We start from the raw sequence: 72,089 nt of genomic DNA, 5'->3' as shown, positions 1-72,089 counted from the left end.
CATTAGACAGGATTAACAGAATCAAAAGTCATTCCTTTTCATGGTATAATAAGAAAGGCAAACCTCTGGTGAGACTAATCACGACAAAAATATAAGTAAACAATAATGCATAAGCAGAGATTTTGAAAGATAATACTACGACTAACTTTATGATAATAAATTTGAAAACATGGATGAAATTGATGAATTCCTTGAAAAATAGAACTTACCAAAACTTACTCGAAAAGAAAAAGAAAACCCAAAGTGTCCTATAACCATTGAGGAAATAAATAAGTAGTTTTAAAGTCCCTCTACTCCCACAAAAAAACCAGAAGGAATAGATAATTCAGATATTATACAAAATCTTCCAGAGAACAGAAAGAATAATACCCAATGCATTTTATAAGATTAGAACTAACCTTTATTTCAAAAACAGAAAAAGTCAGTATGAAAAAGGAAAATTATAGATATCTCACTTATATATGTGGAAATTTACAACAAAATACTAGCAAGTAGAACCCAGGAAAGTAGAAAAATATGTCACAATCAATATTGGAAAGCAAAATTAGCTTAACATTTAAAAATCTATCAAAGCTTAATTGACACATTCTAATACTTATATGGAAGTACTAAACTTCAAAAATGTTATGTCAATTTTGAGAAATAAGGATAAAGAGGAGATGCTTCTACCAGATAGTAGGATATACTCCAAAACCATATATATTAGTCTGGGTAACAATAAGCTCTGTTGCATTAACAAATGAACCCCACAATCTCAGTGAAATAAACACAGGTTTAATTGTTATTTACATAAAATGTAATAAGGTTTGAGCAGCTCTGCAGTCTTCCATATAGTTACTCACTGATCCAAGGCTTCTTCCATCTTGTGGCTCCTCGACTTTAATACCTGGTCTTTTTTACAGGTGTTTAAACTATCTTGGCCCGGAAGTCATTCACATTATTTTGCTTATAGTACCCTGTTCAGGTCTAGTTATGTGGCCCCAATCCAAAAGCAAGGCAGGCTGGGAAAGTAAGGAAGCACAAAGACCATTTGGTGAGTATTAGCTGTCGCTGCCATATCATAGTGATAAAAACAAAATGGAAGAGATAAATAGATAAATGGAAAGACCTAGAGACAGATATAAGTAAATATAGAAACCTATTATACTATAAAAATGGCACCACAAATCCATGGAGAAAGGATGCACAGCTTAATATATGGTATCAGGAAGACTGGCTCACTATTTGGAGAAAAATAAAACTGGACCCCTGCCTAGCACCAAATATAAATCTGGACACCAGAGGATGAAAGACTTAAATATATGAAAATTAAAATTATGAAGTCAATAGAACATAGTAGAGAAGAATATCTTTGGGGCCTATAGTTGGATAGCAATGGCTTTTTTAAAAAGATTTTATTTATTTATTTATTTATTTATTTATTTATTATTTATCTATCTATCTATGAGAGACACAGAGAGAGGCAGAGACATAGGCAGAGGGAGAAGCAGGTTCCCCGCAGGGAGCCTGATGTGGACTCCATCCCAGAACCCTGAGATCATGACCTGAGCCAAAGGCAGACGCTCAACCGCTGAGCCACCCAGGTGCCCTGGATAACAATGGCTTATACAAAACCTCACAACTACACACCATAAAGCAAAAAGGGTGACGCCTGGGTGGCTCAGCAGTTGAGCGTCTGCCTGGCTCAGGGCATGATCCTGGGATATAGGATCGAGTCCCACTTGGCTCCTTACAGGGAACCTGCTTATCCCTCTGCCTGAGTCTCTGCCTCTCTCTCTCTCTCTCTGTCTCTCATGAATAAATAAATAAATAAAATCTTTTTTTAAAAAGCCAAAAAAAGATTAATAGATTTGATTAAATTAAAAATGAGAATTTCTATTCAATAGAGGACACCAGGAACAAAGTTAATTGATAACAGATAGAAAAAACATATTTGCAATATGTTAAACTAACAAAGAATTAATATCTAGCATAAAGTACTCCTGCAAATCAAAAAGAAAAGAATAGGATACACACCACCCTAAATTTGCAAAATATATAACAAGTATACTCAGAGGAGAGGAAAACAAAATCCTTAAAAATACATGAAGAGTTGTTCAAACTCATTATTAATCAGGCAGTTGCTAATTAAAATAAAATCACAAATATATTTACACTTATCTGGTTAGCAATTAGAAAGCTGGGACATGACAATTGTTAGTAAGGGTCCAGAGACATAGGAACTTCAATACACACAGCTGATTAGATTTTAGACTGGAGATGCTATTCCAAAAAACAATCTGACAGTACTTAATCAAATTAATTATAGATATTCCTTATGGCCTAACAATTCTATTTATTTGACATATATTCCAGAACACATTTTACACAGGCATATAAGGGGATATGTTTAATGGCATTCATCACAGTGAGGTAGTATGCAGTTGGAAGCAATCTAGATTTTGTTTCTAGGAAAATGAAGAAGTGAATTAGAGTACATGAACACTGTGATACACCATACAACAGTTAGAAACTACAGACTACGTGTACACAGAGTAACATGTAACATATTTTTTAAAATGCTGCTGAGCAGAAAAAAAAAAAGGCACAGCACCATACCATTATCTAAATTTAAAATATCGGGCAGCCCGGGTGGCTCAGCGATTCAGCACCTCCTTTAGCCCAGGGCATGATCCTGGAGATCTGGGATCAAGTCCCACATCAGGCTCCCTGCATGGAGCCTGCTTCTCCCTCTGCCTGTGTTTCTGCCTGTGTGTGTGTGTGTGTGTGTGTGTGTGTGTGTGTGTTTCTCATGAATAAATAAATAAAATCTTTTAAAAATATATCAAAACCAGCCTCCTGAACAGATGAGAGACAGGCCCTGAGCTGGGGTGGCATGTATCCTGAGGGGGCCTGGGCCATGCAGGGGCGAGTAACCTCCTTGTTTCTGGTGGCCACCCCTCCCTGGCAGTGATGAGGGCCAGACCCATGCCCCATCTCTCCTCTCTGGTTTTTGTGTGTGTGTGTGTGTGTGAATGTGAGGAGCAGCAATTATCGTTTACTCATTTGACTCAAAATTGCATGTAGGGTTTGGGGGTGTGGGTTTTTAAACACTTTGTTTTCTTTTGGTTTAAAGGAGGACATAGGAACCAACCAGGGCCAATGCCCAGTGGCCAGGGAATGGTCTGATGGCACCACCTGGTCTGCAGACACCTGTGCTGCTGGAGCTGGGCTGGGCTGGGCTGCTGGTAGTGCTGGGTGGAGTTGGGGGCTGATGGTCTGTGCTCAACTGATTGACAACTGCCATGCACTGTACTACACCCATCCCCAGAGCCTTCCGGGACCATACACTTTGCAGGGCATTTCTCCCTCCAGTCAGGGCCCTGTCTTGCACCTGCCTGGGCGAGTCTCCTCCAAGGAAGTCCCAGGAAGACAGAGACCAGAGAGGGCGTGGGGCCCCCCTCCCAGCCTGAGCCCTGCCCTCCAAGGTCTGGAGGAGGCTCCTATAGAGTCTGGACCGTCCTTGGTCCCTGTCAAACCCCCAGCTGGGGTTGCAGCCCAGAACGAATTCTGTGTGGGGCCGGCACATCCTAGCAGGCAGCCCTTGACGCCTGCTGCCTCAGGGATGCTCCAACCACCCTCGTTCTCTCAAAGCTGCCCTGGCTCCTTATCTCCCCTCAGCCTGTCTTGGGACCCCATCAGCCTGGCCCCACTCTCATGGAGAACTCAAAGTCTCACTGTATATAACTCCTGGTGACGTTTCCATATTTATAGCACTGCTGAAATTCCACGTGTTTTACAAGAGAACCGCCCCCTCCAACCCTCGACTTTTTCCCACCCCAACAAAAGGTTTTCAGAATCCTTAAGGTTCTTGGGGGTCGGGGGTTGGCGGAAACAGGCTCCAGGATTGTGCATCGTCATGGGCTGCAGCACAGATTCCAAGGAGCAGCTATGGGGGGTCGGGGCAGGAGGGTAATGCAACATTTTTTTTAAAGTCATCCCCAAAAAAGATTTATAAAACATGTTTGGGATTTGCCGACCTTGCTATAGATGTCATGTTAACCGAAGCTCTCCTGTGGTGGGAGCTTGTCATTGTTTACTCATTTATTTACCAACTTCTAGCCTCTGCGTGACAGTAGGCACCTTCCCCTAGCCCCTGCCTCTCACTGGGCCCCCGCACCTGTTTTGTGATGTAATTTGGAGGGAGGGGTCTATTCCATGCACATTTTACAGTTACCTCATTTTTTCCATGTATGTATTTGAGAAAATGCTAATATAAAGAGAAAAAAAATGGTTCTTAAAGCTTAGATGTGTGGGTTTTTCCCATTCCATTGGATTCACATTGGCTTGTAGCATCTAACATTACTATGTTGTATTATATATGTGTGTATACTGATTGAAATTTTTAATAGATTTGTACTTTTTAAAAATGAAAGTAGTGTGGCGCCTGGGTGGCTCAATGGTTGAGAGTCTGCCTTCAGCTCAGGGCATGATCCCCGGGGTGGTGGTATCGAGTCCCACCTCGGGCTCCTTGCATGGAGCCTGCTTCTCCCTCTGCCTCTGCCTCTCTCCCTCTGTGTCTCTCATGAATAAATAAATAAAATATTTAAAAAAATAAAATAAAATGAATGTTGCTAGTTCTGCTTGACCAAGTAGTGCACTGATTTTTAAAAATATTGTTGCTGATTTTAGAGGGATATTTACTAATGAATGTATGGTGCATATCAAGTATAGCCCCCCAAATAAAAATGCACAAAAATTCATGCATACAAAATAATGTAAGTTTTAAAAGAACTCAAAAATATACACATCAAATATATTAGAACAGTAGCCTCTGGGGAGGAGGATGGAAGTGAGGAATAGGGATGAAAGCAAACAAAGTAGTAAATGAGTGAATAAAGAGGGGAAGATTTTGATTTGACCAATGCAGATGGTATGATAGGAAGGAAGGAATATAGTTCGTATAATCCTCATCATCTGAAGTCGAAAAAAAAAAGGAAGCAAAGAAATCTATTAATGTCATAATAGCATAAAAAGCTAGAACTCTTGTAGCAAAAAAAACTCAAAAATAGTTTTTAAAAAAGACTCAAAAATAATTTTTGAAAAAATTATTTCTCGCTCACAAAAGAGTCTTAAGTTAATGTTCCAGGTCAGCAGAGAGGTTCTGCTGCCATGGTCATTCAGAGTCCCTCGCTCATTCCATGTTATTATACTCCACTCTCCACTAAGTACTCAGAGTTCTCTCCATTAAACCAGTAGGTAGGGGGGGAAAAAGAGCACGGATCGGGCATGGAGTTTTTTGAGGGAGAACTTCACCACTCCTGCAATTCATTGTACTAAACTCAGTCTTACAGCCCCATTCATTCATAAGGGACACTGATCATTGTCATCTAGCTGGTTGCCCAGGAGGAAGCAGACAGTATGGATATCGGGGAACACTAACAGCCTATGCCACAATAAGCAAGAGCTTTGTAAAAGGAGTTATAAAATGTTATTAAAAGATATTAATCATTCAGGATACTGGTCACAGTGCTTGCTTTTCCTGACTCTGGGTAACAGTTTTTGAATGTTTTCAGATTCATTCATACCTTTCTCAGAGCTGATGGGATCCCCAGGACCCAGACCCCTCTCTCCACCTTCAATCCCACAGGCAATACTACCTTCCATTTCCCTAGCAACCATGTCCACCCACCAAAATGGAGGGTGGAGTGGGCAGGGATTGGGGCTGGAGAGCTGGCAGGAGGTCAGCAATAGAGGCAGGGAGTGAACATGAGATTTTTACTTACTTCCTCATATTTTCCAATACTATTTCAGCCTTTAAAAATAAGCATCAGCATGCAATCATTTTTACCATCAGAAAAAAGGCCATGAAATTATTTTCACTGAAAAAATAACAGGGAATCAATATGAGGAAAAATCTGTCACAAAAAAAAAATTTCCAACCTAAGAGGAAGGCATCATTTCAAGTGCCTTAGTCCAATTTTTACAATTGTATCATTTTTCTATGGAAGAAGTATTAATAAACATGCTAAGATATTTAATACATTTTTAGACTGAATCCTTCTAAACAATGAGATTCAACTCTGGACAAAGGGAAGAAGTGTGAGGCTGAGGCAGCTGAGAGTGTGGAGTGTAAGGGATGCAGAGATGGTCTGATCCTCCCTGTCTTGTCAAGAGTGAGGGAAGGAGGGGCACCTGGGTGGCTCAGTGGTTGAGCATCTGCCTTCGGCTCAGGTCATGATCCCCAGATCCTGGAATCGAGTCCTTCGGGGAACCTGCTTCTCCTTCTGCCTATGTCTCACCCTCTCTGTGTGTGTCTCTCATGAATAAATAAATAAAATCTTTTAAAAAAAGAGTGAGGAAAAGTGCTATCTCCTGACCCCTTCCCATATTTCAGAGCCTCTCATTCTTTGCATTCAGGCACCTAACTCTGTTGCTCATTCCAAGGATATACATGGACAGGTGACCAAGGAGGTGACCTGAGTAAATGCCTTTGGCCATTTCCATCCCTCTTCCAGTTTCCCATAGAGATGATTCAGTCCCAGCATAAATGGAAGCATTGTTCCTACCAATGGAAACCAGAATGAGATCCCTCCTAGATCTCTGCAGCTGAGGGTTTCCACGAAGCACAGAGAAGTGATTGCTGTGCGGAAAGCCCCCAAGACCCACTTGTTCTCAGCCTTTATCCATGATGCCTGAGTAGAATCTGCCCTGAATCATTTCTGCTGCCTCTCACCTGGCCCAGAGAGTGCATCCTGGTGAGTCTCTTATTCCCAAACTCCAGAGAACCCAGGAGCAACCTAGCCTTCCAGTAAGGTAGTTGCCTGCCAGTCCACCACCTCCCTGGTGGCCCCTCAGCCAGGCTTAGGCCAGTATCCAAGGAATTCTCACCCACTGACCATACTGATTAACTTAGACCAAGTGTTCTCTGATCAAGTAAAAAAAAATACCTGGAAATTATACGCACGGTTGTGTGTTGGGAGTGAAGGGAGTGTAGGGTGTATGGATTTTTCAGGAGAGAGAGAATATAATTACCAACATATTCTTGACGGTAAGTATGACCCTCAAAGATATTAGGAATCAGACTAAATAGATGATCTGTTGTTGTTTTTTAAATAGGATGATTTTTATTTTCTTTTAATAATGAAATTAGTATTAGTACAATCATTGTAAAAATATTCAAACAATGCAGAAATGTATTAATCAATTCATTTAATAAGTCTTTATTAAGTGCCTATGCAAGTTACTGAGAATACAATGGTGAGAAAAACAGATTGAGTCTTTGCACTCATGAAGCTCACAGCCTAGTGGAGTATATTAACCAAGTAATCACACATGTGTATGTATAATTATAATTTCATATAAGTACAGAGAAGGACTAGAACACAGACATTAAAAAGCATATACCAGAAGATCAAGACACATCCTTAAGGCAGTAGACAGGGACAGGAAAAATTCCCTAAGGAAGTGAAATTTGAGCTGAAATAAGGAAAAGTAGAGTTACCTAGCCAAAAAAGACTATAAATATCTTGTAATCTCACTGCTACAGAATGCCATAGCTAATGCACTGTGGTATATCCTTCCAGCTGTTTTACTATCCATAAACAAATCTGTATGTACATATATGTAGATATATTTTCATGAAATTGGAATAAATCTCAGTCCACAAATTCAAGTGTTTAAGACATCCAACTTTTATTTTCTATAGCAATATTCAAGATTTCCATTTTGTTGTCTCACTACATGGGGGTGACTGAAATCAGTCAAGATCAGTTCAAGATCTACCATTTTATCCATGGTTGTGTTTAAATTTGAGAATGCTTATAGAGTGCCTTACAATTGTTGGAAGGAAGGAGTCCATATGGTTCCGGTGTCATCTACAAAATTCAACATTCTCATTCCTTCCTTGTGGCCCCTTCAGACGTGGTGGCTCTCTATTTGCTTCTGGGTCATCCTTGATTGATCAAGACTTTTTCTGCTGCATCCTGCCATTGCTATGCTGGGACATAGAAAGCTTGGTAAGACTCTATACTCTGTCTGGGACTAATATAAAGCAGCCATCTCCCACCCACAAATGTATCTTAAGAGACAGGACCATAAGTCACCTACACAATCCAATCCAATTAACCTATCTGAGAAGTTTCCAGTCAGTGGAAGTCTGAACTGACTTGGAAAACTTTCTTCTTCCCACCTGAAACTCTCACAGAAATGATAGAATATGCACCTCTCTAAAAGTAGTAATACAGTCAAGCTCATAATAATGAAATGGCATTCCCCAGAAAGCAAAGAAGGAACTAACAGCAGAAGATAAAGACAAATAGATGGATATTGGTTTTAAGGGCCTGGGACTAGGGTTTTAATCCCACCTAGTGACAGAAGGCAATGTTTCTAGGCAGTGGAAGATGGGAAGTTAGTACTGAGCTCCTGTCTAAACCCAGACCCTACCGAGAAGCACAACCAGGACACAAAATGATGACTAGAAAACCTTTCCTCACAGGAAAAATACTTTTTTGCTTATCTTTTATGTGAGGATGTGGGTAGATAAAGAGCCCTCTGGGAGCAATTAGAACCCAGGCCAACTCCACCCATAGGTGTGGGGTTGAATTCACACTTCCTACATGTTGGATAACTAAAGGATATAAATTAACATAAAAATAATCTGGAACTGGTGAAATGTGTATGGTCCTACCACAAGTAAACTCAAAAGCAAGGAGATAATTAAGACATCCAAACATAGATCTCAAAAAATTACCCAGAATGGAGCCCAAAAAGATGAAGTGATACAAAATATAAATGAGAAGCTAGACTACATGGCAGAAAGAATGAAAAGAATTAAAATATGCCTGGAAGAATTTCCATAAAGAGAGACTAGAAAGAATAAGGAAAAGGCAATACATGAAGAGATTGTGGCACAATTGAAGGAAGACTCATATTGAACACACTGAGTCTTCAGCAGGCTGAATACAAATAAAACTGTAACCAGATACATCTCAGGGCAGAGCACCAACTATATCTAGTATGATATTTTCATATGTTTGGGCTTCCAAACCCCTTCCATAAATTTTTCCTGAGGAAAATGAAAAAAGTAAGAAATATTGTGGTAGAGAAGAACAAGACCACAGGTTTATATCTAAAACATAATGTTCTATCATAAGCAAAACATAATATTCTATCATATAAGCATACAGGCAAATATGTATATATTTATAATCCCCAGTGCAATGTTAAATCTCTACTTTAAGATCAAATAAGAAACCATCTTCAAGGGAAGAAGGAAATGGCACTCTCTTTCCAGTATTCCAGTGAGAAAGTACTTCGAAATGTTCAATAATTTTCAATGTCTGTCACTCCATCCATTAGTAAATAATTGTATGCTTTCTTCTCACTCTTGAGAGGTTTTCCTTGGAGACATAAGCAGGATGAGCCCATTGGGAAATGATATCAGCTGTTCATCAAGCCATGGTCTCTACACAACTTATTTGCTTGCACTCTGCTTTCACCTAGACACTAAATTCTGAGCACAGCTTTCTTAACCTACAACTAAAGTAATCAACACAAAATACAATAGCTGGAACACTGTGCTAATTTGATACATTACAGATCTGCAAGGGGTTGGGGAGACAGAGAGAGAACAGATAAATGATGGGTAACAGTTTCAAGATACTTTCTGAAAATTTTTTAATGTACTATTAGATAGGCATCACTAGGTATGTCTAAGAAACAGTGAAGGAAATGTGAATATGGTGGAAAAATAAACACAGAATCATAAAATTGATTTCAAACAAATTTCAGTCAAATCCCAGTCCTGCCTCCACAGGATAGCTCCCAGAAGACCTTCCTTGGAGTTTTTGATCCTCCAAATTTCTCCAGTCCCTTGTATCATTTCCATAAGTGAATATTCACATCCATTGCCTGTGAACTGTAAATTTATATTATCTCCCACTGAAATAGAACAATCAAAGGAATCAGATATAATCTTTAGCAAAATAAATAATGATAGCACTGCAAAGACTATAATTAAAGCAAGAAAAGTAATTTTGGGGACTGAAAAATACAATTTTCAAATTTAAAAACTCAGATTATATGAAGAAGGATATATATTTTAAAAATTAAAGAATTTACAGGCACACCGTCTTAACAAAATTAGAAATAAATAATAAAAGAGCACCATAGGGATCCCTGGGTGGCGCAGCGGTTTGGCGCCTGCCTTTGGCCCGGGGCGCGATCCTGGAGACCCGGGATCGAGTCCCGCGTCGGGCTCCTGGTGCATGGAGCCTGCTTCTCCCTCTGCCTGTGTCTCTGCCTCTCTCTCTCTCTCTGTATGACTATCGTAAATAAATAAAAAAATTTAAAAAAAAGAGCACCATAAAATGTAACTGCCTGATAATATAGTACTGTTCTCTAAAATAACCACTGGGTCAAAGAGAAAATTAAAACTAAAATTGCATGCTATCTGGAAAGCAAAGAAAAAGGGAATACATCATATCAAAGCCTATAGGGCATGACTAAAGCTGTATTCAGAGAAAAATAAAGTCTTAATTACCATTATTATTTAAGAAGAGCATAAATAAAAGAAATAAACATTCTTCTTTAAAAATTAGATAAGGGGGAACCCTAGGTGGCGCAGAGGTTTAGCGCCTGCCTTTGGCCCAGGGCGCGGTCCTGGAGACCCGGGATCGAATCCCACATCGGGTTCCCAGTGCATGGAGCCTGCTTCTCCCTCTACCTATGTCTCTGCCTCTCTCTCTGTGTGTGTGTGTGACTATCATAAATAAATAAAAATTTAAAAAAAAGTTTAAAAAAATTAGATAAGGAAAAATACAACAGAATATATCCTAAAATAGAAGAAATGAGAAAAGTTAAAGATAAAAATAATGACCAAGATAAACAATTGTAAAAGTGATAAATTAAAGGCTGGTTCGTTGAAAAGATCAATAAAACAGATTCTTCATGAGTACAACTCAGTGAAAATAGAGAAAAAGCAAAAGTATACAAATTATGAATAATAAAGAGTCTAACTACATAAATAGATGTAATTAAAAGAATTATAATTTTACATATAAATCTATGACATCAAATTAAAAATTCTAGAAGTAATGGATGATTTCCTAATAGAAGTTACCAACATTAACTCAAGAAATAGAGGATTTGAGTAGACAAATTACTAGAGATAGGATTGGAAATGTGATTCTAGATCTACCACTAAAAAAGGAACCAGGGTAGAGGTGCCTGGGTGCACAGTCAGTTGGGCTGGCTGATCCCCACATCAGACTCCCTGCTCGGTGGGGAGCCTGCTTCTCCCTCTGCCACTCCTGCTGCTTGTGCTTGTGCTCTGTCAAATAAATAATAAAATCTTTCCCAAAAAAAGGAACCAGAAGCAAATGATTTTGCAGTTCAGTTCTATCTAATATTTAAAGAAGAGACAATACCCATGTTACTCAAGCTCTACCAGAAAAGAATTAAAAAATTGGAAGCTCACTAATGAATTTTATAACACTAGCAACCCTATAACCCAAACCTGTTAAAGATAGTACATAAAAGAGAACTATATAAACAATACTAATAATAAATGTAAAATCAAAATACTAGCAAATTATAAGACATATAAACAAATAGAACTCAGAAGTTGGGCAAGAAAAAGCTGTACTCTGGCCTAATATTATTTTAGTGTCAATGTCCCACTGATATTTATTTCATTTTTTATTATATTATTTCTTATTTTGTATTCAGATGTGTTTTATAAGTTTAAATCTCCATCTCTTCCAGCTTTTTTCCCCTAAGGATGATTTTATTTATTTTTTTGTGAGAGAGAGTGCTTACGCACATAAGGGGGGGGGAGCGTTTGGGGGAGGAGGACAGAGGAGAAGCAGACTCCTCACTGAACAGGGAGCCCAATATGGGACTTGATCCCAGGACCCTGGGATCATGACCTGAACCGAAGGCAGACACTTAACCGACTGAGTCATCCAGGTGCCCTCTTCCAGTTTTTTATAAGAATATTACTTTATCTTGTTAGTGTCCACAGAAGTATCTTAATTCATAGTGCTCAAGTGCTCTAGATCTGACAGTTCATTCCATGACTCAAAAGGATCAGTTTATCTTTGGTTCCAAGGTACATATAACAATATATAATAACTCTCCTGCTTGGAAGATTGAATTAGCTAGTACATTTTCAAATTATCAAATACACTGATCAGTTCATTCATTATCACGTATCCCAGGACAATGTTAAGATTGCTTTGAGTGAAGTGTTGTCCTACTTACGAAGTCATCTGCTAGACTACCTTTCACAGATAGTGGCATTCTCCTAGTCCAAAGTACACTGTATTTATCCTTCTGGTATTTTAAATGTTTTCATAATGGGCTCACAATACAATGAATTACTAATGTCACAACCCAGTACTATTAACTTTATCTTTAATAAAAATGATTCCATGATAGAGGACTTCACCTACAGTCCTCAGTGTACCATACCTCAAACATAGCAAAAAGAGCAATAATGTTTCCATTTACAGAGAACAACATTTTGTAAATAACCTAGACTAATAACTATGAAAAGCTTTGCCAAAAAGTAAAGGAGAGTATGGCATATTCAATGACTGGGGCTGGGAAAAAGAAGTAAAAAGTAAAATTACTTCTCTACTTTATACCACTTACATAATATATACCAAAAGGATTAAACACACACTCATACACACACTGTCATTTTTAAAAGCTTGAAGAAAATATAAAAAACTTATTTTAAAACCCTGGGATGGGAAAAGTCTGCCTCAGCATGAGCCCAAACCTAGAAGCCCTAAAGAGAAAGGCTGAGTGATATGACTACCTAAAAATGTAGATCATCTCCAGAGAAAGACAATGTGAACAAAGTTAAATGAGCTAAGAGATGCGTGGAAAGATACAGGTGATATATTTTAAGTGACATAAGAGTTGCAAAACAGAACAATGGACTATGAGTCATTTTCTGATAACAATGTAAATAAGTATTATCATTTATGTTTGTATACGCATGGAACACATTGGACTTAATAGGAGTAACTGTAAAGATGGGAAAGAGGGAGATAGTTTTATATTTTACTTTATATGTTTATCTGTTTTAATTTTTTTGTTTTAATTTTTAATAGGCATGAGTTATTTCTGTGGTTTAAGAAAACACAATAAAGAAAATTAAAATTGAGTTCATTGTGAAAAATAACTTCTCAGAATGCTGGTAACTCTCAAATCTGTCTCAAAGTGGTAGTCAAATGCCCCGCTGGGGGCATAATGTTGTCTACCAATGCAGAGCCTATACTCTCCAGATGCTTTTTAAAATCTTTCCCCTCAGAAGATATTTGCAAATGACCTATCAGATAAAGGGCTAGTATCCAAGACCTATAAAGAACTTATTAAATGCAACAGCAAAGAAACAAACAATCCAATCATGAAATGGGCAAAAGACATGAACAGAAATCTCACAGAGGAAGACATAGACATGGCCAACAAGCACATGAGAAAATGCTCTGCATCACTTGCCATCAGGGAAATACAAATCAAAACCACAATGAGATACCACCTCACACCAGTGAGAATGGGGAAAATTAACAAGGCAGGAAACCACAAATGTTGGAGAGGATGTGGAGAAAGGGGAACCCTCCTGCATCGTTGGTGGGAATGTGAACTGGTGCAGCCACTCTGGAAAACTGTGTGGAGGTTCCTCAAAGAGTTAAAAATAGACCTGCCCTACAACCCAGCAATTGCACTGCTGGGGATTTACCCCAAAGATACAGAATCAGTGAAATGCTGGGACACTTGCACCCCGATGTTTATAGCAGCAATGTCCACCATAGCCAAACTGTGGAAGGAGCCTCGGTGTCCATCAAAAGATGAATGGATAAAGAAGATGTGGTCTATGCATACAATGGAATATTACTCAGCCATTAGAAACAACAAATACCCACCATTTGCTTCGAGGTGGATGGAACTGGAGGGTGTTATGCTGAGTGAAATAAATCAATCGGAGAAGGACAAACATTATATGGTCTCATTCATTTGGGGAATATAAAAAATAGTGAAAGGGAACAAAGTGGAAAGGAGAAAAGATGAGTGGGAAATATCAGAATGGGAGACAGAACATGAGAGACTCCGAACTCTGGGAAATGAACTATGGGTGTTGGAAAGGGAGGTGGGCGGGGGGTGGGGGTGACTGGGTGACGGGCACTGTGGGGGGCACTTGATGAGATGAGCACTGGGTGTTATTCTATATGTTGGCAAATTGAACACCAATAAAAAATAAATTAAAAAAAGAATCAAAATAAACTGTAAAAAAATCCTTCCCCTCTCTACATTAAAACAAATATATCCGGGACATCTATCAGTAGTTTAAAAATAGCTGAAAGACAATTCCAGGGTGTTACTAATATCTTAATAATCCACTGGTTATAACCATATCCACCTAAACAATCACATATGTGTGGTATACATTTATAGACATTCACAAGATATGATATTCACAACATAAAGATTTAATCTTTATATTAGAAGAAAACAAACGGGAATTTATTGAATTTTCATAGGTGACATGGTGTGATTTAATACTTCCAATTTTCAACTGTAGATTACAAGGACCACCTTAACAAGAGGTGAAGATTGATGATGTTAAATAGTAACTGATTATAATGAATCATTGTCCAAGTCAGTTTGAATGGATTTCCAATTTATAAAATATTGTTGCTTTTATTTTTCCTGCCTAAATTCCATTTTTCTAATAGAAAAAGGGAATCAATTTAACTCATTTTAAATGATAAAAGAAAGTAAAAACTAAAAGTTTTGCTTTATGAATCCATGTCATTGTCTGGATTGTCATTACAGTTTATCAAAAGAAAGCCATAAAAATTAGCGTGAACACAGTTAAATCACATTTCAGTGAACAGAAGACTGAAATGGAAATGGAAAAAAGTAATTAAAGAAGTGACAATTCATTTTGCTTGGGTTTCAGAAAAATTTAATAACAAATTATCATTACTCATCAAACAAAAATAATCCAGAAAAGGGAGGAACTAATCAACATGTAGGGAAGAATGCATTGCAAATACTAGTTTCCTCCTGCTGTAAAAGTATACGTCTCTCAAACTCTTACGAAAGCTAATTGATAATACATCTTTATAGTCATAAAACTGCCATCCACTGATACTCTGCCTCTGTCATGGGGGTATCCAAACACACAAAATTTATAGTTGTGTCCAGGGAGAAATATGCTTGAACTATTGAATACAAGTATTTGATTTTTGCAACAAGTCAATTCCCACAGCAGACATGAATGCACCAGTTTCTTCTGCTTTGGTGGCACCAATATCTAGCTAAATCAGCTTGTCCCTGATTTACTAAATAAAGTATCATCTGATGATAATTTGGTTTCTGATACAGATTGATGTTAGGGAGAGAACGTTTTGAGCATCAAACACTGGTAACCTGACCTACTTGGTAATTATCTTTCTAATAGTAATAAATTATCATTCTTTTTTATTTTCAAGAAGAAATTATACCCCACTTTATATGTTCTTTTCTCTGTAAACTCAGGAATGCTCAATAAACAGAGGACTCTGCTCAAACAAAGACTTTGTATTATTATGCTTACTCTTTCACTTTTTGAAATATAAATGGTCAACAGGGCCAGAGAGTTACACTAAGCCCAACTCAATGGTGGACTGAACTATTTGTGCATGAACCTCTAAGGTAAAGTGACCCATCCAATAGCCCGTCCTGCTCTCCCCACCTCCCTTTCTTCCTCTCCCCAGGCCTCTCCAAACACACATGTCGTCCAAACCCTTACCACAAGGCCTGAGGAGGACCCAATGGACAGAATCAAGTGTGGAAGTACACCATTCTGAAACATGAATATCTGTTCTCCTGCTTAATACCACACCTCGGGGCAGGGCAGATCAGGGACTATTATCCTAGTTCTCTGCACCCCAAGATGGCAGTAAGATAGTTCTTGTTTAAAGGCAAGGAAGAACCATTGTTCAAATAGAGAAACCAGGAAAAAAAACCTTCAGTCTGGAAGTGATGTAAAACTAATGTACAATGATAATATTGAAAATAGTCATAGTCATTCTTAGAAAAACCATTTTCAAGGGAATTTAACAGAGAAATTAACCAAAAAAGAGGTATAAACACAAAATTTGCCTGAACCACATCAATTTGCTAAACCAACACTTGGGATATTTATTGAGACAAGGCAAGTAAAATACAAATTTAAAAAAAGAAAGCCAGTTTTCTGAGCCTTACAATATTATGCTTTGGGTGACAATTTATAAAAGAACTATACTCTATTTTTTTTTTGTAAAATTACCTTTGAACACATTTGACTGAGGGAGATCCACTCAAATTCCTAAAACCATTAGATAAGAACAAAACCAAAATATCCTCTGAGTTTCTAATTTCCCTGGTTTCTCAGGACTGCCATCATCTCTAAAGAAAGAACACTGCCTCCTCTCTGCCCCCATGATCTGCCACAATCCTAGAGCTGTACCCTTCCCAAAATGCCTGAGAGTAGCAGTCGCCAATATGAAAACATCAGGTCATCAGTGTGTGACTTGACCAGCCATATGGCCTTCTTGGACCAGGCTGTCACACATCTGTCTCACACAGCACTTCCCAAAGTCCAGGTGATTAGGTTCCAAATACTACCAGGTGTGGGACATCAAAAGTACACACAGGGCACATAGGGCTGTGCCACGCTAAGAGTAGTTCCTTCCCAGTTTCTGTTCAACAAGACTTCCAGAAAATTTTTGGCATCCAGTCACACCTTGGGCCACCACATTACCACAGCAATGAGAATTATTATTCTGTATTAAATGCCCACTGGTGCTTGACCTAGTGTCATGGGAATTAAATGGTCACAGAGGCACAGAGAGCCTGCAGCCAGTCATCTCCCAGAAGGAGGAAATAAAGATAGAAGTGGGAGGGAGGGAGAGGGGGAAAGAATGGGAGGGAAGGAGAGGAGGAGAAATCTGCCAAGAGCAGATGGATGCTAGTCAGGCCTATGCCCCTGCCATGTGGTGGCTTTTTATTACTTAACCTCATTTTTACCCACCTTTAAAATGATGCTAAGTAATAAGTCACTCAGCACCCCAAATCCAACATGGCTTGATGTGAATATTGTTTTTAAATGTTCAAGCTCCATACCTGGGTCAGAAAACAATTGTGTTCTCATTGTCTCTAATTTCTCAAGTCTTTCCAATGAATATTTTTAGGAGAAAATTAGAAAAATTTTAAATCAGGCTCCCAAAATTTATTTATAGTATCATCTAATTTTACACATAGAATATATAGAAATATGGATAGTGAAAGTGCCTGAATGGGTATACACTCAGTTTCAATTCTCTCCAGCTGCCACAGTTCCTTACAAAGTTCTTGGCGCCTCTCCACTCTTACAGTCTGTACCTTTTCTCTGGGAAACACATCTACAACCATGTCCTCAATTACCATTCATCCTCTGGTGGCCCTCAAATCTTTTTTTTCCCTCTGAGTGCCAGCTGAATACATTCAAATGACAATAGGCTGTCTCCATCTGGATGTCACATAGATACCTCAAACTCAATTTATTTTAAGTGGATTAGCCTTCCCCTCCCAAATCTCTTTCTCATACCTAATAATAGAGCAAGAAAAATGTTAGTTGCCTTTTCCAGTGCCCACCCATGAAACTAGTGTCAAATGAGTCTCCACTAGTATGTGATTCAATAGGGTCACCATATGCAATGACTTTAAGCCAATCAGTTTCTGATCCTTTTATCTAATATAGACAACATTAAGATAGGTACTATGGAAGCCTGGGGCTGGAAGCAGATGGTAACTAAACAGAGGATTTTACCCTTTCCTGATCTCACTAGGAATATGTTGTAGAGGTTGGTGGGATCATGTCTGAGGAAATACTGAGTCCTTGGAAATAAGAAAACCTTATTCCTTTGAGAAGTTATTTTAACAGTTGTCTTGCAGGAATGACAGAACTCTACACACTAGTCACTTAATAAATGCTAACCTTTATTGTTATTATTTATTAAATGACACTGACACACGGCAGAATGCCCCCAGCAAAACAAAGGTCAACCAAAAAAAACTATCAACCCTACATTCTAGGGAGTTAGGGGTGCTCATTTTTCTTAATTAACTGCTCTGTGCTAGAACATTCTAAGTATTTTGCATGTATTATTTAACTTAATCTTCATGACAAGTCCCATCTTCATCACTCGTCTATCATTTCAGAGAGGAAGTTTCAACCTATCTCATTTTTAATCTAAATTGTTTTCTACTCAGTACATGCTCCAATCACCTGCTTCATTCCCAACACTTTCTTTTCCAAAAAAACAATATTCATTTTATATAAATGAGAATACATAAATGAATAAAAAGTAAAATGGTAAAGATCATTCATTATCCTTCCACTTAAATATACCAGTTACTGTTTGGATATTTATAATTCCACAGTTGTTGTTTTTTTTAATTCCACAGTTGTTAATGTCTACTTCAATATATGTTTTACTATCTTTGAAAAAGAAATAGAATCATTCTATGAACACTGCTATCTAACCTACCTTTCTCATTTAACAATGCAGAATGAATATCTTCTCCAGGCAATATGGATTTGAATCGACATATTTATCATATATACCTTGTGAACATTCCTTAACTTATTTAACAAATTCAGTGTGCTAGACACTTAGGTTACTTCCAATTCTTACTGTTTCAGACAATGCTGGGATGAAGAGCCTTGTACATACAGTCTTTAGCCAATTACTCAATTATTTCCTTAGGACAAAGGGTTTTTACATGCTTTAAGGCTTATATGTATTATCAAATGGCCCTCCACAAACCTGTGCAAACTCAGTGTACTCATTCCTACAACCAGGGTTTGGTAGGATCCATGTTTCCACACCTTTGCGGACACTGCATAGCTGGTGAGCGAGAGACCTCAATATGAATTCCAATTATTCTTTCTGGTCAAAAATATTTCCTGGCTCTTTGTGTTCAGTGGGATAATATTCAAACATCTCTCTACAAACTGGCTTCACTCAGCTTTCCAAATTTATTTACTTCCAATCCCCACGCTCTCCACTCTAAGGTGACTAATCTCCTCCCAGTCATAGGAAAAGGCGTCCTACCTCTATGCCTCCTACCTCTAACGCCCCTTCACTCTTGCTTTTGGAAAGCCTAACTACCTAACCCAGTCAGGACTCATTTTCGATGGTTGCTTCCTCCAGAAGTTTGTAGCTATTATATTCCACAGAAGCCTTTGCTTCCTCTATGCTCTGAGAGCACACATTTGACAATGAGCATACGCTCCAGATATTGTTATCTTTTTGTTTGTATATTTCTTATCTCTCCAACTAGATTATAAACCAAGGACAAAAATGCTTTCTTTCTTTTTTCTTTCTTTTTTTTCAGCATTAACACACAACTTTATTGATGATACACGAAGTTAATGCAAATGACAGGAGGGAGCTTACTTATGACCGACTGGTTCACTGTCACGCAAAAGAAATAGTAAAAATATTTCAATCTAGGCAATGAGATAAAAAGCAACAAACATATTTTCAGAATAGGTAGTGATATTCATTCATCCAGCTTAGACTTGAAAACCAACTAAGCATTGATGATACAATGATATTCATCACTCAAAATTGCAGCTAAAAGGATTCTTTTACCATATAAACAAGGTGGAGAAAAGGAATAGTTCACAATGTGTGTTGCTTCTAAACTACAAAATCAAGAAGTCATTCCTGGCTCTTTGGGAACATACGCTCAGCCAGTTTGGCCATGAATTTTCCAACTTTTACTTTCACCAAAAAATCATGGTGACTTTCTATCCCCAGAATCTTGTCAGCACACCCTTGAAATTCTTTTAAAAAGAAAAACAGTGAACCTTCACTGAATTGATCCTGAGCAGGTTCAGTTTCTTCACATTTAAAATTGTCATTTATGTTCTCAAATATGACCAGAAGCTTAAGAATAACCTCTTTGTTCTCCTTCTTAGTAAAGAGGGAGCCCAGTGAAGATGGTACTTGGGCTCTGAGCAGTGCTCTAGCCATGGCTGGATTTTCAGCCAAATTCAAAAGGAGTTTCAACACCTGGAATTTGGTTTCTTCATTTCCCGCCGAAAATAAACGAAAAAAGTCTGAAATGGAATTAGCAAGCATGTGCTGATACTCATTAGTAACAGTCATATTTGTAAGCAATCTTAGTCCAGCCAGCTGCACTGATGAGTTCAAGCGAGAAGTGATTGTGTCATCACACACTTGATTCATGTATATCTTAAGCCTGCGCTGATTTTCAGCGTTCACACTCAAGTTATTCAGGACAATTAAAGCCTTTTCCTTAACTATCGGATCCCGAGTATTGAGAATCTTTGCAACAATTGGGAGACCACCCAGATCACGAATAATATCTCTGTTAAATGCATACGCAGCATTGTTACCCAGAGCAATTAGAGCCGCTTCAAGAATATAAGGCTTTTCAGACATCTCAACCAAGCAAAGAACTTTCTGCAGCTCTTGAGGGGACAGAATAGTATCGTCAGAATTGGGGGAAGCCCGTTTCTGAACAGCCCGGCGAGCCCGAGTAGCCCTGGCCCTTGCTCTGGCTCTTGCTCTGGTTCCAGCCTCAGTCCCAATCCGGGCCCAAGGTGGGTACCACACTATACCCTTGTTCTCACTGTTGTCATCATCATCATCAGACCAGTCATTGTACCTAGCCCCAGGACAGTCCCCAACATCATCCACATCCCCAGATCCACCCTCAGCCATTTTCTCCTTGTTCTGTTTTCTTCCCCGTGTCAGTCTGTAAATGCAATAGCAGGCTCCAGCCCCAATCACCAGTCCCGCAGTCACCCAGCCTACTTTCCTGGCGTAGCCCATGCAATCGTCCCTGACAACAGCAGGGACCAAGGAACCAAGTATTCACTCAGGCTGGGAGAGGAGGGCTATGGGCCTGGGTGCACGTCTGTGAAAGGTGATCGTCTTCAGCCACTTCAAGGCCACAACAGCTGACACTGGAGGTAGACCTGGGGGTGGAGGAAGGAAATGGGGTTTGAGTTTCTCTTTTGTGTTGTCCCAGGCAGGGAGTTGCACAGGAGGACAGAAGAGTAAATGAGTAGCCAGTAGGAAATGCAGATTGTTAACAAACCCTATATATACTCCCTCTACCCTCCCTAGCCCACCCCCTCCCAGAGCCTAAATAAAGGAATGGAACCCTTAGTGTCTGCTGGGGCCTGGGCCAGCCCCAACCTCAGGTGTCCTCAGGGAGTGGCACTGTTGCACTAACCTCCTCCAGACAGGCAGTTTGTCCCTTCTTCCTCCCCTGGAGGTGTGCCACGCCCAACAACCCTTGCAATCTGCAGAGAGACCAGAACCAATGAGAAGGGAGGACTTGATGGATTGATTGTTCACATTCCTAGCTTTCCTGATTCACCATCCACGCTGTCAGATTTTTTTTTAACCTCTATGCCATCCAAAACATGCAGAAGCCTGCCCCTTTCCTAACCTGAAACGGAAGGGATGTTAGGGAAATAAGGTCGGATTGGATGAACTCCTCCAACTGTGGCTGATTTCCAGGCCCTCCCCTATTCCAGGCAGACCCCACGCCTACCAACCTCTACTGATCCGAGGAAACTTCCTCCCTCGCCTCAAGTGGTGCCACCTGCTACAGCAGACCTGCAGGATGACAGATCGAAATCATGGGGACTATGTGCTGTTGAGAGAGAGGAGGATTATGAACAAACTCTCTGATAGGTTCCCCTTCTGTCATTCTTCCCCACCCCCACACCCCAGCCCTCCCCTCCCGCAACACACATACACACACACACACCGAACGCCATTTCACCACAGTCCCGAGAGTGCAAGAAACACACTCAGACTCAGCCCTAACCTAGATTATTGCCATCTCTGGCTTCTCCCTACCCCCACCACCGCCCCTCTTAGGGTCTCCAGATCGTTTTACCCTCAAATCGACCTTCACGGATTGGGGTTAATTTCCTTCCTCTTCTCTTGCCTGGCGTAGTGCCGCAACCTACGGAAAGACTGGCAACCCGGGAGAGGCTTGGACCCCCTAGACACAGAGCCACGGTTAGGAAGACACAGCCACAGTCAGAAAGACGGGAAACGGCCGCTACTGAGTGCTTGGTGGACGACCAGTCCCCAGAACATGAAACTCTTTCCTAATTCAGGGGCCTGTTTGTCAAAGGTTCCCCACCCCTATTAACCCGTCTTAGGGTTCTGCTGACACATCACGTTGCACCTTCCCCCTCCCCGAATGTCCAGCCTTTCCCCGCCGGCGCTGTCCTGAAGGACCGGGGGCCAACACCCAGGCCACGGCTCCCTTTCCGGATTACGGCCTCAACTCCCCGCAGATTCCCCACTCCCGTTCTCTGGGCTCCTCCCCAAACAGCCCCCTGATCACCATTTCGCAGGATTGAAATGGGCTGCGGGCGGGACAGATGTCGGGGAAAGCTGTTGGCGAGGGGAAGAGACGGCGGAGGCGCCTCAGGACCCGCGACGGTCTCCGCCCTACGCCCTGGCCCCCCCCCCCCACTTTATGGAATCTCCCAGGCACTGACCTGCAAGGATCCGGGACAATTTTCTTCTTCTCCTCCTCCTTCCCTCTGCCGCAGGCCCGCTGGCCCTCAGGGCACTGGGAAGCTGGTACTCAGACGGGAACAAGGACCAGAACAAGAAGGACTTCTGCACACGTCAGCTCTTGGTCACGTGAGAGCTACGTCATCCACCAACTCGGGTCCCTAATTTCCCCTCCCACCAGCAGTGCGGCAGAGGAGAGCCCGCCCCCCTTCTTTCCCTCCCCCACACCAGGCCTGTTACTCTTTCTTCTTTGGTAATCCCATCTCTCCGTAGTTGTGTTTGCCTTCCTCGGATTACCAGGAAGGGACAGCATCTTCCCCTGGGGCTACTGGCCACTTACACTTTTTGAAAAATTGCCTCTTCCTTCCCTAAACTCCTGGGACAGCAACCTCTCCTTCAGCCTCCCCTCCTCCCAGCTATTAATGTCTATCATTTCCTCTGAAATCTGGTCCCAGATCTGAAACGAAAAAGCCATCAGAAAAGGAGACCTGGAGTAAGAGTGGTTTTTTGTTTTGTTTTGTTTTGGTTTGGTTTGGTTTGGTTTTTTTGTTGTTTTGTTTTTTGTTTTTTTTTTACTTTCTTAAATACTTCTTTTGTTCTTTTTGTTCTGCCCTCTCCCGCCCCCAGCCTGCATTCTTTTGTGGAAAAAAAATACTATAAAGCTATTTTCATTTGAGGGGGAAAAAAGAGTGGGAGTCAGAGTGATGTTGGGTGATGGCCTCCAAAAGCCCCACATTTTCTCACTCGTGGGGAGTGTTACACACTTCACTCCAAACAATCTTAATGTCTTGAGGCCTAGCACATAACACAACCCTGAGCTCATTAGAGTGTTTAAGATTGCATAAATCTTCTGACTAGGCCAGTGTTCTAAACAGGAGAGCTACACACTTTCCCTTGCATGGGTTAGCAAGGAAGAGGCATGGAGCCCTCAGAAGGCAGTAACACAGAAAAGGCTGAGTAGAAGTCCCAGCTACATAGTGGGTATCTGTCCAAAAAGCCATGCACACCGACAAAGTAAATAGCATAAAAGAGAACATTACAAAATATACTTGAGCACAAATAGAGAATATCGCCTTTAAATAAAATAAGTGTTAGAGAAACACTGAGACCAAGATTAAATTGGCTGAATGCAGCCTCTAGTAATTAGTGTGGAACCGTTTCACTGATTAGTTTGGTGAGCTCAATGATCCACCTGTCAGCAATGATTGAACTTTTTTTTATATTTTGGGAAAAGTAATAAAATAGTCTCAGAACATTGGGATCTACAATGGGATAGTCTTTAATAGTTCAGATATAAGGTTATTATCTGAGTATAACTTTCACAATCCACAGACAATGTGGGAGTAAATCACGAGACTGGAGAGTTTGGGAATAGGCAGAAGTCAGAGAAATTCGTATCAGTGGAACTTCTAGGAGGCAGTACGAAGATATGACTGAAATTTAGCAAACAGAAAACCAAATCGACTATGTGATTCTGTGTTCAGAGAAAGATCATGTGCAGCATGGAGCTTACTCGAGCATAGGAATGTATGAAAAGAAGAGTCAGAGGAAAGTGTTCCTAGTTCCCACCCAAGTGCTGTCTGGGAAGGAGAGGGAGTCCTGGCTAAGATGAATGGAACATTCAGCTTTCCTTGGCAGAGCCATCCCCATAATGTGGAAGAGTACTTCAAGCTTCCTTAGCTGAAAGCCACTACTTAAGGTGAACCAATGCCCTTGCTCTGATTTCAGGCTCACTAAGCAACCTTCTGAGGTTGCGGCTTCCCACGTAGTAGCTTGCTTACAGGGAGAATGGTCTGGTAAAACTTACAGAAACCTCCAGTACCCTCTGACCATTGTATTTCTCAGGGTAAATTATTCAGTTGTCACTCCTAATGGGACTTAGCTTCCCTTTTGGCCCACTGGAAGAGAGAGAATGCAGAGTTAATGCATGGCTTCGGCTGTTCAGATCTAGATTTTTTTTAAGATTTTATTTATTTATTCATGAGAGACGCACAGAGAGAGGCAGAGACATAGGCTGGGGGAGAAGCAGGCTCCCTGGGGGAAACCTGATGCCGGACTCTATCCCGTGATCCCTGAGCCACCCAGGCACCCCTAGATCTAGATTTATATGTAAGTCTCTATGAATGGGGGTCTTTCCTTGATAGAGACCTCTGCTTTCAGAAAAAGTCAGAGGTTGATCAGGCAACAATGAGGGCAAGACACTGAGCTGTAAATACAACCCTGTGGAATCTTGTCTGGAAAGCCAGATAACTTGGACTTAGACTACAATCCTCTGTGTTTACCATTTCTGAACTGTACCTCTCTGATGTTTAGCTAATGTGAAAATTACAACTAAGACATTCTGTGGTACATAGGCTCCCAGCACCTCATTCATAGCTGGACAATGGGTTAATATCCAAAGTAGTTAAAAGGCTCCTGCAAATCAACATCTGAAACAACTTTATATTTCACTCTGGGTAAAAAAACAAAGTGCATTTTACATTTTAAATACCCCTTTCATTCCCCCCAGCAAAAGGGTAGGCATTGAGACCAAAACAGACCAACTCAATACTCTCTTACTAAAATTTAAATCTTGAATGCAGATTAAAAACAACAACAACAACACCGAAAATCAGCGGAATTATGGCATCCTGAAGAGACCGTCTGTGAATTCCTCCTACCTATACCCCTCAGAGCTGACCCTAGTCTTCTACAATCCCTCATTGTTTTAGTTAACCTAGTTTGGTTTCTGTTGCCTGCAACCAAACAAAATTAACTATTACACAATATGAAAACAAAAGCAAATACAAAAAGTAACGCAGCTTTTTAAAATAACAATCTTCTATATTTTTTTCCTCACTCTCTGCAGTCCTATTAGTGTTACCATCTACTGATGCTTTTTTGTTTGGGGCACTCTCTAAGACACCTAGCCCATATGACCACATACCAATTTGAGCCAAAAGGTTCCCTTTCAGCAGGGGCTTCACATAGCCTTCTGCAGGCTCAGGAACTTTTAACAGGCTTGTTGGAGGAAATGCTTAAGGATTTTCCTTTCCTTTCCTTTTTTTTTTTTTTTTTTTGGCTTTTGAAACAATCTGTCAGGCAAATAACATGCCATTAAATAGTTGTTGATGGTTGTATAATGGAGAGCAAAGTAGATTTTAAATGCTAGTTTCTAGGTTCCTTGGTAGAAATTGTGGCTTTAAATGACAAAGAGGTGAGATAAATTGAAAGGGTGAGTTTTAAAGAAGGAATGGATTCAACTGAGAAAGGTCTGACAGGGAAGTCTGCCAAACTGGGAAAATCTTAGTTGGGAGTTATACATTGGAATAAACTGGAAAATTTACTGAAGTGGGGGAGGGAGATATTTTATACCAGCAAGGAGCGGGAAGAGTGGCACTTTTGTTCTTGAAGCTGTGTTAAGCTTTATATACTGCTTCGTTCGTTCTAATGTATATATTCAAAACAATCAAAACCCACTCCTATAATTACTTAGCAGCCAAAAATTGAATGATGGACAGTTAAATTTGTTAGTAAGGCTTCATAAATCGAATTCACTTGTCTAGGAGAAAAAAAGGGAGACAAAAAGAACAGTATAAAGAGATGATGCAAAACAAATGTGGTGAAGGTTTTTAGAAAAAAAAGGGTGTGAGACTGGGGAAAGAAGTTTGGACTATAAAAGTTTTGAAGATCAGAAAGCTGTGATGCGTACTTGATTTGCGAATATTCACCAGCAGGGCCCTCTGGGCTCCCTGGCTCACCTCCTGAAAGGGCCTCCCCCACACCGGGGCCCCTCACAGGGGGAGCTTCCTGCCGGCGTGTCATATTTCAACATTCTAAGAAAGAGGCTGCCTGAAGGGTCTATATTTAGAGTATGACTCCCTAGCAGGGACAGCTGAATGTCTGGGGACTAACTTCTGCATACTTTGTCCCTGAGTTCTGAGATTAACCTGAGGGGCTTGTATGGGTGGTGCAGTGAAATTGTAACAAAAGGCAGGGAGTGAAAAGGCCTCTTTCTCTTGATGACTGCTTGGGAGCAGGTGAACCATGCTTTTCGTGAGGGACAAATAACACAGATCTCAGGGGTGTTGCAGTGATTCACAGTCACCCGTAGACCCTCACCACTGTCTCCATTGGAAGATGTCAATGAACTCTAGCTGCTGCTAGGATGACATGTAGTGTGTGAACAACAAATCCCAGAGATACTCTCACTAGTGGCATGATTAAATGAAAATGTCATCTGTTGAGTCTCATTTTCATCAGTGGGATAACAGGGACTTCTCTAATTTATGGGTTACATGAATGAAAGTTTAGAATAGTTTTTAAATAAAGACTTTGAATGAAAACGGGCTAATCTGTGAAGTTACTAATTTCTACAGTTCATCTGAACAGTTTAGATTCATCTGAATTTCGGATCTGCTGAAGTCTGTCCTTTGAAGCCAGAGTGAAAGCCATCCAGTAATATTCTATGAAGTTTTCAGCCATCTGATACTTAATACTATGAGTTTAGCCAGGAATAAGAAAGGGATAATGATTCATTCATCAAAAATGGCAACTATTAAAACACTGACTACCTCACTATAGATTCATTCTATCCATCAGTATATAAATCATATTGAAAGCACACTGGTTTTGTTTGTAAAGGTATGTTTTTAAAGTTTAATATACTGTTTAAAAGCTGTTATTCCCTGTGCAGTCAGTAGAAAACATTTTCAACAGGGTACAAATCAACTTAACCAAATCAGTGAGGCCTCCCTATCAACTGGGAAATCTTATTTATTACATACATATATACACACACACATATGTACCTAACTTGAATTATTTTTTTCTCCAAGTGAAATAGATTGATTTTATTTTCTGGTGATAAAATAGCATAGCTTGCGTCAGTAAAAAAGGAAGGATGAAATAGAACATAAAAGTATCAAAAATATTACTAAATTTCTCACTACTACTTGAGCTTCCTTTTATGCAACCTCCCACCCCCAATTTTTGTGCAGAGACTGGATGTGCAAAAGGGCAGAAATTAAGGAATGGCGGAGGGGGGGATAGGAGTTTCAGAGCAAAGGAAAGGATAAGAACCCCCCCCCCCAAGAAATCTGAGTAACGGCAGACCCAGGAAAAAATGCAGTACCTTCGCGTACTCAGAGAAAGGCAAATTCAAACATTAGAGAGCCACTGGCCTAATGGTATTGTTATAGAGGAAAAGAGTGACAGGGCCCAGTGCGAAGGGGGGTAGGTGCGGGGCAGGCTGGCGCCTGCCGCACTGCTTCTGGGAGTGGAAATTGGGGGCCAGAGCTCACTGGTGACGTGATCGTCACGTGACCAAGAGCTGCCTAGAGCAGAAGTCCTGGTAGCCGCCTCCGTCTGGGTACCAGCCCCCTATTACTCTGCAGGCGTGTGAAGGAAGGAGGAAACTAGCCCCGGACCCCGAGGTCGGTACGAGCCTGGGCTCTGCTTAGAGGCGGGTGGGAATAGGTGAGGGCCATGGGTGCCTCGGATCCCGGTTCAGGCTGATCCGGGCTACGTCCCCTTCCCGCCTACTTTCTAAATACCGCCGCCCCCCTCCCTTGTGCCCTCTTAGTAGAGAGAACTGGCGGACTTCGGGCGGGGGTGAGGGCAGTTAACAGCCTTTGACAAAGACTCCGAAGAAAGGTACCACAATCTGGGTACTCGCGTCCCGAGTCCTGCTCCGCCCACCAAGCACTCCGTCCCCTCGGTTCCCTGTCCATTTGCAGGTCTCTCGGTCCGTTGGCCCATAGGTCGCCCCAAAAGTCGTGCTGAGGGAAGGAGCAAACTGCCTCGGAACCTTGCAGATCCGGGTAAAGGTGGGATGATCCCTGGACCCGGGATGGGGGTGGCGGAGGACGAAGGGCTGGGATCTGCGCGGGCCGGTCCCAGTCGCCCTCTCCTGGCCCCTTCTTTTTCCACACCCCCTCCCATTTCAGTGCAGGGAAAGGGGTGTGGCGGCCTTTGCTGGGGAAATGGCGGACGATAATGGGGGGAGATGGGGGAGGAACCCGCGTTTAGAAAATCGGGAAGGTGTGAGAAATATTTTAAAGTCAAAGGCCGAAAAAACAGAAAAGCGGGCCTTAGGACCTGTGTTCTCAGCGCTGATCACATCCACCCCAGTTTCAGTTCTCCAAAGCCGGGTATCTTGACATCCTTCTGCCACACTGTTCATCAATCCCTCTGGAAGGAATACTGACAGCAGAAGACGAGGGAAGGAGAAGAAATTTACCTGACTTTGGTGGAGGTTGGTGGGAGAAACTGCCCGTGAATCTTTGGGGGTGGGGGCGGGGGTGGTGGAGGAAAGTACCCCAAGTGTTTGCCTCTCCCAGCTACACTCCTGGCTATCATAGCACAGCCCCATCCCCTGCCCTTTTCTGTAAGGCCTGGAAGGGAAATAATGGGTGCTGAGGGTAGAGGATGACAAAAAGGAACAAAGAAATAGTTTCCTAATAATCCATCTGTCTCACCCAAAACTCAGACTCCACTATATTTGTGTCATGAGACACAAACTGAGACATGGCACAGGCCCTAATACCATTTTGAACCCATAGATCATGAAAAGAGAGCTACAGGAGACTTGGGGAGGCTGAAGAGGACTACACTACACCATTGTAAACCCTGGCCCTAAGAATCCTCTTCAGTCAGGTGGAACAAGACCCTCTCTGGTCCTGTCCAAAGGCTGGGACGCACTTGAGCATGGGCCGGGCTCGGGAAGTAGGTTGGATGGCAGCAGGACTGATGATTGGGGCTGGTGCCTGCTACTGTGTTTACAAACTAACCATAGGAAGAGATGATAGTGACAAGTCAGAGGAGGAGGAAGAGGAATGGGACGATGACCAGGAGCTGGATGAGGAGGAACCTGACCTTTGGATTGATTTCACAACTATGGCTCGTCCCTGGAGTGAGGATGGGGATTGGACTGAACCTGGGGCCCCTGGTGGAACCGAGGACAGGCCCTCAGGTGGGGGCAAGGCCAACCGAACATACCCAGTAAAACAGCGCCCATTCCCCTATGAACATAAAAATACTTGGAGTACTCAAAGCTTTAGAAATTTCAGCTGTATTCTTGACCTCTCCAGGCATCCTTTCATTCAGGGAAAAATGTGGTTTGCTCAGCTCAAGGATGCTGGGTTTTCATTTAGCCACGATATCAATAGTCATTTGGCCAACCTCTCCATTGTTGGAAACACGATCCTCACTCCCCACCCTGCTATTAAGCAGAAGGCTCTGGATAACTTGAATGCAAGTGTTGAAAATCAGGGCCAGATTAAGATGTACGTCAATGAAGTGTGTCGGGAGACTGTGTCACATTGCTGCAACTCATTTCTGCAGCAGGCCGGATTAAATTTGTTAATAAGCATGACAGTTATTAATAACATGCTTGCCAAGTCCGTTTCAGACGTGAAGTTTCCTTTGATATCAGAGGGAAGTGAATGTGCTGAGGTTCAGGTTTTGAAACTGTTGATAGGTTTGTCTGAAAAGCCTGTCTTGGCAGGGGAATTGCTGGGGGCCCAAATGCTGCTCTCCTTCACGTCCCTCTTTATCAGGAACGCCAACAGACAGGTTCTCCCCCAAACCCTGGCCTCTTAAATGGCCACCTCGAACAGAATGGAACCGAATCCACCCAAAACCCTTCTGGTGAACACACACTCGTGTCGTTCTCATGCAGAGAATCTGCAGTGGATGCCATCGGAGATCCAGCCTTAGCCAATCACCACATCATGGGGTGAAAGTTACACTTGCTAAATCGAGGACCACACTCTTAGGGGCCAGGCAAGGGTTCTCACAGAGCTTTGAGTGACTCCTTGGTTTTGCAGTCAGTCTGCAGGCAACGTGCATTGTCAGTGACTCCCTTGCGGCCTTCCTCGTGTGGCAAAGGGATCCTTTCAGCTGCCAGCTGTGGCTACAGAACATCATATTAGAGCATCGCGAGGGATGCCTTGCCTGTGCTGGTCTCCCTGTCTAAGCTGGACCGTTTTGGGGAGACCAGACGCATATCGGGCTCGTGCTGAAAATGCATCTGTTGCTGCTTAGGTTGAATTCTTTTTCCTTTACTCCTCCTTTGTGAGGTGATGGATGGTGAACCCGTTGATCCAAAAAGTACACTGCCTTTCTCTGTGCTGTACTGACTTAACTTCACCCACCCAAGCCTATGTTTGTATGTATCATCAATAAAGTTGTGTGCTTTGATTGACAAAAGCAAGACATGGAACTTGTCCTTGAGTTTACAGTCTACATGCAGAGGAAGACAAAAATATGCAACCAATGCGACCTAAGTAGGGTGCTTGCTCCCTGACAGGTGCATACTTCTCAGTGCTCCTAGGAGGCAGGGGGAGAGGCTGGCTGCATGGCTCAATATAAGCCTCAAGAAAGGGCTGGGGGCTGGGGGCGGAAGCAAGGGAGCAGAGGTGGGCTGTGTGGAATTAGGACTCAAGGAGACAGCACTTGTGAAGCAGGTGACTCAGACTCTGGCGCCTGGAGCAGAGCAATCCCTCGATGAAGATGCCTTTCCTTAACTGCCAGCCTAGACAGAAGGTCAGTATCCTTGGGGTTTGTCTGCACAGCCTTGGGGACCACTCAGCAGTGCACCTCTGTGCATTTAATGCACAAGAATGGCAATGACGGTTGTCCCTTGCTGCGTGGTATAGTTCTCTCTGTCCTGCGAAGCAGCTGTTAAACCTACCTCCAGGCCCACTCCCTTCCTTGGGGCCCCAAGCCCAAATCCCTGGCAGAGTGAGAAGGGTTGGCCCCACTTCCTTTGGGGAAGCCTCCTTTCTGGTCTCTCCCCGGTACCTTTAGTGACATCCAAGAAGGGGCCAGTGAAGCACCCCCCTCCCCATGAACTCCCCATCAGGGTGGTAAGGCAGACGCTGGGGTTCCTGGCAGGGCTATGGCTGGTCCATCGGGAGACAGCTCTGCCCCTCCCCCCATCCAAGCTCCTGACACCACTTGGAGGAAAGGAGGAACCCAGCCCTGTGTACAGAACCACTCTGTGGATCCGGACGACTCGTGCTGCCACCCCTCCCAGCACTGCCAGACCCCTCCCGGCAACCCTTGGTCCCTGCATCACCAAAGCCAGGTTCCCTTCCCTTAGGCAGTGCTGTCTCTGTGCCTATTGCCCTCTCCTTGTCTCGCTGGGATGCTGCTCTGAGCCCTGTGCCCTGGGCATCAGCACTGTATGTGTGCTCTGCCCTCTGACTGCTCTCCTCCACACAGACCATAGTCTTATTTTTTCCTCCATTCTCCTTGGGTCTGGGTTGCGGGTAGATCACAACTCTTCAGCTTGTACCCATCTGCCCCGCACTTTGGGCTGACTAGCAAGTGCGGGTGGTTGTCTGCCAGCTCCCAGGACCATCTCTGGGGAGTCTTCTAACTTGCAGTGGGGACACTGCCTCTTCCCAGGCACTGGCACCTTAGATGGCCAGCATGTGACTTGTGGTTGCTGTGACGCCACACCCCCAGCAGGGCGCGCGCGCGCGCGCGCGCGCGCGCACGCACACACACACACACACACACACACACACGCTGGGTGCCACCCTCCCTGGGCTTCCTCTGCTGACTGCTGGGTCCTGTCATGTTTGCTAAGAGTTGCTAATGCGACCACCCCTTTCTCCCAAGCCAGCCTCAGGTGGACTGGGCAATGTTTCCAGTCAGTTTGCTCTGCAGGCAGCTCCCACACTCACCTGTCCCAGTGGAGCATGCTTTGGTCTTTGCTGTCTTCAGCGACAGACACCTCTTTTACCTCAGCACAAAGGCAGGAGATTTTCTACTTCCTCCTGGCTGGGGGTCCCAAATTAACAGGCACTTCCCTGCTCCTCTGTGCTCTGCCAAATCTCCATTTGAGTGCTGGCACAGTTGTCCTCCATCTCCAAGGCAGGCACTTGGCACTTTTAGGCCACAGCTGACTTCTAACCCAGGGAGGGCCTTGGAGACTTTCTGCTCATCTCCTGAGCAACTGTCTGTCACAGGCAAGCCTTGGCATCCAAGGGCCTCCAGGGTGTGGTCTTGGCCCAAGGCAAGAGCCTCCTGTGCATCTGTTGGCCCTGCCCTCCCCCAAACACTCCCCTGTCTGGTAGCTCAGGCCCCCGGTCTGCCCTTTATCCCTTGGTTGGTTGCTGTGCCAGGGCAGGAGCCCTAGGGCCAGTGGAAGGGATTCGGGAGCAGGCCTGCCAGTCAGGTCCTGATTAAGACATTGAGAGGCTATCAGCACCAGGAAGACCATGGTGCCCCCTCCCATACCTAATTCAAAATGAAACAGCATGGGACCACCAAGCACCAAACTTGCCTACCTGCCTGCTGCAACTAACAGATTCTTTTTGGGCTTCTCCATGGTAAACACTTGACAAGGTCATCAAAGCTGCAGCTGTCACACTGTGTGGGGAAGTGCCCTGCCCTGATGGGGCCCACCCCAGCCTAGCCTGCCTCTTGGGTCACTCTGAGGGGCCTAGTTCCCACAGACTGCCTACCAGCTCCAGAAAAGACCTGGTTTTGCTTCTTTTCATCTCCTGATGACATCTACATTTGGTGCCTGTAAGTACTGGTTGCACACTAACTCCCAGTGCCTCCCCAGCTTGCTACCTCTCCTGGGGATTTTGTGATTTAACCCCCACACTCACCTGGCCCCCAATAAGTGCACACACAGGAGGTTGCAGACATCCAGCTTCCCACCGCATACATCCAGTCTCAAACTTTGCCTCCTCGCCCGGTTTCAACCACCATCCCCTCACTTTGATGTGTGCCACCCACAGATAGGCACAGCCCTCACCAAGCCTATGTCTAAGCCACCACAGCACCATTCGGCTTAGAATTTGACCACTGTGGCCATGACTGGCCCCAGGATCCCTTCTGGGGGCTCCCTTGGTCTAGGATTTAGATGGGTGCCTCACTATAGTCCAGCACAGTCCTGCAGAGGATTGGCCAATCAATCCCTTGTCTGCCACTCATGCTGCATGCATCACCCCACCCAGCCTCTGTCACTTCCCTCCTCTCTTTGCTCCTGGCCTCCTGTTCCCCCTGAGGGAAGACTGCTTTTCCCTTATTGCCTCTTGTTTTTGTGTGTGGCTTAGGATGCCCTCCCTCATGCCCTGATTACAGAAAGAGTCTTCTGTAGGGTTTCCTTTTTAAAAATATTTAATTAATTAATTAATTAATTAATTAATTAATTAATTAATTTATGAGAGAGAGAGAGCAAAAGTGTTGAAGAGAGAGAAGCAGGCTGCCCATCCAGCAGGGAGCCCGATGTGGGGGCTTGATCCCAGGACACCGGGATCATGACCTGGGCTAAGGGCAGCTGCGTAATTGACTCAGCCACCCAGGTGCCCCTCCTATATGGTTTGGTTTCTTAATGCCTTCACGCTTTTCCTTGAGGACCATTTGAATGGTAAATGGTTCTCCAACCTTTCATTTTCAGGCTGTAGGTGTCCTTAGGTCTAAAATGAGTCTCTTGTAGACAGCAAATAGATGGGTCTTGCTTTTTTATCCAGTCTGAAGCCCTGCAACCCTGCGTCTTTTGATGGGATCGTTAAGCCCATTCACGTTCAGAGTTACCATTGAAAGATATGAATTTAGTGTCATCATAATACCTACTCAGTCCCTGTTTTTGTGGATTATTTCTTTGGGTGTCCTCCTCTTTCTTTTACAGAGTCCCCCCTTAATATTTCTTGCAGAGCCGGTTTGGTGGTCACATATTCTTTCAGTTTCTGCCTGTCTTAAATGAATAACCCTCAGTAACCCTCGTCGTTAGATCCTCCAGTTTGGATTGCATCTCATTTAATTGATTTTTAATTTCTGCCTGATTAGATCTAAATTCTGCAGTCATGAAGTCTCTTGAATCCTTTATGCTTTTTTTCCAGAGCCACCAGTAGCTTTATAATTGTGCTTCTGAATTGGCTCTCTGACATCGAATTGTAATCCAAATTCTGTACCTCTGTGGCAGAGAGGACTGTTTCTGATTCTTTTGTGGTGAGTTCTTCTTTCTAGTCATTTTGCTCAGTGCAGAGTGGCTAAAAACGAGTTGTACTTGTTAGAAGCGCAAACTCTTCTCTCTGTAGCGTTCCAGCTCTTCTCTCTTTAAATCTCAGGTCGAATTCGTAGGTTTTCAGGATGATTTGAAAGTTATCTAGGTAAGTTGGTGGGGACAGGTGACTTGGGGACCCTACTCCTCCGCCATCTTGCCCCGCCCTCGCCTTCACGCTTTTCCACTTCAAGGGTTGTCTCACAGATCTACTTGGAATTCACCTTCATGCAAGGTGGGAGGTGTGGTCCAACTTTACTTCTTCCCCCAAATGGATAACAGACTAACCCAGCACCATTTATCACTCCATTCTCATGCTGCTGTGTGGCATGTCTGGGATGCTCATGCACCCAGCTGAGCATCCCCTCTGTGGCTCCCTGGTGTGAAGCTTCTCCTGAGGCACAGCTGTCTCCCAGGAAACTCTAACTCACTCAGGGGCCCTCAGCTCACTGGGGCCCCTATGGCAGGTGCCTTGTGTGTGAGCAGGGAGGTGGGTGTTGGTGCTTGTGAGCAAGCCTCTGCCCCAGGTTCCTTCTCAGGACATACTCCTGCCTTTAGGAAACTGTCCTCTGGCCTACTTTAACAACATGGGGAAGTGGGGACTGGTTTCTTCTCTCACCAAAATTACTTTACTTGTGTGAGAGAATAGCAAGTTGAATAGTGTGTTGTCTGTATTTTCATCAATATTAACTATGTTATTGTATCATACATGTGATTTTACATTTTCTAGAGTGTAAAATTATCTTTGTAATGATATACAAAGAAAGGCATAGCAGTTTCTATCTCTTGACAGATATATTGGGTTTGCATAGGAAAAATTCAGTGAGAGACTCATTTTTTTCTTGTTTTTTTTTTGTGCTTTTTGAATTTTGTACATATATATATTTCTATTCCAAAATAAATTTAATAAGAAACAATTATTGTTGATTCATATAAAAGTTCCTGGTGTAGCATTATAATTCTATAGTCATTTTTGTGAACTCTCTTGTTAGTTTATTTTGCTTCCTTTTTTCTGACTTTAAGTACATAAACATAATTTACAAATTATGACAGTTTTGTCTTTTCTTGTACAATATTTTATAGCCCATTTCTTTTTCTTATCTCATTGTACTGTCAAAGACCTTCAGAGCAGCAGTATTGATGTTACAGTGCATACTTGTCTTGTTTCCCATTTTAATGGTTGATGTTTCAGCAGTAAGGTTGATATTTACTGTGTAGATTTTTGAATAAGGAATCCATCATATATTTATATAACAGAATTTATAAAGCAGTAAAAATGAGTGAGCTTGATTTCTATATTTCAGTCTAGACAATTCTCAGTAATCTAATGTGTGAAATGAGCAATTTGTAGAAAGATATGGTATAATGCCATTTATATAATTTTAGGCATATGAAACAATCCTATATAGTATTTTGATACATTTATTTCTAGAGTAATTTAAAGTGCATACTGAAAGATGCACATCAATTTTACAATATCAATTACCTCTGGGAAGGGATGGAACAAAGTGTGACTCCAATGGTTTATGTTGTTTAATTTGATCTGCTAATACAAATCTTTTAAACAAATGCAAGAAAGTGTTCATATTCATTAATTATGAATGATTTGTACATATAATCTCATTTTTCCCTGTATCTCTCTTTTTATTTTTTTTAATTTTTAGAAGATTTTATGTATTTACGACAGAGAGTACACAAGCAAGGAGAAGTGCAGAGGGAGAGGGAGAAGTAGACTTTGATGAGCAGAGAGCCCATCTTTGGGCTTGATCCCAGGACCTGGGGATCATGACCTGAGCTGGAGGCAGATGCTTAATCTATAGAGCCACTCAGGTGCCCCATCTCTATTTTTTTAACTACAAAGAAAGATGTGCTGTTTGCCTAATACAACCAATAAAAAAAGATCCTCACCTAGGCATATCCTAAAATAAGTCTAGAATAATAAAGATTAGGAGAGAGGATTTTACCCTCTAAAATCTTTCGAGGGTAGGGGAAAAGTCATCTACAAATCATATTAGCATCAGACTTCTTATTCATAACACTGGATAGTCGGGATCCCTGGGTGGTGCAGCGGTTTAGCGCCTGCCTTTGGCCCAGGGCGCGATCCTGGAGACCCAGGATCGAATCCCACGTCGGGCTCCCGGTGCATGGAGCCTGCTTCTCCCTCTGCCTATGTCTCTGCCTCTCTCTCTCTCTCTCTCTCTCTCTCTCTGTGACTATAATAAATAAATAAAAAAATTAAATATATATATATATATAAAATAACACTGGATAGTCAATGTCAATGAATAAGTGTCTTTAAATCTTTAGAAAATATTCGTTTCTCTATTATCCTATCTCTAAACACACTATCAAGGGTTATGTGGTGACAGTAAAGATGTTTTTAAGACTGAAAATATTGGCAGCCTGGGTGGCTCAGCGGTTCAGCGCCGCCTTCAATCCAGGGCGTGATCCTGGAGACCTGGGATCAAGTCCCACGTGGGGCTCCCTGCATGGTGCCTGCTTCTCCCTCTGCATGTCTCTCTCTCTCTCTCTCTCTCTCTGTGTGTGTGTGTGTGTGTGTGTGTCTCTTATGAATAAATAAATAAAATCTTAAAAAAAAAGACTGAAAATATTCAGGAAGTTTGTCTCCTGTAGACCTCCTCTTAGGAGTTATTTGAAAATGTCCTCCAACAAAACAAGGTAGTACTCAAGCCAAAGGGAAATACAGAATCAAGGAAATGGCGATCCTAACTTGGGAAAGCAATAAAGGTTAGTTTTAAGATAAGAGCTAAACAGCACACTTTGTTGACCAGACCAAAGTGGAACAAGATGGCAGAGGATTTGAGGTAGTGGGTGAACTCATGAACAAAGGGGGACTTGGTAAAGTCAGTTGAGAGGTTAGAAAAACTAGAGGCAAATAAGGGAGGAAAAACAAGTAGCAGAATCTCTAAGAAAATATTACAGTGATGGTTCCCAATAAGCCATGCCTTCCCGTATCCATACCATTGTGTGGTCCCCTCCCACATTGACTCTGGACTTGACCATGTGAATTTTGGGGGGCAGTTTGAAAATAAGGAAAATGACCCATAAAGAGGCTTGACCCATAAAGCCCCATTTTCCATGGGGCTTGCACTCTTCCTACTCTGAAACCACCATGTGTGGAAGTCCAAGCTAACCTGCTAGAGGAAAAAATCATGTAGAATAGACATGAACTGTCCCAACTGAGGACCCTTAGAAAGAGCTGTCAGATAAAATATAGGACTCTCAGTTAAAATTGAATTTCAAATGAACATAAAACATTTTTTCAGTATAAGTATGCCCCAAACATTGCATGGGACAAACTTATACTAAAACAATTATTAATTATTTATTTGAAATCCAAATTTAACTGGGCATCTTTTATTTTTATTGCTAAATCTATCAGGAGCAGGGGGAGATGCAGAAGGAAGGGGGAAAGCAGACTCTCTGCTGAGCTGGGAGCCCGACTGCAGCATCATGACCTGAGCTGAAGGCAGACACTTAATTGACTGAGCCACCTAGGTGCCCTTTAGTTTACTTTTATATTATGTTCTGTAACAACTGAATCTCCCAGTAAATTTTTTGCTTTCAACTCCATAAGTTGAAAATCATGAACAGAATTTAGATGATTGTAACTGTATAAATGATGCTCATTGCTGACACATGTAGCGTCCTAATACTCAAATCTATTTTGTATAGTTTTAGAAAATGATTCACATATCACCTTGGGGATGATATTTCAAGTTGGCAAAAGACTTAATAAAATACAGCCGGCATAACTTGGTATGTAGAAGATGATGAAAAAATAAAGGACAGTAGAGCTGGTATCCTTATTCTAGAAAGTGAGAAGTGAACAAATCCTGGTGGAAGTTTAGGGAAAAAATGTTCATGTATATCATTTAAAGTTACATTTAGCTACTTTATTTTAATTGATTTCATGGCCAATTTCCTCCATAAGAAAGCAAGCTTCATAAAGGCTATCTCTGTCTTGCTTGCTACCAAATTCCAAATGCTTTGAATAGTGCCTGGCACACATGGTGCTCAATAAATAGCTGTTGACTGTACGATGAATCTATGCTTGCTAATAACACTATAAACATTAGGAATAAGAGAGGGGGAAGAAGAATTATAAAATAAGTGAGCTACAGTGTCCTATTTTCATAGCAGAAGGTCATTAGAGGTACAAGCGTATTTTTGGCATTTTGTAGAAAACCACAAGCTAGTTCTCAGTCTTGGCGCTAGAAGCATTTTGGGCTGGAGACTGTTCTGTGCATTGCAGTATCCCTGGCCTTTACCTTCCAAGATGTCAGTAGTGCCGTTTTCCTCAAGTTGCGACAACTAAAAATGTCTCTAGTCACTGACAGATTTCCCCTGGGGGCGCAAAATTCTGGTTGAAAACCACAGCAACAGAAGGACCTAAAAATCAGAACAGTTGAGAAAGGTTCCCACTGGACTCTAGAGAGTGGTACCATGTCTAGGGAAGAACAGGAGGGGAAAATTATTCAATTTCATCATAAATTCTGTACAAAATGTATTGTTATCATAGGCATGTATTGGTCTGAGAAATATTAATGTTTATAGAAAAGTAGCAATGAAGCGAATCAATGAGACTTTGAGAAAAGCTAGCAATATAGGATGAGAGAGAAGGAAGAAGTCAGTAATAACTAGGTGTCTGGCAGTTGCAACCGGATGGATGGTGGTTGTGTCCACGGAGACAGAGAAGACAAGAGGTGGAAACATTTTCGTATGGGACTGGAGAATGATGGCTCCAATTTCAAACATGTTGAACATGAAATATCTGCAGTATATGCAATCTGTTGGCATTAATTAATCTTGAAACTCAGGATATATTGACTTATGAGTCATTAACATATAGATGATAACTGAAGCCACAGCAGTGGATGAATTTCCTGAAAAGAGAAGAGACCTGAAAACAGCACCTCAAGATAAAGAGTGTGTCACTTTCTGTTTTTTTCCCATGCATCTGCATTTTAAAAATTAATTAGGACCACATCATAAATGTTATTTCACACATATTTAAAACAAAATTCTCTTTGCAAACATAATGCTTATTTATTGAAAATATTTTAAAAATATAGAGGTAAGCACAAATTTCTGTCCAGAATCAGAATTGCAGCTTTAATGCCAGACAATCAAATTGAGTAGGCACTGAGCACTAATTATGTGTGAGGCAGATGGAGATTCAATAGTAAAGAAAACAGTCACCATTCTTGTGTTCACAGAGCTTACCATGTAATGGGGAACACAGAAAACACAATGGAGTGTGATGAATGCCAAGAAAATTAGTGATGAAAAGCCACTTCAACTAAAGATGCAATAGGATATGATTTAAGCATCTTTTGTGTTACCCATTTTTCTCTTAATAGACACAAACTCAGTTGCCAAGAGAGGAAGAAACTGTGTTGTGTGTTTCTTTCCCCCCTGCGCCATGTAAGAAAGCTCAGAAAGGCTGGCAGAAAACATGCCGTTGTTTGCCTTTCCTGGCCTGACTAGAGACTCTGTTGAAACCAAGCCTGGGAGGATACTGAGCTCTAACTCCTTCATAGATAGCATCTCCATTAATTTGTAGTTAATTTTTTTAGTGTACTAAGAACACTCCATGTGAGAAATAGTCTCTTAATAAATTTGTATATTTCTTTTTTTAATTTTTTTATTTATTTATGATAGTCACAGAGAGAGAAAGAGAGAGAGGCAGAGACATAGGCAGATGGAGAAGCAGGCTCCAAGCACCGGGAGCCCGATGTGGGATTCGATCCCCGGTCTCCAGGATCGCGCCCTGGGCCAAAGGCAGGCGCCAAACCGCTGCACCACCCAGGGATCCCGAATTTGTATATTTCTTAAAGCACGCACAAGTTGACAACAAGAGCCACTACAGAGCAGGATATCCATAATAAGAAGCATAGAGAAATGGGCAAAATAATGAGTAACAGAGACAGGTCAATTTGCAGGAAGTAATCTGTCACCAAGGTAGTGCTGGAGAGGAGTCTTCCCCTAAGCAGCAAGGAAGAGGAGAGACTGCACATGCTACAGCCCCATAGCTACCTCTGTCTAATGGGACAGAGACATAAGGAAATGGGACATAAGGAAAATTTTTGGTATCAGGGAAAACAACTCTGACCCTTGTCTTTTAAAAAAAAAAGATTTTATTTATTTATTCATGAGAGACACAGAAAGAGAGGCAGAGACTTAGGCAGAGGGAGAAGCAGGCTCCCTGGGGGAGCGGGACTCCATCCCAGGATTCTGGGATCAGGACCTGAGTCAAAGGCCTCAATCACTAGGCCACCCAGGTGCTCCCTGACACTTGTCTTTGATGGATTTTCTAAAAAAAGAACTGGTTCAATAAAACCTGATATCCCTCAAAGATGAGGAATCAAAATAGAAGTGGCCCAATAGGTAAACATAAGTAATACACCACACTGAGAGAAAAAGGGCCTGAAAAATGCAGGACAGATAAAGAAAACTCATCAGAAAAAAAGTAGATGAAAATTGTCACCAAATATTTCTCCATAAGTTAGAAAGTTTTAATGAAGCAATTAAGCAAGAGCTCAAGAAAGGGATGGCAAGATAAGAATAAACCACAATATGAGCTGTCAGGCCTCAGGAAAAATGTTAGAGAATCACAAGGAGGAAAACAAAAGTGACAGAAGCACAGGGAAGAAAGAAACTATAGCAAAACTCTAGCAATTGCTGTCAAGTCTATGTAAATTTAGGACAAAGACCAAAACAAATGCAGTGACTGTGGTTATGGAACAAATGTAATGGTGATAACCCAGACGAAATAGAAATGATATAACTAACAGTAATTGGGAGAGGGAAGAAAAAGGTGGGAGGTAATATAAATATGTTGATGTTCTTATCCTTAGCAGCTGCAGTCAAAAGACACCATCTAAAGCAGACAAACCTGGCAATAAAGGTCTAAGTATATTCAGTAGCACAAAGGGAAACACCAAGAAATATAGCTTAATCAACTAAAATTGGGTGGATAAAAAGAGGAAAGGGAGAAGGGAAGAAAAGGAAATATGTATAAGCATTGAATCGTTATTTGTAATATCAAGAAAAAATAGGAAATAAAACATTAAATATCCACACATAGGGGACTATGTAATTATGACATATTTATGCAATAAAAGATTATTCGGCTATAAACCAAAAAACATTTTTATGTAATGATATAAAATGATTGAGAAGATTTTTATATATGTGTTAACACACACACACATATATATATAATCATCTATGTATATACATAGCTATAAAATTTCTCTAGAATGGTGCACGAGAAACTGGTAATATTGCCTGTGGTGGGGGAGAGCTGGGTAGTGGTGACAGAGAGGTGGGAAGGAGATTTTTAATGTATACCCTTTGTTATGTTTTGAACTTTTTTATCTTTTGAACTTTGAACCATTAGGATATTACTAATTTTTTACAATAAATTGAAGATGACGTATAAAGAATTGGTTGACCTATCTTTGCACAGCCTTGTGGACAGCACGTTATGTGAGATGCCTGATATATGCTTTGTAGAGCTTCGTAATTCCACATACAGTGTTTCTTGTTCCAGCCCCCAAGGACTGAGGCAAACATATAGGGAGGGAGGGCAGTGTCCTGGTTACCTACTTGGCCCCCTGCATCCCCACCAATTCTTAACCTTGGTCTGGTGCAATCCCTTTAGCAAGTAAACATGATACTGTTACAAAAAATTCAACTAATTTGAATTACAGGGGGAAATAATTCTCCATGTAAATAATGTTCTTATGTAGCCCATTCACCATTCAAACTACTGAGGATTATAACCTCACACAAAGAGAAGCAAGCTACTGCCTGTACCTTACTCAAGAAACCTAAAGTTCTTAAAGCTCATTTTAAAAACTTGTAGCCATCACTTTAGAGTTTTGCTAAATTCCAAAAGCTTTCCTTACACATCAGGAAGCAGGCCTGGAAGACTCTGACTATAGATCTTTGCTAGATGCTACAGGTAGTGAGAATTTGGGACCTAAAGGAAGTGTCCATTGGAGAGGAATTTTGTGGAGGGAGAGAGAAGAAGGAATAACAACCAGTCACATCTTCTGGCTCAAAGCAATTCCTAGATAGAAACCCTGGGGTTTCGTCAATCTTGTCAATCATTTGATATCACTACATAAAATGTTTTTTGGTTTATAGCCGAATAATCTTTTATTGCATAAATATGTCATAATTATATAGTCAGTCCCCTATGTGTGGATATTTAGTGTTTTATTCCCCATTTTTCTTGATATTACAAATAACGATTTAATGCTTATATATATTTCCTTTTCTTCCCTTCTCCCTTTCTTCTTTTTATCCACTAAATTTTAGTTGATTAATACACCCTGGGGGACAGGGGTATCTTAGAAATTATTAGATCAGCTATTGGAAAATCTCAGAGCACTGGGGTTAGTTTCTCACTTCCTTAGGCACAAACTGCAAAAAGTGTGGGGTCTGACACAGGGCAGCCCAGGTAGCAAGGTAGAACAGGCTGAGAGAGAAGACTGGTGGGAACTTACCCCTCTCCCCATCACCTCCCTTACCTTCGCATGCCCCTTCCCCCCGCCCTGTGTAGAGTCACCAAGTCCATCTACTACCCAATTGAAAAGTCTGGATAGTGAAAAACACAGAACTCTAGATACATATTTACACATTGACAATTGGTCCTTATGAGATGCAAATATTTATTCAAAGGGAGATCCATGACATGGTTATTTGAAGTACTTATTTGTAGTAATAAGTTGAGCCATCAAACTACCTTTCCTTCCTTCCAAATCATCCCATATCCATACATCCAAAAACAAAGGACAATAGAATACAGATGGCTAAACTTAATGGAGACCTTGTCAGGGTTAAAAAAAAAAATGCTTGAATAAACCAGAAGAACCAGTCTAAACTACTCCATTGCCAGGGGAGAAGGAGCAAGAGAATACAGATGAAAAATGAAAGGGCCTATAGGGAACATAGGGGAGAGCATTTTGGGGAACAATAGGACTTAACTTTTTTTATATATATTTTAAGATTTTATTTACTTTTTTGTATATTTTTTATTGGAGTTCGATTTGCCAACATATATTATAACACCCAGTGCTCATCCCATCAAGTGCCCCCCTCAGTTCCCGTCACCTGGTCACCCCATTCCACCGCCCACCTCCCCTACCACTACCCCTTGTTCATTTCCCATAGTTAGGAGTCAATTCTTGTTCTTTTCCTTTTCCCTCCTCTTTTGGAGTGATCATGGTGAAGCACTGGAACTTTCCCCCCTTTTTTATTGCTGTTCTGAAAGCAGCAGAAACCATAGATAGGTCCAGTGTGTTGGCACATGGAATAAGAACAGTGAAATCAAAGTACAGGGCAGCCCAGGTGGCTCAGCGGTTTAGCGCCCCCTTCAGCCCAGGGTGTGATCCTGGAGGCTCCGGATCGAATCCCACGTTGGGCTCCCTGAATGGAGTCGGCTTCTCTCTCTCTCTCTCTCTCTCTCTCTCTCTCTCTCTCTCTCTGTGTGTGTGTGTGTGTGTCTCTCATGAATAAACAAATAAAATCCTAAAAAAAAGTACAATAGCATTGTAAGAGGAGGTAAAGGACATGCCTATTCACGAGGGAACAAAAACAGACAAATACGTGGGAATGAAACCCAGAAAGAAATGGGAAAGATCATTATAAAGAAAGCTTCACTAAGTGAAATAAGGATTTAGATAAACGTACCTACATGGGAAAATTGTAAAGATGCCAATTCTTGTCAATTAAAGCACAAACTTAGTTTAATGTCAATTAAAACGTTTTAAAAAATTGGAAATCTGCAGGAACAGGGCGACAGACTGTGGCGGGCCACCCTGCCTTCCTGCCACCGCCACCACGGCTGGCTCAGCTCAGGGCTGTGTGTCGCCAGGCCTGATCCCTGCAGCGCGGGCGAGCGGCCTCCCCGGCCTCCGCCGGCCTCCACCGGGCTCAGGGAGTCTGAGTGCGTCACCTGGACTCTTGCAGTTCCCAGCAGAGTACGTGCCACAAAGCAGATGTGATGGGCAGCAGAAGCTTATAATTCTACAGATGACAAAGAAGCCCGTAGGTGGGGGATCCTCTCTCACCCCAAATCTGGGAGAGTGATTTCCCAGCGATTACTTTGGCTGACACAAACAAAAAACAGGATTCTTCTCTTCTTTTTGGCCGCAAAATGCCTAAGTGCACCACACATACCGTGAGGGAAGAAAGGCAGAGCCTCTTGGATGATGGTGGTGGACATTCCACTGGAAGAATGAGGGCAGAGTGTGATATCTACACCACAAGGGTGCAGTGTGAACTTCCTCATCTCCCTCCCCATTCAGCTCCTTGCCTCCTCTATCCACTGTGGTGTTTGGTGAGTTTTTCCATCACTCTGGACAAGAGGAGGAATTCCTCAATTTTAACGTCAGGGAGGGGGTGGTGTTTTAAGCAGTGCCTCGACCAAAGCACTCTCCTGTGGTTTCCCCACACCAGAATCAGAAAGCTGCTGGGGGGGGGGTGAGGGGGTGTCCCTGGATGGCTCAGCAGTCCCGCATCTGGCTCCCTGCATGGAGCCTGCCTCTCTCTCTGCCTCCCTCTTTCCCTCTCCCCACCACTCTCTCTGCGCTTCTCATTAATAAATAAAATCTTTAAAAAAAAAAGAAAGAAAGAAAGAAAGAAAGAAAGAAAGAAAGAAAGAAAGAAAGCTGCTCACCGGCCACTCAGAAGAGGCCTTTCAGAAGCCAGGGGATGAATACAGCAAGGCCAATAAAGAGTACTATTTTTGGAACACCTCCTTGTTCAGATAGGTTTTGAATTTTTATTACATGGGGAGGTAGGTACCTGTCATGGAGGAGCTGTATGTGTTTTTGATCTGCCAGAAGATGGAGTACTGGGGCATTGAGGAGCTCTTCATCAGCTTCTGCTGTAGTAAGCCCTACCAGGAAAGCAAGGAAGAAAACCACAAGGACTGGAACCAGAAAAGCAGGAGTACCAACTCCTCTGAAGAGTCTTCTCTGAGAAGGAGCTGGAGAAGTTTGACAAGATGTGATTTAGTCAACTCTGGAAGAAGACCTGGATTTGAATGGAAAGCCCAGCCTACTGCTTGTCTGCCAAGCTCATTGCCATCTCCTCCTTGAACATGATGCTGGCCTCCATTGAGGCTATGTGTGTCCACAGTATATCAGAGTTTCAGAATGAGGATGAAGAAATGGATGACCTCATGCTGGAAGGCTTGGAGACCCATGCATCACTTGGTTCACCTGTGAGTTTACCATCTAGCTGGTTGCTGCTCCCTGTCAAAAGAAATTCTGGAAAAACGCTCTGAACATAATTGACCTCATCTTCCTTATTCTCTTCTATATCACCTTGGCAGTAGACACCAAGGAGGAAGAGAGTGAGGACACTGAGAACATGGGCAAGGTGGTTGAGATCCTCAGGCTTATGAGGATTTTCCAAATTCCCATGCTTGTCTGGCACTCAGTAGGACTTTGGTCTCTAGGTCACACTGAGACATAGCTATCATGAAGTTGGGCTGCTGCTTCTCTTTCTCTCTGTGGGCTTTTCCATCTTTTCTGTGCTTATCTACTTGGAGGAGAAAGATAACCACATATCCAGCCTTACCAGCATCCCTGTCTGCTGGTAGTTAGCCATCATCAGCTTGACTACTATGGGTCACGGAGACACCCACCCAGTCACCTTGGTCAGGAAGCTTATTGACAGCATGCGCATTATCTGTGGCATCGTGGTGGTGACCCTTCCTATCACCATTATCTTCAACAACTTTTCCAGAAGCAGGACACTGATGTGGACCAATGCAGTGAGGACCCACCAGAGAAGTATCATGAGCTACCTTACTATAACATTAGAGATATTTATGCACACTGGATGCATGTCTTTGTTACCAGTCTATCTTCTGTGGGAATTGTGATGAACAATCCCAATTCCACAGATGCTTCAAGCATTGAAGACAATGAGGATGTTTATAACACAGCATCCTTGGACAATTGCACTGCAAAATGAGCAAGGACATTTGTGCCTATATCTTGTTTCCTTTCATGATGTTAGGTTAATGGAACTTTATGAACCTCAATGGGTTCATTCAAATCATTTAATTCAGGATGCCTGGGTGGCTCAGTGGTTGGGCACCTGCCTTCTGCTCAGGTTGTGATCCCGAGGTCCTGGGATGGAGTCCCACATAGGGGTACTCACAGGAAGCCTGCTTCTCCCTCTGCCTACGTCTCTGCCTCTCTCTCTCAGTCTGTGTCTCTCATGAATAAATAAATCTTTAAAAAATAAAATAAAATCATTTAATTCTCAGGGTGTACCTTTCAGCCATATTTGGACATTCATTGCTCCAAAATGATAGAATCTCCTTTGTTTTGATCACTTAAGTGAATTAAATGCCTTGCTCTGCAATTTATTTTTTTACAAGAGAGAGTTTTGGGATGCCTGGGTGGCTCAGTGGTTGGGCAGCTGCCTTCAGCTCAGGTCGTGATCCCAGGATCTGGGATGGAGTCCCGCATTGGGCTCCTGTGAAGAGTCTGCATCTCCCTCTACCTATGTCTCTGCCTCTCTGTCTCTGTGTGTCTTTAAAGAATAAATAAATAAATCTTTAAAAAAAAACAAGAGAGTTGTGATAAGATTTTGGGAAAAATGATAAATGGTATTTGGTGGGATTTATTACTATGGCTTATGTATCAATCTGTGTTTGTCATTTACTCACACTAAGGTAACTGTAAATTACTGATAAGTAGAATCAAAGGCCCAACAACTGAAGACTACTTGCATGTAAGGTTCACAAAATGAGACAATGCATATAAACCCATGCTCATGTCCTAGATAGACATGGAAATTAGGGGCCTAATAGACTTGCCTTATTCAGTATGGGGAAAAAATTGAATTCTGCAATAAATGCCATTAGTATAACTAATTATACATGTATTTTTTAAAGATTTTATTTATTTATGTGATGGAGAGAGGGAGAGAGTACAAGCAGGGGGAGCGGCAGGCAGAGGAACAGGGAGAAGCAGGCTGCTGCTGAGCAGGGAGCCTGATGCAAGTCTCCATCCCAGGACTATAGGATCATGACCTGAGCCGAAGGCAGATGCTTAACTGACTGAGCCACCCAGGCTCTCCACTAATTATGCATTTAGAGAAAATTAGGATATAAAGTCTACCTCAAGGAAAATGTACACAAAAATGCACACATTATACATATACACCACTAGTAGCTTTAAAAAGGAGCTAACTGTAAAAGAAAACTATATTTATATTGGAAGGAAATATAGGCAAAACTATTCCAGTAAATGTGGGATGTACAGACTGTTCTAAATAAATAAAAATATAAAAGTTCAGTAGAAAACATTGACAAAAATACTTAAAGAAAAATTAAATTACAGATTGATCAAATATATCACACTCCTCCAAAAAAACAAGGGTCAAGAGAAACCATTGAGCATTTGAGTTCAACATGTGATATTAGCTATATTTCAAGTGCAGCTAATGAGTACCATGTACAAAGTGCAGCAAGTCTATAGATAGAAAATGAACTTGCTATTCTCTCACACAAGTAAAGTAATTTTGGTGAGAGAAGAAACCAGTCCCCACTTCCCCATGTTGTTAAAGTAGGCCAGAGGACAGTTTCCTAAAGGCAGGAGTATGTCCTGAGAAGGAACCTGGGGCAGAGGCTTGCTCACAAGCACCAACACCCACCTCCCTGCTCACACACAAGGCACCTGCCATAGGGGCCCCAGTGAGCTGAGGGCCCCTGAGTGAGTTAGAGTTTCCTGGGAGACAGCTGTGCCTCAGGAGAAGCTTCACACCAGGGAGCCACAGAGGGGATGCTCAGCTGGGTGCATGAGCATCCCAGACATGCCACACAGCAGCATGAGAATGGAGTGATAAATGGTGCTGGGTTAGTCTGTTATCCATTTGGGGGAAGAAGTAAAGTTGGACCACACCTCCCACCTTGCATGAAGGTGAATTCCAAGTAGATCTGTGAGACAACCCTTGAAGTGGAAAAGCGTGAAGGCGAGGGCGGGGCAAGATGGCGGAGGAGTAGGGTCCCCAAGTCACCTGTCCCCACCAACTTACCTAGATAACTTTCAAATCATCCTGAAAACCTACGAATTCGACCTGAGATTTAAAGAGAGAAGAGCTGGAACGCTACAGAGAGAAGAGTTTGCGCTTCTAACAAGTACAACTCGTTTTTAGCCACTCTGCACTGAGCAAAATGACTAGAAAGAAGAACTCACCACAAAAGAATCAGAAACAGTCCTCTCTGCCACAGAGGTACAGAATTTGGATTACAATTCGATGTCAGAGAGCCAATTCAGAAGCACAATTATAAAGCTACTGGTGGCTCTGGAAAAAAAGCATAAAGGATTCAAGAGACTTCATGACTGCAGAATTTAGATCTAATCAGGCAGAAATTAAAAATCAATTAAATGAGATGCAATCCAAACTGGAGGATCTAACGACGAGGGTTACTGAGGGTTATTCATTTAAGACAGGCAGAAACTGAAAGAATATGTGACCACCAAACCGGCTCTGCAAGAAATATTAAGGGGGGACTCTGTAAAAGAAAGAGGAGGACACCCAAAGAAATAATCCACAAAAACAGGGACTGAGTAGGTATTATGATGACACTAAATTCATATCTTTCAATGGTAACTCTGAACGTGAATGGGCTTAACGATCCCATCAAAAGACGCAGGGTTGCAGGGCTTCAGACTGGATAAAAAAGCAAGACCCATCTATTTGCTGTCTACAAGAGACTCATTTTAGACCTAAGGACACCTACAGCCTGAAAATGAAAGGTTGGAGAACCATTTACCATTCAAATGGTCCTCAAGGAAAAGCGTGAAGGCATTAAGAAACCAAACCATATAGGAGGGGCACCTGGGTGGCTGAGTCAATTACGCAGCTGCCCTTAGCCCAGGTCATGATCCCGGTGTCCTGGGATCAAGCCCCCACATCGGGCTCCCTGCTGGATGGGCAGCCTGCTTCTCTCTCTTCAACACTTTTGCTCTCTCTCTCTCATAAATTAATTAATTAATTAATTAATTAATTAATTAATTAATTAAATATTTTTAAAAAGGAAACCCTACAGAAGACTCTTTCTGTAATCAGGGCATGAGGGAGGGCATCCTAAGCCACACACAAAAACAAGAGGCAATAAGGGAAAAGCAGTCTTCCCTCAGGGGGAACAGGAGGCCAGGAGCAAAGAGAGGAGGGAAGTGACAGAGGCTGGGTGGGGTGATGCATGCAGCATGAGTGGCAGACAAGGGATTGATTGGCCAATCCTCTGCAGGACTGTGCTGGACTATAGTGAGGCACCCATCTAAATCCTAGACCAAGGGAGCCCCCAGAAGGGATCCTGGGGCCAGTCATGGCCACAGTGGTCAAATTCTAAGCCGAATGGTGCTGTGGTGGCTTAGACATAGGCTTGGTGAGGGCTGTGCCTATCTGTGGGTGGCACACATCAAAGTGAGGGGATGGTGGTTGAAACCGGGCGAGGAGGCAAAGTTTGAGACTGGATGTATGCGGTGGGAAGCTGGATGTCTGCAACCTCCTGTGTGTGCACTTATTGGGGGCCAGGTGAGTGTGGGGGTTAAATCACAAAATCCCCAGGAGAGGTAGCAAGCTGGGGAGGCACTGGGAGTTAGTGTGCAACCAGTACTTACAGGCACCAAATGTAGATGTCATCAGGAGATGAAAAGAAGCAAAACCAGGTCTTTTCTGGAGCTGGTAGGCAGTCTGTGGGAACTAGGCCCCTCAGAGTGACCCAAGAGGCAGGCTAGGCTGGGGTGGGCCCCATCAGGGCAGGGCACTTCCCCACACAGTGTGACAGCTGCAGCTTTGATGACCTTGTCAAGTGTTTACCATGGAGAAGCCCAAAAAGAATCTGTTAGTTGCAGCAGGCAGGTAGGCAAGTTTGGTGCTTGGTGGTCCCATGCTGTTTCATTTTGAATTAGGTATGGGAGGGGGCACCATGGTCTTCCTGGTGCTGATAGCCTCTCAATGTCTTAATCAGGACCTGACTGGCAGGCCTGCTCCCGAATCCCTTCCACTGGCCCTAGGGCTCCTGCCCTGGCACAGCAACCAACCAAGGGATAAAGGGCAGACCGGGGGCCTGAGCTACCAGACAGGGGAGTGTTTGGGGGAGGGCAGGGCCAACAGATGCACAGGAGGCTCTTGCCTTGGGCCAAGACCACACCCTGGAGGCCCTTGGATGCCAAGGCTTGCCTGTGACAGACAGTTGCTCAGGAGATGAGCAGAAAGTCTCCAAGGCCCTCCCTGGGTTAGAAGTCAGCTGTGGCCTAAAAGTGCCAAGTGCCTGCCTTGGAGATGGAGGACAACTGTGCCAGCACTCAAATGGAGATTTGGCAGAGCACAGAGGAGCAGGGAAGTGCCTGTTAATTTGGGACCCCCAGCCAGGAGGAAGTAGAAAATCTCCTGCCTTTGTGCTGAGGTAAAAGAGGTGTCTGTCGCTGAAGACAGCAAAGACCAAAGCATGCTCCACTGGGACAGGTGAGTGTGGGAGCTGCCTGCAGAGCAAACTGACTGGAAACATTGCCCAGTCCACCTGAGGCTGGCTTGGGAGAAAGGGGTGGTCGCATTAGCAACTCTTAGCAAACATGACAGGACCCAGCAGTCAGCAGAGGAAGCCCAGGGAGGGTGGCACCCAGCGTGTGTGTGTGTGTGTGTGTGTGTGTGTGTGTGTGCGTGCGCGCGCGCGCCCTGCTGGGGGTGTGGCGTCACAGCAACCACAAGTCACATGCTGGCCATCTAAGGTGCCAGTGCCTGGGAAGAGGCAGTGTCCCCACTGCAAGTTAGAAGACTCCCCAGAGATGGTCCTGGGAGCTGGCAGACAACCACCCGCACTTGCTAGTCAGCCCAAAGTGCGGGGCAGATGGGTACAAGCTGAAGAGTTGTGATCTACCCGCAACCCAGACCCAAGGAGAATGGAGGAAAAAATAAGACTATGGTCTGTGTGGAGGAGAGCAGTCAGAGGGCAGAGCACACATACAGTGCTGATGCCCAGGGCACAGGGCTCAGAGCAGCATCCCAGCGAGACAAGGAGAGGGCAATAGGCACAGAGACAGCACTGCCTAAGGGAAGGGAACCTGGCTTTGGTGATGCAGGGACCAAGGGTTGCCGGGAGGGGTCTGGCAGTGCTGGGAGGGGTGGCAGCACGAGTCGTCCGGATCCACAGAGTGGTTCTGTACACAGGGCTGGGTTCCTCCTTTCCTCCAAGTGGTGTCAGGAGCTTGGATGGGGGGAGGGGCAGAGCTGTCTCCCGATGGACCAGCCATAGCCCTGCCAGGAACCCCAGCGTCTGCCTTACCACCCTGATGGGGAGTTCATGGGGAGGGGGGTGCTTCACTGGCCCCTTCTTGGATGTCACTAAAGGTACCGGGGAGAGACCAGAAAGGAGGCTTCCCCAAAGGAAGTGGGGCCAACCCTTCTCACTCTGCCAGGGATTTGGGCTTGGGGCCCCAAGGAAGGGAGTGGGCCTGGAGGTAGGTTTAACAGCTGCTTCGCAGGACAGAGAGAACTATACCACGCAGCAAGGGACAACCGTCATTGCCATTCTTGTGCATTAAATGCACAGAGGTGCACTGCTGAGTGGTCCCCAAGGCTGTGCAGACAAACCCCAAGGATACTGACCTTCTGTCTAGGCTGGCAGTTAAGGAAAGGCATCTTCATCGAGGGATTGCTCTGCTCCAGGCGCCAGAGTCTGAGTCACCTGCTTCACAAGTGCTGTCTCCTTGAGTCCTAATTCCACACAGCCCACCTCTGCTCCCTTGCTTCCGCCCCCAGCCCCCAGCCCTTTCTTGAGGCTTATATTGAGCCATGCAGCCAGCCTCTCCCCCTGCCTCCTAGGAGCACTGAGAAGTATGCACCTGTCAGGGAGCAAGCACCCTACTTAGGTCGCATTGGTTGCATATTTTTGTCTTCCTCTGCATGTAGACTGTAAACTCAAGGACAAGTTCCATGTCTTGCTTTTGTCAATCAAAGCACACAACTTTATTGATGATACATACAAACATAGGCTTGGGTGGGTGAAGTTAAGTCAGTACAGCACAGAGAAAGGCAGTGTACTTTTTGGATCAACGGGTTCACCATCCATCACCTCGCAAAGGAGGAGTAAAGGAAAAAGAATTCAACCTAAGCAGCAACAGATGCATTTTCAGCACGAGCCCGATATGCGTCTGGTCTCCCCAAAACGGTCCAGCTTAGACAGGGAGACCAGCACAGGCAAGGCATCCCTCGCGATGCTCTAATATGATGTTCTGTAGCCACAGCTGGCAGCTGAAAGGATCCCTTTGCCACACGAGGAAGGCCGCAAGGGAGTCACTGACAATGCACGTTGCCTGCAGACTGACTGCAAAACCAAGGAGTCACTCAAAGCTCTGTGAGAACCCTTGCCTGGCCCCTAAGAGTGTGGTCCTCGATTTAGCAAGTGTAACTTTCACCCCATGATGTGGTGATTGGCTAAGGCTGGATCTCCGATGGCATCCACTGCAGATTCTCTGCATGAGAACGACACGAGTGTGTGTTCACCAGAAGGGTTTTGGGTGGATTCGGTTCCATTCTGTTCGAGGTGGCCATTTAAGAGGCCAGGGTTTGGGGGAGAACCTGTCTGTTGGCGTTCCTGATAAAGAGGGACGTGAAGGAGAGCAGCATTTGGGCCCCCAGCAATTCCCCTGCCAAGACAGGCTTTTCAGACAAACCTATCAACAGTTTCAAAACCTGAACCTCAGCACATTCACTTCCCTCTGATATCAAAGGAAACTTCACGTCTGAAACGGACTTGGCAAGCATGTTATTAATAACTGTCATGCTTATTAACAAATTTAATCCGGCCTGCTGCAGAAATGAGTTGCAGCAATGTGACACAGTCTCCCGACACACTTCATTGACGTACATCTTAATCTGGCCCTGATTTTCAACACTTGCATTCAAGTTATCCAGAGCCTTCTGCTTAATAGCAGGGAGGATCGTGTTTCCAACAATGGAGAGGTTGGCCAAATGACTATTGATATCGTGGCTAAATGAAAACCCAGCATCCTTGAGCTGAGCAAACCACATTTTTCCCTGAATGAAAGGATGCCTGGAGAGGTCAAGAATACAACTAAAAGTTGTTATATCTTCAGCGTCACCAAAAAACAGGTAATTTTAGTTGGGGAAAGGTTGATTCTCTTTTATTCATACAGTGTCCTCCTGGGAGGCCCCATGTTCTTACTACGCATGGTTCATTCAGCCTGATACCCTGGACTTATCTTTTCCTAGATCCTTAATTGTCCTCATCTTGCGTGATGTTCCCTGCTCTGCTCATCTTTTAGTGTGGTTTCACCCTTCTCTAATTAGTGAGTAAGCACTTCAGTAAATTCTACCCCTGACCTCCAGATCTGTTTTCACTAAATCACCTACTTGAGCACATCCAACGTATGCAAATCACAGAAGTTCACCCTCTTGCAAATGCTATCTAATTGTGGTGATTGCTAGACGTTCGTTTCCTAGACACAAATTGTGCTAACTGCTATCCAATAGGGCAATGCAAATACATAGATATTTTATCTGAGTTTCCTCAGATGGATATGTCAACACTCAGAATACAAGGATATCAATACCTTTCTTTCCTCACCAAGGGTCTAAATTTTCAAATGTTTCTTCTTTGGCTTTTTCCTCCTTTATATTCATTCCCTCTGCTTCCTCTATACTCATTTCCCCTGTTTCCTCAGAGGTACAACACTGGACTTTTCCAGCACCAAAGTAAGAAGGAAGGAGACCAAAGGCTGGGAGAGGAAGATTCTGAGTTACCTCTGGACCTTGTATCCTGACTTGGATATCTCTACCCTCCACTGGTTATCTCCAGGATATCACACTCTATAGAGCAATTTCCTTCCTTCCTTGCCTAAATTTATGTCTACAGTTAAGCAAGAGAGAATGGGGATCGGTAGATGTACTAGCACATAAGTGCCCTCTCCCTAGAGTGAGAAATCTAGTTTTCAAATGTCTCCTATTTAGATCTCAGGCACACCCTCCACCCTGTGTTCCAAACACTTTTATCACCCCACCCCACTCTCACCCCCAAATGCTTACTTTTTCCATTTCCTTGCCCTCCAGCCTCTCTCTTGACCTCGTTTATCTCCCTTCATATGCCCACCTTCCCCTCATTTTTGCCCCATTGATTTTGTTGCTGCTTCTTTCAGAGCCAAAAAGGATTGAGATTAAGCATTGCTTTTTTTTTTTTTTTTGAAGACAGACAGGGTTGGGTTGAGGAATGGGCTCTGGTTGCAAGTTTGCCTCTACCACCCCCCTGTGGCAGTTCAAACTCCAGATTTCCTTGAAGAAACACTTTAGTTTTTACTGTTTCATAGCCTTTTTCTCTTTCTTTCCCTTGAGATGTGCTGCCCTCTACAGACAAACAAGGAAACCAAAAGATAGCGGTTGGTGAAGATTTAGTTCTGGGTGGGAAACCACAATTCTTAGCTTTTATGGATTCAGGACTCTGTCAAATGATTCTCACTTTTCTTTTTTTTAAGATTTTATTTATTTATTCATGAGAGACACACAGAGAGAGGCAGAGACACAGGCAGAGGGAGATGCAGGCTCCCTGTTGGGAGCCTGATGTGGGACTCGATTCCAGGACCCCAGGATCATGACCTGAGCCAAAGGCAGACGCTCAACCACTGAACCACCTAGGTGCTCCCAATTCTCACCTTTCACTCTTGTATTCCAGCATCAACTCTCCCCATGACCCCGTCCATCATCTAGAGAACTAAAATGAACTAGTGGGTAACCTGGGGGTGTAGGGAAACCCGACTCTACCCCTTCAGGTCTCTGCCTCAAACCCCACCCTGACCCCAAGATTCCCCAGATAATGTTCATTCTCACACCAACCCGAACACAACCAGAAAATTTTCTTCCTTCCTCACTCAGCTATGAACACATCTCTCTAAGTTAGACAGGGAGCTGATGGAAAGACCAAAAAGACCACCTCTTCACAATTCTTGGTAACCTGAAATACACATCACCAATGAGCTATGATCCCCTTCCACCCAAGTTCCCCTTCCACCATCAGTGATTCAAGAGTGTGCCCACTTCTCACCCTTCCCCTAGTGCATCAGACCTGTCATCCATTTTTTATTTGCCACTCTTAAAAGCCAAAAGAAAATACATTTCCATTGTGTTAAGATTTGTCTTTCTCTAATTTTCAGGGGAAAAAATTATCTTCTCATGGAGCAACTATTTATACTTTTTTTCTTCTTCTAGAATACAGGAAGCAATAAATAGCTCATCTCTTCACTCCCTCTCTGCTCAGCCACTAATATCCATCATGTCTCTTGGATCCAGGAAAAAGCAGATTTCATGAAATAAGGCATGAAAGGGAAATTTGAAATATTTATTTATTGTCTCCACTCATGTGTCTTGGAAATACTAGATTTTTAAAAATATTTGTACATGATTTCATGTGTTTAGGGAGTTTTTTTGTGGTGACTTTTGTCAAAATGACAAAACTGGTTATTGCTGAGGATAAGATTTAAGACAAAACACATTTTAGCTGCAGTGCCAACTGTTAAGGTCAATAGGACACAGAGATAAACAAATCTGTCTCTTGGGCAAGATCACCTGGCTTTCCAGATAGACCCACACAAGGCAGCATTTACCTTGCTTAGTTTGCTACACTCCAGGCCCCAAATCTTAATTTTGTCTTCAGTCCAAAAATATGCACAACTGATGACCTTACACACAACAGAAATGCATGCATATGTTCACCAAAAGACATATATAAGGATGTAGCACTATTCATAATAGCCCCAAACTGGAAATATTCCAAATATCCATCAATAGTAGAATAAATAAATAAGATACATTATATTCATAAATAGGATTTATATTCATAAATGGCAATGAATATCATACATGCAACAATATGGATTAACCTCACAGACTATGTTAGCAAAAAAAGATACAAAAGAATATATACCATGTGATTGTACTTACATAAAGTTTAAAGAACACACAAAAAATTAATCTATGGTGTTAGAAATCTGAATAGTGGTTACCCTTGGGATGTGTTATTGGCTAGATAGGGGGATGGAGGAAGCTTCCACTATGAGGTTAATTTTTTGTTTCTTGCTCATTTTATGTATATTTACTGAGATGGACACTTAAGATTTGTAGAATTCGTTGTATATTTGGTATACTTTAACAAAAATTTACCAAAAGGCCTCAATGGTGAGTTACAGAAATGGGAGATGAGTAAATGAAACCAATCTTCCTGCTGATCTAGGTACCTAGAACCAAACATATTTTTTGACTTCCCTGAGGGCACTAGAAGGCTAACAAGATAGTTAGGACTAACTGGATCAGAATAGGATTGGGGGAACTTGAGCTTTAATGTAAGGTCACTTTTCCCAGTGTACAGTTGTTGAGAGGCTAGGCAGAATTTTGGACAGCCTCTGAAGGCTAGGGAGACAGATATTGTAATCAAAATCTTGCCTAGAGGTGAACCTGATAAAGCCCAGTGTCTTTTAGATTGTGATGTTGAAAAAGCTGCACCTCAGAGTCAGAATTAACAAGAGGTAGACAAGCTGTCACAAGTATATCAGTTTAATTTTTAATAATCTCAATCACTGGAAAGTAGAATAAGCTAATCACAGAGTGCTAACACTCCTACATGCCTAACAGCACAAATATAAATTTTCTTTGGAGGGAAAAGATGTCATTCTCAAATTATTTCTGAAGTTTTATAAAATACAATATTTGACACATAATAGAGAACAAACAAATACACAAGAAGACAGGACAAAATTAACAGAAATCATCAGAAATGATAGACAATAGAAAAAGACTCATTGGGGCCTCAGATATTAGAGTTGTCAGACATAGATTTTAAATAAATACACTTACTATGTTTAAGGACATAAAGCACAATATAGAGGATTTTTACAGATAAATGGAAACTATAGGGCAGCCCGGGTGGATCAGCGGTTTAGCACCGCCTTCGGCCCCGGGGCGTGATCCTGGAGACCCTGGATCGAGTCCCATGTCAGGCTCCCTGCGTGGAGCCTGCTTCTCCCTCTGCCTGTGTCTGCCTCTCTCTCTCTCTCTCTCTCTCTCTCTCTCTCTCTCTCTCTCTGTGTGTGTGTGTGTGTCTCTCATGAGTGAATAAATAAAATCTTTTAAAAAATGGAAACTATAAAAAAGCATAAAACAGAAATTCTATGGGAATCCCTGGGTGGCTCAGTGGTTTAGCGTCTGCCTTTGGCCCAGAGCATGATCCTGGAGTCCCGGGATCAAGTCCCGCATCGGGTTCCCTGCATGGAGCCTGCTTCTCCCTCTGCCTGTGTCTCCGCCTCTCCCTCTCTCTGTGTCTCTCATGAATAAATAAATAAACTTTTTTTAAAAAAAAGAAATTATAGGGGATCCCTGGGTGGCGCAGCGGTTTAGTCCTGCCTTTGGCCCAGGGCGCGATCCTGGAGACCCGGGATCGAGTCCCAAGTCGGGCTCCCGGTGCATGGAGCCTGCTTCTCCCTCTGCCTGTGTCTGCCTCTCTGTGTGTGTGTGTGTGACTATCATAAATAAATAATTTTTTAAAAAAAATCTAGAACTCAGAACCAACTAGACAGCCAGGTTTTGATGGGCTAATATCCTGGAGAAAAGAAAATTACAAAGAAATTAAATGAGCAGTCTGAGTTAATTTTCTCCTTTACGCATTCACCAGTTCTTAATAGGTATAGAACTAGAAGTAAAGAAGCCAAGTAGAAAGAGGCAATTGAGAGACTGGGAAGATAAAGCTTTGGCAGCTTCAAAGTACAGAGAAAAATTTTAAAAATGGAGTTTGGGGACTTCCAAGATTGAGGGAACTGATAAATTCCCCAGGTTGTCAGAACCCCTGAAGGATTACACCTTAGAAGTAAGAGTGAACTGGAAATAGAATAGATCTGACAAAGATTGAAATCCAACCTCAAAATAGTTCAATTCTTCATTCACTTAAGCTAATTTACTCTTATACTGCCTTTGCAAAGCAAAAGAAAATCCTCTACAAATAAAGAAAATGTCATCTCAATTTTCTAGAATTTTCATCCATGTTCAACATTCAAACCGAACCATACCAAGAGACATGACAAATGGAAATTATTTTTAAAAGGAGAAAAAGAAACCAAGAGAAAAAAAATAGACAAAAGAAATAGACCTATAGGAGATAAAGCTATTGGATGTATCAAGCATAGACTATTTTTTGAAGATCTTATTTATTTATTCATGAGAGAGCGGCAGAGACATAGGCAGAGGGAGAAACAGGCTCCCTGTGGCAAGCCTGATGCGGGACTCGATCCTAGGACCCCAGGATCATGCCCTGAGCTGAAGGCAGCCACTCAACCGCTGAGCCACCCAGGCATCCCACAGACTTTGAAAGGAAGGGGAGGTGGGCTGGGGGATGGGGTGACTGGGTGACAGGCACTGAGGGGGGCACTTGACAGGATGAGCACTAGGTGTTATACATTGGCAAATTGAACTCCAATAGAAAAATATACCAAAAAAATTAAAATTATGATTAATATGTTCAAGAAAATAGATAACAAGGTGGACAATTTCACCCACAAACTGAAATGGGGGAGGAAGGAATAAATGGAAATTTTAAAACTAAAAAATGTAATAGCGACTTTGACTTTCAGCTCCAACATGTAAAGAGCTTGGAAGTCCTCACCACCCTCCTCACAATAAGAAAAAATGCTGAACAGATAGAAAATCAACAACTTTTCTAAGATCTGTCAGAGAACTGAGGTGGTAGGGCAAACCAACACTCCCAAAATCTGGAGATATAGGCAGAATCACAGGTAAGGTGAACTTCCTTGAAGCACAAGTCTCTGGGGCCAATAACTACTTAGAACACTTAAGTGATGGGGCACCTGGATGGCTCAAGGGTTGAGCACCTGCCTTTGGCTCAGGTATTGATCCCAGGGTCCTTGGGACTGAGTCCCGAGTCCGCATCGGGATCCTTGCAGGGAGCCCACTTCTTCCTCTGCCTATGTCTCTGCCTCCCTCTCTGTGTCTCTCATGAATAAATAAAATCTTATTTATTTATTCATGTGTGTGTGTCTCATGAATAAATAAATAAATAAATAAATAAATAAATAATAAGATTTTATTTATTCATGAGACACACACCCACACACAGAGAGAGAGAGGCAGAGACACAGGCCGAGGGAGAAACAAGCTCCATGCAGATCCTGGGTCTCCAGGATCACGCCCTGTGCTGAAGGCAGCACTAAACCGCGGAGCCATCCGGGATGCTCATGAATAAAATCTTTTTTAAAAAAGGACACTTAAGTGATAAATTTGATGAACTGCTAGACGCTGAGTGTGTACTAACTTAAGAGTGCAAATTCATGGCTGAGCATTTGGGGGGGGGCACACATTCACTGATTTTACTTCAAGGAACCCCAACAGATTCTCACAGCAAAAATTAGAGGAAAAACCTCCTCCTGTTTCTGGGAGGGGAAGGAAAAAATAACCATTTTGAATTGTGGCCAGCGGAAAAGTAACCATGCTGAAATATGTCCAGAGAGTTTTTCATAACAAGGCTGTTCTGAAAGAGAAGCTACTTTTTCTTATCTGTTCCAGGAGGAAAAACAACTGGCCAGCTCCAGCCCCATTCTAGTCTTCCTGTTTCATGTAAAGGGGGAGAAAAAGTACCATTAATCAACTGGATCTAAATTGACATTTGTAGAATACTTCATCCAACACCATCAGCAGAATACACATACTTCTTAGGCTCACATGAAATATTCACCAAGATAGATCACATTTTTGGCCAGAAAACACATCTTAACAAGTTTAAAAGAGTAGAAAACATACAAAGTATCCTCTCATATCACATGGGATTGAACTAAGAATCAACAAAAGAAACATAGATACAAAATCTCAAAATATTTGGAGATAAAACAACATGTTACTAGGTGAAACCTAGGTTGAAGAAGTCTCAAGAGACATTTTGAAATATTTTAACTAAACAAATGTGAAAACGTAACTTATCAAAAATTGTGGTATGCAATGAAAACAGTGCTTAGAAGAAAATTTATGGAATTTAATGCATTCATATATTTAGAAAAAAGAAAGATATAAAATCTATAAACTATCATCTTAGAAAATTAAGAAAAGAAGGGCAATAAGAGCCTAAAGCAAGCAGAAGAGAAGCAATAATCAAAATTTGAGTAGAAATTAACAAAATTGAAAAGAGAAAACAATAGAATAGATCAATTACACCAAAAGCTAGTTCTTTAAAAGGATCAATGAAGTTGTATAACTTCTAGTCAGGCTAACCAAGAAAAAAGAGATAAAATACAAATTATTAATCTTGAGAATGAAAGGTTATCACTATTGATCCTGTAGATATTAAATGGATAATAAAGGGATATTATGAAAAATTCTATACCCAAATATTGGATAACATAAATAAAATGGACTGATTCCTCAAAAGACACAAATTACCAAAAATTCACACAAGAAAATATAGATAATGTAAATAGGTCTATTTATACTAAAATAATAGGATCAATAATTAATAACCTTCCTAAAAAGAAAGGACTAGGTGCCAATAGTTTCATTGGTGAATTATACCAAATATTTGAAAAAGAAATTATACCACTTCTTTATCATCTCTTCTCAAAAATAGATGCAAAGGGAACACTTCTTTTTTAAAAAAGATTTTGTTTATTTGTTTAGTTATTTATTTATTTATGAGAGAGAGAGAAAAAAAGAAAGAAAGAGTGCCAGAGGGGGACACAAACAGAGAGAGAGAGAGAGAGAGAGATAATCTCAAGCAGACTCTGCACTGAACATGGAGCCCAACACATGGCTTGATCTCACAACCCTGAGATCATGACCTGAGCCAAAATCAAGAGTCAACAAACTAAACTGAGCCATCCAGGCACCCTCAAAAGAAACCTTTTTTTTTTAACATTTTCTTTTTTAAAAAAATTTTTTTATTTATTTATGATAGAGAGAGAGAGAGAGGCAGAGACACAAGCAGAGGGAGAAGCAGGCTCCATGCACCAGGAGCCCGACGTGGGATTCGATCCCCGGTCTCCAGGATCGCACCCCGGGCCAAAGACAGGCGCTAAACCGCTGCGCCACCCAGGGATCCCTAACATTTTCTTTTTTCTTTTTTAAATTTTTTTTTTAAATTTTTATTTATTTATGATAGTCACACAGAGAGAGAGAGAGAGAGAGGCAGAGACACAGGCAGAGGGAGAAGCAGGCTCCATGCACCAGGAGCCTGATGTGGGACTCGATCCTGGGTCTTCAGGATCGGGCCCTGGGCCAAAGGCAGGCGCCAAACCGCTGCGCCACCCAGGGATCCCTCTTTTTTAAGATTTTATTTATTTATTCATGATAAACACAGAGAGAGAGAGAGGCAGAGACACAGGCAGAGGGACAAGCAGGCTCCATGCAGGGAGTCCAACATGGGACTTGATCCCAGGACTCCAGGGTCACACCCTGGGCCGAAGACAGGCACTAAACCACTGAGCCACTCAGGTTGCCCAGGAAACACTTCTTAACTCATTCTCTGAAGTCAGTGTCAACCTAATATAAAAACTAAAGGCATGGGGGGAGGGGCAAGATGGCGGAAGAGCAGGGTCCCCAAATCACCTGTCCCCACCAAATTACCTAGATAACCTTCAATCATCCTGAAAACCTACGAATTCGGCCTGAGATTTAAAGAGAGACCACCTGGGACGCTACAGTGAGAAGAGTTCGCGCTTCTATCAAGGTAGGAAGACGGGGAAAGAGAAATAAAGAAACAAAAGGCCTCCGAGGGGGAGGGGCCCCGCGAGGAGCCGGGCTGAGGCCGGGGCAAGCGCCCCCAGGACAGGAGAGCCCCGTCCCGGAGGAGCAGGAGCTGCACCAACCTTCCCGGGCGGAAAGGGGCTCGCAGGGAGTTAGAGCAGGACCCAGGAGGGCGGGGATGCCCTCGGGCTCCCGGGGACACTAACAGGCACCTGCGCCCCGGGAGAGTGCGCCGAGCTCCCTAAGGGCTGCAGCGCGCACGGAGGGACCGACCGGAGCAGCTCGGAGGGGCTCGGGCGGCGGCTCCGCGGAGGGGGCTGCGGGGCGGGAGCGCGAATCCCACAGCGCAGGCCCCGGAGCACAGGGCGCCGGGACACAGCCCAGGATCCGGCCTCCCCCGGGACAGGCAGAGCTGAGCAGATCAGTGGCCCCGCCCCGGAGCCTCCAGGCCCTGCGGACGGAGAACCGAGAGCCCCGAGCCCCGTAGTTCCTGCGGAGGCTGAATCCAGGCTTCCAGAGTTGACATAGCAACTGCGACTGTTCCTCCTGGGGCCCCACGGGGTAAACAACCCCCGCTGAGCCCTGCAGCAGGCAGGGGCAGAGCAGCTCCCCCAAGTGCTAACACCTGAAAATCAGCGCAACAGGCCCCTCCCCCAGAAGACCAGCTGGACGGACCAGTGATACTCCCCCGTGTTCCAATACAACTTGTTTTTGGCCACTCTGCACTGAGCAAAATGACTAGAAGGAAAACCTCACTTCAAAAGAAAGAATCAGAAACAGCCCTCTCTCCCACAGAGTTACAAAATCTGGATTACACTTCAATGTCAGAAAGCCAATTCAGAAGCACCATTATACAGCTACTGGTGGCTCTAGAAAAAAGCATTAAGGCCTCACGAGACTTCATGACTGCAGAATTTAGATCCAATCAGGCAGAAATTAAAAATCAATTGAATGAGATGCAATCCAAACTAGAAGTCCTAACGACGAGGGTTAACGAGGTGGAAGAACGAGTGAGTGACATAGAAGACAAGTTAATGGCAAAGAGGGAAACTGAGGAAAAAAGAGACAATCAATTAAGGGACCATGAAGACAGATTAAGGCAAATAAATGACACTCTAAGGAAGAAAAACCTACGTTTAATTGGGGTTCCCGAGGGCGCCGAAAGGGACAGAGGGCCAGAATATGTATTTGAACAAATCCTAGCTGAAAACTTTCCCAATCTGGGAAGGGAAACAGGCATTCAGATCCAGGAAATAGAGAGATCCCCCCCTAAAATCAATAAAAACCGTTCAACACCTCGACATCTAATAGTGAAGCTTGCAAATTCCAAAGATAAAGAGAAGATCCTTAAAGCAGCAAGAGACAAGAAGTCCCTGACTTTCATGGGGAGGAATATTAGGGTAACAGCAGACCTCTCCACAGAGACCTGGCAGGCCAGAAAGGGCTGGCAGGATATATTCAGGGTCCTAAATGAGAAGAACATGCAACCAAGAATACTTTATCCAGCAAGGCTCTCATTCAAAATGGAAGGAGAGATAAAGAGCTTCCAAGACAGGCAGGAACTGAAAGAATATGTGACCTCCAAACCAGCTCTGCAAGAAATTTTAAGGGGGACTCTTAAAACTCCCCTTTAAGAAGAAGTTCAAGTAACTCTGAACGTGAATGGGCTTAATGACCCCATCAAAAGGCGCAGAGTTTCAGACTGGATAAAAAAACAGGACCCATCTATTTGCTGTCTACAAGAGACTCATTTTAGACAGAAGGACACCTACAACCTGAAAATAAAAGGTTGGAGAACCATTTACCATTCAAATGGTTCTCAAAATATACCCTAAAAACTACAGAACACTTCTGAAAGAAATTGAGGAAGACACAAAGAGATGGAAAAATATTCCATGCTCATGGATTGGCAGAATTAATATTGTGAAAATGTCAATGTTACCCGGGGCAATTTACACGTATAATGCAATCCCTATCAAAATACCATAGACTTTCTTCAGAGACTTAGAACAAATTATTTTAAGATTTGTGTGGAATCAGAAAAGACCCCAAACAGCCAGGGGAATTTTAAAAAAAGAAAACCATATCTGGGGGCATCACAATGCCAGATTTCAGGTTGTGCTACAAAGCTGTGGTCATCAAGACAGTGTGGTACTGGCACAAAAACAGACATATAGATCAATGGAACAGAACAGAGAACCCAGAAGTGGACCCTGAACTTTATGCTCAACTAATATACGATAAAGGAGGAAAGACGATCCACTAGAAGAAAGACAGTCTCTTCAATAAATGGTGCTGGGAAAATTGGACATCCACATGCAGAAGAATGAAACTGGACCACTCTCTTGCACCATACACAAAGATAAACTCAAAATAGATGAAAGATCTAAATGTGAGACAAGATTCCATCAAAATCCCAGAGAAGAACTCAGGCAACACCCTTTTTGAACTTGGCCACAGTAACCGGAGAAGGACAAACAGTGTATGTTCTCATTCATTTGGGGAATATGAATAATAGCGAAAGGGAATATAAGGGAAGGGAGAAGAAATGTGTGAGAAATATCAGAAAGGGAGACAGAACATAAAGACTTCTAACTCTGGGAAATGAACTAGGGGTGGTGGAGGGGGAGGAGGGTGGGGGGTGGGGGTGAATGGGTGACGGGCACTGAGGGGGGCACTTGACTGGATGAGCAATGGGTGTTTTTCTGTATGTTGGTAAATTGAACACCAATAAAAATTAATTTATAAAAAAAAAAAACTAAAGGCATCACAAGAAAGAAAAACATAAACAAATATTTTCCATAAACATTGAGGCAAAAATCTTCAACAAAATATTAGCAAATTGAATGCAACAACATATAAAAAGAATTATACACTATAAACAAGTGGTTACTTATTATAGGTAAAGGCTGATTCAACATTAGAAGATCAATTAATGTTAATCCCATCATATCAACAAGCTAAAGAACAATCATATGTTCATATCAATAGATGTAGAAATAGCATTTGACAAAATCAAACACATTAATGATTTTTAAAACTTTCAGAAAACTAGGAATTTCTTCAACTTTGTAAAGAATACCTACATAAAAACTACATCTAACATTATACTTAATGGTGAGAAAATATCTGCTTCCCTCCTAAGATTCTGAGCTAAACAAGGATGCCCCCTCCCACCACTCCTATTCAACATTGCATTTAAGGTATAATAAGATAAGAAAAAGAAATAAAATGCACACAGATTGGAGAAGAACAAATGCACTGTCTTTTTTTTTTTTTTTGCAGATATAAAAAATTCCTAGGAATCAACCCAAAAACTGAAACAGGCAAATATAGTAAGGTTGAAGGATACAAAGTTTATACACAAAACTCAACTGTTTTCCTTTATACTGGCAATGAAAAATTGGAAAGTTAAATTTAAAATGCAACACTGTTTACATTAACACCAAAAATGAGAAGTATTTAGGCATAAATCTAATGCAATGTATACAGGATCTATATAAGGAAAACTATAAAACTCTTTTGAAGGAAATCAAACAAGATCTACATAACTAAAGAGATAGTCCATGATCATGGATAGGAAGACTCAGGATGGTTAAGATGTTGATTCTTCCCAATGATCTATACATTCAATTTAATCCCAATCAAAATCCTAGCAAGTTATTTTGTGGTTACTAAGAAACTGATTCTAAAGTTTATATGGAAATGCAAAAGAGTTGCCAACACAATACTGAAAAAGAACAAAGTCACAGTTTGACACTACCTTACCTCAAGATTTACTATGAAGGTACAGTAATCAACACAGCATGGTATTGTGGCAGAAGATTCAAATAGGTCAATGGCAAAAGGAAAAAAATAATCTAGACACAGACATCATTACATTTTTTTCACAAAATTAGCCCCAAATGGACCATTTATACAAATGCAAAATGCAAAACTATAAAACTTCTAGAAGATAATATAAGAGAAAACTCAGGTAACCTTGGGTTCAATGATGAATTTTTAGAGACAACACCAAAAGCATGATTCATGGAAGAAAAATTGATAAGTTCAACTTATTTATTAAAATAAAAACTTCTGCTCTGCAAAAGAAAGAATGAAAAGACCACAGACGAGGAGAAAATATTTGCCAAACACATATCTCATAAGGGACTTGTATTCAAATTTTTAAGTTGGTAGATGTAAACACAAACATTTCAGTAATGGGGATCTCTGGGTGGCTCAGGGGTTTGGCGCCTGCCTTTGGCCCAGGGCATGATCCTGGAGTCCCAGGATGGAGTCTGGGATGGGGTCCGGGATAGGGTCCCAGAACCGGTCCCGCATGGGGTTTCCTGCATGTAGCCTGCTTCTCCCTCTGCCTGTGTCTCTGCCTCTGTGTGTGTGTGTGTGTGTGTCTCATGAATGAATAAATAAAACCTTTAAACCTGAAGGGTATTATGCTGAGTGGAATAAGTCAATTGGAAAAGGACAAACATTATATGGTCTCGTTCATTTGGGGAATATAAAAATTAGTGAAAGGGAATAAAGGGAAAGGAGAGAAAATGAGTGAAAATATCAGTGAGGGTGACAAAACATGAGAGACACTTAACTCTGGGAAATGAACAAGGGGTAGTGGAAGGGGAGCTGGGCGGGGGGGGTTGGGGTGACTGGGTGATGGGCACCGAGGGGGACACTTGACGGGATGAGCATTGGGTGTTATGCTATATGTTGGCAAATTGAACTCCAATAAAAAAATTTAAAAATTAAAATAAAAATAAAATAAAACCTTTAAAAAAATTTCAGTAATTAAACTAAACATAAATGGAGTAAACTGAGGAGTAAATAAAAAATATATAAATAGAGTAAATACTCCAGTTAGAAGAATAGGAGTGTCACACTGGACAAAAACCAAAATCCATTGTATTCTGCTTATAAGACATGCAACTTAAGTATAGGAACACATCAATATCTAAAGTAAATGAATGGGAAAAATACACTATATAAACTCTAACCAAAAGAAAAACAAGAAGAGCTATTTGGGATGGAGGAGATAAATTTATAGTAATAAAAGATCAATCAACCAAGGAGATACAACAATTACAACAATTCTAAATTTTGATATGACTATAACATAGATTCAAGTATATGAAGCAAAATGGATAGACTTAGAGGTGAAATAGACTAATTCACAATCACGGAGGATTTAACATACCTACCTCAGATATGTTAAAAAGCAGTGAAGATATAGATTTCAACAACATGATCAACCTAATTGTGAATATAAAGAACATTTCATTGAAAAATTGCAAAATATACGTGACTTTTGAGTGCATGTGGGCACTTCTAGAAATTAACCAGATATTAGATTATAAAGAATGTTTCAATACATTTAAAAAGATACAGAGTATGTTGCCTGACTACAGCGACATTAAACTAGAAACCAATAAGGAAACGATACCTAGAAAATTCTCAAATACTCGGAAATTAAGTAAAACGCTTCTAAATAACTTATAGATTAAAGAAAAATATAGAATGTAAGTTTAAACATATTTTAGACTAAATGATAATGAAAATACAAATTGTCAAAATTTTGTGGGATGCAACTAAAGCAATGTGTAGAAAGAAATTTATAGATATAATCCTAGTTTGTATACTGCATGTTTGTAAAGGAGAAAAGCTAAAAATCAATTATCTTAGAGGAAGGACAATGAATTAAACTCTAATGAAAAATAAGAAAGTAAATGATAAAGAGCAGAAATTAATAGAAAACAAGCATATGAGAGAGAAAATCAAGAAAGCCAAAAGTTGGTTCTATATAAAATTGATAAACCCTACCAAGAGTGATTAAGAGGAAAATAGAAACACAGTATCAGGAAAACCAGTATCAGGCATGAAAAAGTAGGCATTGCTACAGAATTCACAAACATTAAGATCTCAGTATGAGGGTAAATAGATACAGGCAAAGATGCAAAATTTGATTAGTTCTATATCTAACTTTTTAAATTGAACCTGTAAAAAAAAATCCCACAAAAAGATGCTTCAGCTACAGGTGGCTTCACTAGTAAATTTATCCAAATATTTAAAGAAAAAAATTAAAAAGAAAAAATATACAGCCTTTATAGAAACTCTTCCAAAGAAGAGAAAAGGGCAGCCCAGGTGGCTCAGCGGTTTAGCGCCTGCCTTCAGCCCAGGGCGTGATCCTGGAGACCCAGGATCGAGTCCCACGTCAGGTTCCCTGCATGGAGCCTGCTTCTCCCTCTGCCTGTGTCTCTGCCTCTCTCTCTCTCTCTCTCTCTCTCTCTCTCTCTCTCTCTCTCTCTTTCTCTATCATAAATGAATAAAAAAATAGAGATAGATATACAAAGAAAGAGAGAGATTTTATTCTAATGAATTGGCTCATGCAATTGTGGAAGGTGCCAAATCTAAAATCTATACTGTGGGCCAGAAGGCTAGAGACTCAGAGAAGAGTTGATGTCCCAGCTTGAGTCCGAAGACAATCTGGAAGCAGAATTCCCTCTTCCTCAAAGGACCTCAGTTACTTTCTCACAAGGCCTGCAACTCATTGGTTTAGGCCCACTCACATGATGGAGAATGATCTGCTCCATTCAAAGTCTACTGATTTAAACAATAATCTTATTTAAATAATAACTTTACAGCAACATCTAGACTGGTGTTTGCCCAAACATCTGGGCACTGTTGTGTAGCCAAGTTGACACATAAAATTATCTATCACACTACCCATCTTGTTTTATGATCCAAACACAGATACATAATACCAAACCTGAAAAGAATATTAAAATAATTAAATTACAGGCTAATCCCTCTTCTGAACATAGATGCAAAAAATGCAAACCAAATTGAGTGATATACAAAACAGATAATACATAATAATCAAGTTGAGTGTCTTCTAAAAATGTGAACTTAAATTAACATTTAAGAATCAATCAATATAAGAATGCCTGGGTGGTTCAGTCAGTTAAGCATCCCAATCTTGATTTTAGCTCAGGTCATGATCTTAGGGTTGTGAGATGGAGCCCTGCATTGGGCTTTGCACTGGGCATGAGCCTGCTTAAGATTCTCTCTCTCTCTACCCCTCTCGTCCCCCTGCTCTCACAATCTCTCTCTCTCTCTAAAAAAGTAAAATAAAAATCCATTAAAAGATCAATCAATATTTTGTTATGCTATTGTAATTAGAAAAACTTACATAAACATCTCAATGGATACAGAAGAGGCATTTGATAAAATTCAACCCTCATTCATGATTTAAAACTCTTAGGAAATCAGGAATAAAAGAGAACTTCTATAATTTGATAAACGTTATCTACAAAAACAAACATCATAGTTAATATTGAAATATTGAGAGCTTTCCACCTGAGATCAGTTAACAAGGAAAAGGTGGCCACTATTATTGTTTTTATTCATCACCATACTGGGGATGCTAGACAGTACAATAAGGGAAGAAAACAATAAATAAAAGGAATAATAATTAAAAAGGAAGAAAAGATAATCATAATTCACATACAAAATGATTGCATATGTAGAAAATCCAAAAGAATATATAAATAAGCTATGAAAATTAACAAATGATTTCAACAAGTCCACCATGCAATGTCAATATATTTTTTAAAATCAGCTCTCTATGTATACTGTATACAATATATACAAGTATATAAAACAAACTTTTTAAAATCATTTCTAATTGGAAATGATAAATGAATTAGAAAATTAAAATTTCAAAATGAAGCCATATAAAATAGCATTTAAAGATCATCTTATCCTAAGAGTCATTCTAACAAATTGTGAATTATCTGAACTGATAGGAGTGTAAATTGGCAAGCTCATTTTAAAAATCAATAGGGAAATGTAATTCATCAAGAATAACCAAGACAATTCTGAAAAAAAACAATAAAGATAATTCATACTACCAAATATTAAGATGTATTATAAAGCTACAGTAATTATGACAGGATTCAAGGAAATTGGTGCAAGGATAAACAAATAGACCAATGGACAGAATAGCAAGTACAGAGACAGACCCATATATATGACAACAATTTATCACAAATGCAACACTGTAGTGTAGTGGGGAAAGAAGGGTCATCTCAAGAAATGGTGCTGGGTCAATTGGATTTCCTTATGGGGAAAAAATGGAACCTTGACTCTTAACTTCACATAACATACAAAAATAAATTCCAGGTGAATTGTTACTCTAAATGAGGCAAGGCAAAGCAATAGAGCTTAAAGCTTCTGGAAGATAATCTTCATGACCTTTACAGTATGGGAGAATTTCTTTAAAAAGAATAAAATAAAGTGAAGGAAAATACTGATAATTTTTTCTTTACAAAGGCACTATTTTGTAAGTGTAAAGCCACAGTCTTTTTTTTAAAAAAAGAATTTATTTATTATTTATTTATTTATTTATTTATTTATTTATTTATGAGAGACACAGAGAGAGAGGCAGAGATATAGACAGAGGGAGAAGCAAGCTCCTCGCAAGGAGCCTGATGCGGGTCTTGAGCCCAGACCAGGATCATGCCCTTAGCCAAAGACAGATGCTCAACCTCTGAGCCACCCAGGCATCGGGCCACTCAATCTTAATATCAAAATTTGATGATATATGAATGAATGGACCTAGAGGGTGTTATGCTAAGTGAAATAAGTCAGATAGAAAAAGACAAATACGTATGATTTCACTTGTACTTGGAACCTAAACAAACAAACAAATGAACAAACAAAAAAAGTAGAAACCATAAATACAGAGAATAAACTGGTGGTTGCCAGAAAAGAGAGGTGGGGGAGAGACAAAATTGGTGAAGAGGAGTGGGAGGTATAAGCTTCCAGTTATGGAATGAACAAATCATGGAAATGAAAGGGAGAGCACTGGGAATATGGTCAATAGTATTGCAATAGCATTGTATGGTGACAAATGGTAGCTAAACGTGTGGTAAGCATAGCATATTATATAGACTCATTGAATCACTATGTTGTACACCTGAAACTAATGTGTGTGTCAATCATACTTCCACTTAAAAACACTTGGTGATATAAAAATAAAAACTATGGATTTATCCCACCAACGATGGGATATGCAAAAATTTTAAATATAAAAATAAAAAATACAATCCAGAAGTATGGCAAAGTACACCATGACACATCAATCAATTGCTATGGTAAGAACTCAAATAATTGTCTGAGTCCCAATGTCCCTCTTACACTATTTCATCTTATCCTTATATTATTTTCTCGTTCTAAAAACTTAAAGTTATATCTGCATTTTACCCACTTTGACAAACAAGATGTCACCCTCCATTGCAGGTGCTGGCAAAGATATCTTGATTTGTACTGCTCATTTCTTCAAGACCTAATAGTGTGTTTTGTCATTGGTTGCAAAGCAAGATAACCATAACTTGGACAACAGAATAAGGCAGCAAATTTGAAAGTGTAAATGCATTGATTAACTCATTCATTGTCATATATCCTGAGACAAAAGACATTATGAGTACTTCACCTGCTGATTCAGAATTTTTGGTCCAGATCACCTTTTGAAATTGTAGAATTTTCATAGCCCAAAGTATATTGTAGCCTATCCCCATGGTGCTTTAGCATCCTTCATAATGGACTCATAACACAATTATTAGTATCACATTTCCTGATTCAATGTATATACTGTCAAAGTTCCACTTAGCCCAACCACCTCCCCTTGCCATTCCTGGGCT

General features: G+C 41.9%; 3 protein-coding genes and 1 pseudogene across 12 annotated transcripts; 2 read left to right on the top strand and 2 right to left on the bottom strand.

The window, feature by feature from the left end:
* Nucleotides 1-17,976: 17,976 nt before the first annotated feature.
* On the bottom strand, nt 17,977-22,701 carry ARMCX3 (armadillo repeat containing X-linked 3). Of its 8 annotated transcripts, none has more exons than XM_055338960.1 (5): nt 22,565-22,701; nt 21,949-22,056; nt 21,602-21,699; nt 21,274-21,343; nt 17,977-21,013 (listed from the first exon to the last, which is right to left on the bottom strand). In XM_055338960.1, exon 5 carries the CDS (start codon nt 20,865-20,867, stop codon nt 19,728-19,730), a length of 1,140 nt encoding a protein of 379 aa, XP_055194935.1. In that variant the 5' UTR covers nt 20,868-21,013; nt 21,274-21,343; nt 21,602-21,699; nt 21,949-22,056; nt 22,565-22,701; the 3' UTR covers nt 17,977-19,727. The 8 variants fall into 8 exon arrangements, with proteins under 8 accessions (XP_055194935.1, XP_055194933.1, XP_055194938.1 ...); XM_055338958.1 differs by having other exon boundaries at nt 21,602-21,662; XM_055338963.1 differs by having other exon boundaries at nt 21,961-22,056.
* Nucleotides 22,702-27,899: 5,198 nt separating this feature from the next.
* On the top strand, nt 27,900-30,779 carry LOC129518748 (protein ARMCX6-like). Of its 3 annotated transcripts, none has more exons than XM_055338967.1 (4): nt 27,900-27,997; nt 28,301-28,384; nt 28,695-28,818; nt 29,126-30,779. In XM_055338967.1, the coding sequence occupies exon 4, from the start codon at nt 29,271-29,273 to the stop codon at nt 30,162-30,164; it is 894 nt and encodes a 297-aa protein (XP_055194942.1). In that variant the 5' UTR covers nt 27,900-27,997; nt 28,301-28,384; nt 28,695-28,818; nt 29,126-29,270; the 3' UTR covers nt 30,165-30,779. The 3 variants fall into 3 exon arrangements, with proteins under 3 accessions (XP_055194942.1, XP_055194941.1, XP_055194943.1); XM_055338966.1 differs by having other exon boundaries at nt 27,906-28,001; XM_055338968.1 differs by having other exon boundaries at nt 27,906-28,001; nt 28,301-28,390.
* Nucleotides 30,780-42,044: 11,265 nt separating this feature from the next.
* LOC129517991 (potassium voltage-gated channel subfamily S member 3-like) lies at nt 42,045-46,608 on the top strand (annotated as a pseudogene).
* A 5,982-nt stretch (nt 46,609-52,590) lies between these two features.
* On the bottom strand, nt 52,591-55,342 carry LOC129517990 (protein ARMCX6-like). Its single transcript, XM_055338064.1, has 2 exons — nt 55,320-55,342; nt 52,591-53,728 (listed from the first exon to the last, which is right to left on the bottom strand). The coding sequence occupies exons 1-2, from the start codon at nt 55,340-55,342 to the stop codon at nt 53,206-53,208; spliced, it is 546 nt and encodes a 181-aa protein (XP_055194039.1). The 3' UTR covers nt 52,591-53,205.
* Nucleotides 55,343-72,089: the final 16,747 nt, after the last annotated feature.

This window comes from Nyctereutes procyonoides, unplaced genomic scaffold, assembly GCF_905146905.1.
Source record: "Nyctereutes procyonoides isolate TBG_1078 unplaced genomic scaffold, NYPRO_anot_genome, whole genome shotgun sequence".
In the NCBI taxonomy this organism is placed as follows: domain Eukaryota; kingdom Metazoa; phylum Chordata; class Mammalia; order Carnivora; family Canidae; genus Nyctereutes; species Nyctereutes procyonoides.
Note: the sequence above shows the minus strand (reverse complement) of the source record. Positions and strands in the feature narration are given on the sequence as shown.

Coding starts and splice junctions, on each gene's coding strand:
- ARMCX3 (XM_055338960.1), bottom strand. CDS start 20,867: ATGGGCTACGCCAGGAAAGTAGGCTGGGTGACTGCGGGACTGGTGATT.
- LOC129518748 (XM_055338967.1), top strand. CDS start 29,271: ATGGGCCGGGCTCGGGAAGTAGGTTGGATGGCAGCAGGACTGATGATT.
- LOC129517990 (XM_055338064.1), bottom strand. CDS start 55,342: ATGCTGGAATACAAGAGTGAAAG. Junction 53,729..55,319: donor CTGGAATACAAGAGTGAAAG/GTGAGAATTGGG, acceptor AACAACTTTTAG/TTGTATTCTTGACCTCTCCA.